The sequence below is a fragment of the Mercenaria mercenaria genome, chromosome 11 (genome assembly GCF_021730395.1).
Source record: "Mercenaria mercenaria strain notata chromosome 11, MADL_Memer_1, whole genome shotgun sequence".
Taxonomy (NCBI): Eukaryota; Metazoa; Mollusca; class Bivalvia; order Venerida; family Veneridae; genus Mercenaria; species Mercenaria mercenaria.
In genome coordinates, this window is record NC_069371.1 from 45,903,615 (window position 1) to 45,975,703 (window position 72,089).

At 33.3% G+C, this 72,089-nt stretch overlaps 2 protein-coding genes across 5 annotated transcripts in view; one reads left to right on the forward strand and one right to left on the reverse strand.

Annotated features, from left to right (window-relative positions):
• The first annotated feature begins 20,017 nt into the window (after positions 1-20,017).
• Positions 20,018-21,277, forward strand: LOC128546771 (E3 SUMO-protein ligase ZBED1-like). Its single transcript, XM_053518077.1, has one exon. It carries the CDS (start codon positions 20,018-20,020, stop codon positions 21,275-21,277), a length of 1,260 nt encoding a protein of 419 aa, XP_053374052.1.
• Positions 21,278-66,263: 44,986 nt separating this feature from the next.
• LOC123531667 (uncharacterized) overlaps positions 66,264-72,089 on the reverse strand; it is a 7,712-nt gene continuing 1,886 nt past the window's right edge. Inside the window, exons 2-4 of one of the 4 annotated variants that reach the window (XM_053517333.1) lie at positions 71,117-71,188; positions 69,193-69,485; positions 66,264-67,968 (exon numbers count right to left, since the gene is read on the reverse strand). In XM_053517333.1, coding sequence (XP_053373308.1) covers positions 67,460-67,968; positions 69,193-69,484 — 801 coding nt within the window. In that variant the 5' untranslated portion in view covers position 69,485; positions 71,117-71,188 and the 3' untranslated portion in view covers positions 66,264-67,459. Of the gene's footprint in view, positions 67,969-69,192; positions 69,486-70,315; positions 70,851-70,872; positions 71,016-71,116; positions 71,189-72,089 lie in introns of those variants that run through there. The other 3 variants (XM_053517334.1, XM_053517330.1, XM_053517331.1) reach the window with 3 other exon arrangements.

Sequence of the window (72,089 nt, forward strand, 5' to 3'; positions counted from 1 at the left end):
TATCTTAGGGACAAGAAAGAAAGAAATTTTAGATAGATAACTTTCTTCATCACTGCAAGAACGAAAAAAGCGACGAAGTTTGAGGTCAAAAGATTAAGCTGTATATACGGTGTTACATTTCGTCAAAACTCTGTTCAAATGTTTTCTCTGTTCGGTCGCATGGCAAATTTTTGTGATAAATTTTTGAGTAAGACTTTCGAAATATTACAAAACAGGTTGAAGTTAACGCTGCAATTTCAAATAATAAAATCTGTAAAAAAATTCTTTGGAAACATAGAATACAACCAAGAATAGTAGCAGACTCGGTTTGATTGAGTCTGTTTATGAGAGGTAACGAAATATGCACCATCTTGCACGCCCCCTAGCACCGGCTTAAGTGGAACTCTATTACACATCTATTGAAAGGACTCCACGATCCCAAAGGATCTGAAAATATAACAACACTAAATCCAAATGCATGCCAATCATTTGAAATGGCAGTAGTTCCATACGCAAAACTAAAACAATATACAAGTCCCATTTTTTTTATCTGTGCTATCAACAATGCCCCGTTGGTTGCGCATTAAAATCTTTCATAAATAAAGATCATCACACGTACTACAGACAGGAAGAAATCAATCGAAATCGAAGATTTATTGTTTAATTTCTTTGATTTACGTTTAAATTATCTTACAAAAGAGATCATCCAAGGTACTGTTTTATCGTTTGCATCAGAAATAGTCTCATCTAAACAACAATCACCATAGTCTTCCGAAACATGTTGGAACAAAATACCAATTATATTACCGAAGAGAATACTGGCACAGTAACATTAAATTATCACCTACTTATTCTTGAACTTTGTGTACAACCTTTGTACCTGAAACGCAGGAGTTAATCTTCAAATAGTTTTTTTCTCGTCAATTTCCCCACAAAAATAACACTTTCCCTATATAAGTAAGAACGAAGTATAAACACCTTCATCATAATCGTTCTTTAGATAAAATCATTATTGTCAGTAATGAGCTAAGGTGTTCTGAAATGAAGTGGGGTTCTGGAATAGAAAGAACTCATTGTCAATTAGATTAATTACGTAAAAAGTAAAAGCACTATATCAACTAAACCTGGATGATTATCTTGCATGTATTGTTAATATTATTACTGGCGGTAGTTACAAAGCTTATGTGTTTTGAAATGGAGTGAAAAGATATAACCACTATATAAACTAGACCTTAGTGATTTTCTTACATATCGTGTTGATATATTTCGTAATTGTTTTATACAGAGTGTTCCAGAATATATGTCCACTTAACAAATGCTAATGACTTTTCACAGAAGAGTCACACATAAGCAAATTTTATCTCATTCGAAAGAGTACATACACAATTTTTTTGTACATCAAACAATTGTCTTGATTATTTACTTACAGTTTCTATGGTACATATTCTAAGTGACCGCCATTATTATGCCTGACCAGCTCAATCCGCTCTCTAAAGTTACGTATGACTTTGGCATATCTGTCTCTTAAAATTTTTCTTATCTCTCTGCGAATAGCGGCTTTTAACTCTCTGATGGATGTTGGTTTGGGGTAATAAACATTGTCCTTCAAGTATCTCCATAGATGAGAGTCCAGTGGGCTGACTCTGGTGAATACGGAGGCCAAACTTTGTCGGTTTTCAAAGAAATCACGTGGGTGCCAAATGTTTGCTCTAACGGGGTTGCAACTTTCAACCACTGTTCCCTTTCCTATAAGTTCTGGAATGAACCTATTCTGCAGAATTTTCAAGTATCGTTTAGCAGTCATGCTACAGTCTCCTACAACTTCAGACACTGCTTGAATTAGTTCTTCGGAACGGGCACTTCCGGATTTCCCGGTAGTACCTTTACTGTGATCTAAAAATGTTCTACGCTATGCAAAGTTTTGAACCACCCGAATGATTTGTTTATTGGAAGGTGCCTTTATTGAAGGATGCATTTTAATCAACTTTCTTCGCACAATAGACGAAAATTTGCCATTTCCATGGAAAAGCCTAATAATTTCAGTACTGTCAGCAATCTTGGAAGCTTGAATATGAATTGCGTCATTGATGACGTCATAAAACGTTACTGTGACGTCGCATGACCCTTTCTAGGTAATGAGTAAAAACTTACATCCATTACGTTTCATTTGAGACCAAATTTGTCAATATTGAAGCATTTTTTGACAAAATTATTAACATTTGTTAAGTGGACATATATTCTGTATTACTGTCAACAACTTTATTGATAAACCGAAATGAATTGAAAATAGATCATCAATATCAGCAAAATTTTAATGGACTATTTATCTGTGGCAACTTTGATAACAAAATCAGCGTATATTCGTTTAGAAGATTATTTAAATTGATGGAAATTTCTTAGGAACTTATCTTTCATTATCGTCAGAGCTTACGTTCAGACAAAGTTATGTTGTTATACTGACTGGTTAGGATTTATGGAATTTAGTTTTTTTCTGACACAATTAGGAAAACATTAATTTGATGGCGCAAGAGGTAATAGCTGGATTACACGCTTTCGTCATATGAATAGATGATAAAACCGAAACTACTACGGCGATGAAGACAGATTGTACTGATACAATTTGCCGTCTGTCTTTTGTGTTACAAAGCAATCGTAGTTAATGAAAACCGAGTAGTACAAAACAATGATACTATTTTACATGATATCACTAATTTAAACAGGAATAAGTGTTACACCATTCTTTTACACTATTTCTATAGTCGAAAGTGCAACATGAGAGGTAATCGATATGATTTGAAAGAAAACTTGCCTTCGTTACAAAAAAATATTTCGAAAAGCTACAATCACCAACATGTTGTGTTTTAGACTTTTAAGGTTTGATCATACAATGTACATTCTTGGTATCAGTTTAATGATTTTACCTGCCTTAACTATTCCATTTTCAAAAGTTACTGCACGAATCGTCTTAAAGGATCAATTACAAGGTACATTATGCCGTTTAATGGAAACAAAGAACTAAGTACATACCAGTTCATTTAAAATAATTGTACATAATGTCGAATAAGAAGCAACAAATGTCAGGAAGTTAAACATACATAACTGTAAACATATGATTGCTTTTTAACTATAATGTTTTATTAAGCCAAGGCTTACAAACAGTATTACAGTTTCAAGGCGGTCCGGGCTTTTTTCCTACTACTTCCATGCTGCTATTTATTGCATTCATTTGCGATAATGAGTACATGCGCGCATGCCGTTGTGTACGTGTATAAGCATTTACATATACCTATATTTCCATGTAGGATGTTGTATGGCCGGTTGCGTGCTTTAAATGTAGCTTCTGTTCTTGTACATTTGTCTTTCCTTTGTAGAAAATTTCAAACTTGAATTTTCAGGCATTACAAAATACCATCTCCTTCCAAGATTAAAAATGTATATATTGTTTTTGTGTCAAATTATATCATGATTATTCTGTAGGAATTATATGTTGTCATGATTGTTAGATTAGTTTTGTGCATACCCCTACATCGTCTCTGTAGCCTAGTAGTAGAGTGCCTGCTTTGATTGTGTGAGGTTTTAGGTTATACCAAAGACGTGAAAAATGGAACTAATAGCTTGCTTTATTTAGGGGCATGCTAAACCTAGTCTCACAATTACGCCCATCGGCACACACGCTCAAACATGCAGGCACGCACATAAAAACATAATGGTGTTTTTCTGGAATGTTTTTTTTTATTACCTAATACGATAAAGAACGCAAATGGTATAAAAGTATGTGTCCTAAACTCCTTACGCTTTAATGACACAATAGGTTATCTATTAGGAAACCACATGAAGCTAGGAATTAGACAACCATCGTCGGATAGCCTATTTAAAATTGTAAAATTGATTGGGGCCAAATTCATTGATATCCCGTTCAGATAATGATAAAAAGTAGTTAAATCGATACTTATGTATCTAATTTATCAATATTCCATTATATTTTTGATGAATATAATCATTTCCATTCGAGATGGAGATGACACTGTTAATTCCGAAAAAAATATTCCCGAAATAAACAGAAGCAAAACTAAGAAAGTAGTATTTGTAATATCAGCTCCGAGATAAGTCAAACCTGTCTATAAAGACCATCCTTGGGAGAGCCAAATGTGGTCTTTATTGAGAGGTAGTCTTTATTTAAAGGTTAAACTACACTGTAAATGTTAAAATGGGAAACAAAACATGTGGTTTTTAGAGCCATGTGGTCTCTATTCAGAGGTGGTCTTTAACACAGGTTTGACTGTATAAGTATTTTCCATAGAAAATAAATAAAAATGGATCATGGGAAAAAACGATATAACTGGTAAACATTGTGTTGCAAAACTATTAACTTATGTGACACTGTTCAGGTAGCGTTTAGACATATGCTATTTATGTCACAAGCTGTTGAATTGTCTGTTGGCATGAATAAAAATCCGTTTAAAATACTATGATCTTTTTCAACTAAAACAAAACAGAATCATTTTGATTGAAATAGAAAAAATACATTTAAACGCATTCCTACTTACAACTAAATTCAACATTTGAAGAAAATACCAGAAAGAAAGAGAAAAAGGAAAATTTTACAATATGAATTTATCATATTGTTATACAATATATTCGAAATTTTTAGATTATGTCGTTTTAATGACCGGCCTTGTAACCTATACATATTTTTACATTTTGATTCAATTTGGTAGATGGTTTGTTAAAAACGCTTGAATAATAAACATTAACAATTGTACAATTTAATAAAACATTGTTTTTCCTGCACGTGCAAAAAATTCTTACACTCTCCCCAGTTAATGGAAACAGATAACCTGAAATCTAATGATGATGAAAGATGATTTCCGAAGAATTTCCAATCAATTTAAAGTATTTCGCGTTGTCTGTATATTTTATCAAAGCTGCCAAATAAATTGCTATTAAATGTTTACTGACACTGATGGTCTGTTAAGTTTAAGACAAAGGAACAGACCGATCTAGATCACTTAGGATGAAAATGGTTTGAAAATCAAACTACCTCGAAGAGTAGGTTGTATGCATCAGTATATAAAATGATCAGACTGAGTTTAAATTGAAAATTAAAATGTGCAGACAAAAATGCAGACAACAATATAGAAGCTCTGGAGCGGCTTATAACTTCAGTACTTCTGACTTACTTACTCCTAACTTACTGATTTTTCACTTAAAACTTCAGAAGTTGCTTCTTATTTCTATGTTCCAGCTTCGTCACTTGTGACTTTCAACTGCATTATTTCTAACTTTCAACTTCCTTAGTTTTAATTTATTTGTTATTATTTGAATTTAATTACTTCTAATCTCCAGCTTCTTTACTTTTTAAAAACTTTGAACTTCATTACTTCTGACTTCATCTTTATTACTTCTGACTTCCAACGCCATTACTTCTAAGCCCAAGCTTTACTAGTTCGAACTTCTACCTCCATTACTTCTGACTTCAACGTAATTACTTCTGACTTCCAACTTCATTACTTCCACACTCAAACTTTATGTGTTCAAACTTCTAACGTCACTATTTCTAACTTCCGGCTTCATTACTTAATTCTATCTTCCATGTTCATTTTAATGTTTAAGAAAAGATAAAGTAATGAAGCTGGAAGACTAGTAACTGGAAGTAAGACGTCATAAAATTAGAAGACGTGAGATAAGAGGTAAGAGATTTTTTTTCAAAGTAAGAAGTCAGAAGTATTGCAGTTTGAAATCCCAGAGCTTCCATAAAAAGATTACCGTTAATATATCACCAAAATACCCTCAACGGAGGCGTTAGTATTGACCGTATATGATCAAAGTTTCCAAAAATAAATGACAAAAAATATTTTGGACACATATTCTTAACAGAAATCTAGTAAATAAATAAGAACACATTTAAAGTTATTCGCACCGAGGTAAACAATTCCCCGATTTAACATAACATAACATGACATAATATATCGTATTATTCCATGTAATATATTTGTCGCCAGGTTAAGGTTAATTCAACGGACCATGGATCAATAATGATACTATAAAAGAATGTTATACATCACTTCCTGTCTTTATCTCCACAAAATAAGTAACACAACGTTTCATAGATTGAATAGGAAAAAAGTTTGTTAAGATCAGCGAAACAATGGATCAATCGTTTACCGAAATATTAATGTTTATAAAGATGATTACTCATTAAATCTTAACAATAGTAGCTCGTCTTGATATATACAGCTTAGTAGACGCACTCACCAACAAGTGATATTTTCGTATGATTTCGTAAAGCTTTCAACTTGTGGCGCGCACGAATAAACAAAAATATGCTATGAGATAGACAACATAGCCTTCAAAACTATAAATTTAGATGAAATACAACGTAAGTACAGATAAAGGATACTATAAAAAGAGTTAAAATGTTAATAACCGACGCATAACTAGAGACAGTTTTCCATTACATGACTTTAGGACATATGAGATAGTGCGAGATATGATACAGTGGGAAAAATACATAACTTCAAGAACAAACATACATAATAACAAAATTAAAACAATTCCCCATGACAAGGCTTTTGTTATATCATGACATAAAGCAATATTAAACAAAACATACTAAATAACAGAATTAACGAAATTCCAAATTACAAGCATGACATAATGAAATATTAAACAGGACTTACGAAAGATGGCATGCGTGCGTGTGTGTTTGTGTGTTTGACTTGTGTTCCTCCATTCTTGTACTTATCTGGTATGTTAAGGAGGCTCTATTTTAGGAACCTTTCTCTATCAAATATTCATCTTATACTCAATCCCCAATATGATAAATATAACTTGTCGTTTGACTTTTGAAGCAACACGCAAGCCATATCTTTCCACAATAAGTTTGTGGCGGCCCTACATTGCAATGTATGGCCCTGACTGTGTTTGCTGTGTTTCGAGCATCTGGGAAATACCTTAAACATTCATATAAAGACATCTCTGATTAAGACAGGAAACAAAATACAATACGATTCAGGATAGATTTGTCTCAGGCAACAACATGATAAGAGGAGGTGTTACAGAATATAATGTTTTTTACATTAGGTTAAACACCATTTTCATTACAAAAGTACCTAGGACCGACGATAAAAAGTACATCCTTAATTTTCCTCTCAAAGAAACTAGTATATCCTCATTGCACTTTTAAATATCCGATTGGTTCCCTTCCAACACATTGACAGACAACACGCAAAATATATCTCTTGAGGTTTATCTTTGAACGACAAGCTAATTATGATGTGGACAGAAATAAATATTTATATTCATTGTAAAGTGCATATTGAAATTCTTTCCTATTTTTATAAATTGCTGAATTATAAAGTTTCACCAGTTTTGACATGACGTGATTTAAACCCTTGGCCCATTGCCTCACGTCACGTACTGGATAAACCTGATAATCCTTTGAAACGCATAGCCGGTTCGAAGTCACCGTTGTTCTTCTCAAAATGCCATCTGTTATATATAACATCGATTGTCTCAGGCCTTTACCAGGATATAACGTCATCTTAATGATAGTTACTAATTTTTATATTGTTAATAAATTGTTTTCTGTTTTAAATCCTTGTCAACATTGCATGACTGAATTTTCGTCATGCTTCAACATAGTTTATCCGACATAAAGGATATTTAGAATAATTCCAGAAAATTCTAAATAAAATCACCAGGAAAGCAAACGGACCCAACAAATGAAATATAAGTCAGAGCCCGTTTCACTATACCATTCTTCATTATGTCTTAATACGTCACATAACCTTCAGGAGATAAAACTTCTGAATTTATCCTTTCTAAACATTGCCCTCAGATAAGCACCATTAGACAAAACTATCAGATTTTTGTGCAGCTCAGGTTATTATTCAAATGGATCTATTTTATTTTAATAAGTGATTTTCATGAAAATCTTTACACCTTAGGTCTAATTTTGTTCGATGTAGGCTTCTTAAGACAAGTCCCAGCTTATTAATCCGTAGCCAACCTTAACTAATCAGTTTAATAGTAAATAAGGGTTTAAATTGTTCTCTAGACCGACCAAAATTGGTTTTTCTTTACTCAAATCACATTTTAATTGTATATTTTTTCTAGCTTCATTTTCCTTCAAAATGTGTTTCTAAAGACATTTTGACTGCGGCAAGTGCATTTACAATGAATACATCACACATGTTTTCAGCAGAAAGCAAGATAGATTTTTACAAATGAACAATTAACATAAAAACAGCACTATCGTTTGAAAAAAAAATTACATAGTGCAGGAACAGTCTTTAATATGTTACAGTATAAATGTTCAAACACCAAATGAATTCATTGGATTCGACCTAAGATATCGTATTATAAGCTTTAAAAATTAAGATCAATATTAGAATGAACAATTTTGCAGAATGTGTGAGTCATATTGTAATAATAACATGAGGGCCAAGATGGCCCTAGGTCGCTCACCTAAGAAACACACCATAACAGTGTAAAACATGTTTGACCTAGTGATTTCATGGAAACAAATATTCTGACCAATTTTCATTAAGATTGGACCAAAAAATTGGTCTCTTGAGATTAAACAAGCATTTTCTTAGATATGACCTAGTGACCTAGTTTTTGACTCTAGATGACCCATGTTGAAACCTAGATTTTATCAAGGCAATCATTCTGACCAAAATTCATGAAGATCAATTGAAAAATACTGCCTCTATCAAATACACAAGTTTTTCCTTTGTTTTGACCAAGTGACCTAGTTTCTGACCCCAGATGACCCATATTCAAAGTCAACCTAGATTTCATTAAGGCAATCATCCTGACCAAATTTCATAAAAATCAATTGAAAAATACAGTCTCTATCGCATACACAAGATTTTTCTTTAGTTTGACCTAGTGACCTAGTTTTTGACCCTAGATGACCCATGTTCAAACTCTTCCTAGATTTTATCAAGGCAATTATTCTGACCAAAATTAATGAAGATCAATTGAAAAATACAGTCTCTATCGCATACACAAGGTTTTCCTTTAATTTGACCTAGTGACCTAGTTTTTGATCCTAGATGACCCATTTTCAAACTTGGCCTAGATTTCATAAAGGCAATCATTCCGATCAAAATTCATTAAGATCAACTGAAAAATACAGCCTCTATCACAGACACATACACAAGTTTTTTCTTTGATTTGACCTAGTGACCTAGTTTTTGATCCCAGATGACCCATATTCAAACTCCACGTAGATTTCATCAAGGCAAACATCCTGACCAAATTTTATAAAAATCAACTGGAAAACACACCCTCTATCGCATACACAAGTTTTTTCTTTAATTTGACCTACTGACCTAGTTTTTGATTTCAAATAAACCATATTCAAACTCAACCTAGATTTCATCAAGGCAATCACTCTGACCAAATTTCATGAAGATCAATTGAAAAAAAACAGCCTCTATTGCATACACAATGTTTTTCTTCGATTTGACCTAGTGACCTAGTTTTTGACCCTAGATGACCCATTTTCAAACTCTGCCTAGATTTTATTAATGTAATCATTCTGACTAAATTTCATGAAGATCAGTTGAAAAATACAGCCTCTTTCGCATACACAAGGTTTTTCTTTGATTTGACCTAGTGACCTAGCTTTTGAACTAAGATGATCTATTTTCGGACTCGGCCTAGATTTCATCAAGGTAATCATTCTGACCAAATTTCACGAAGATCAATTGAAAAATACAGCCTCTATCGCATACACCAGGTTTTTACTTGAGTTAACCTAGTGACCTAGTTTTGGATCCCAGATAACCCATTTTTGAACTCTTCCTAGATTTCATCAAGGTTATCATTCTGACCAAAATTCATAAAGATCAATTGAAAAATACAGCCTCTATCGCATACACAAGGTTTTTCCTTGATTTGACCTAGTGACCTAGTTTTTGACCCCAGATGACCCATTTTCAAACTCGGCCTAGATTTCATCAAGGTAATTATTCTGACTATATTTCATAAAGATCAATTGAAAAATACAGCCTCCATCGCATACACAAGGTTTTTCCTTGATTTGACCTAGTGACCTAGTGTTTGATTCCAGATGACCCATTTTTAAACTTGGCCTAGACTTTATCAAGATAATCATTCTGACCAAAATTCATGAAGATCAACTGAAAAATACAGCCTCTATCGCATACACAAGGTTTTTCCTTGATTTGACCTAGTGACCTAGTTTTTAACCTCAGATAACCCATTTTCAAACTCGTCCTAGATTTCATCATGGTAATCATTCTGACCAAACTTCATGAAGATCTGTTGAAAAATACAGCCTCTATCGCATACACAAGCTAAATGTTGACGGACGACAGACGACAGACGACAGACAGACGACAGACGCCGGACATCGAGCGATCAGAAAAACTCACCTGAGCATTGCTCAGGTGAGCTAAAATACTTTATAAAATGATGATTATGTTCGATAAAATGAATTTTCATTTAATTAATTTTCTTTGCTAATGTAAATGTATGGCTTTTTATTAATGCTTTAAAAATACAAATTATGATTGTTATCAGATACAGCAAATATGGAACAGAAAACAGTAAATATTACAAGCATTCTAACTTTAACAAGACACTATATGCAGTTACTCGCACCAAATTATAGAATCTGGAAAGTGTTCAGAAACATTTCACTGTTTTCAAAATGGTTATGTGAGTCGTAAGAACAATATGTTCATGAGCAGAAAAAGAAGTTCAAAACGAAATGTCCTGATTTTCAAGTCAATATGTGATTTGCTTAGAGATCTAATATTATGTTCACTTTCCAGAGAATACAAATAGTCCTGAACTCGGAATGGGTCAATATTTTAAGACCACAGGGTCAGTCTTTAAGTAAAAGAATTGTTTAAAGCCTGTTTACTGAACACTTTGCTGTGATTGATTGGCCGCAAAAAGAAAAAAGATTTGTACATGCGAGCGGGTGCATTTTCTTCTTCGAAAATGAAATCTTTGACGAAGTCTTTTGGACAAGCTACTAATCAATTTGGAATGGCCTAAAAGAAAATATAGTTAGTACATTCGATTGGATTTCTTTCAAAGCATTGGCAGACAACACAAAAATCAGCCAAATTTATCCCAAGGTTTATCATTTAAATTTTCATTTTGAACGCCAACTTAATTATGATATGGACTGAAATGGTTATTTATAGTCCTTGTGAAGTACATCTGGAAATATTTTGTTATTTTTACAATTACTTAACTATTAAGTTTCCATGTTTTTGAGACAGAGTGATTTAAACCGGCGCATCATCTTCTGACTTAATGTACTGGATAAACCTTTTAGTATTATCTTTCATACTTCCCATAGAAACATGTAGACGGTTAAAAGTGATTGGAAATTTTCTTATAATGCACACGTTAAAGCAAAAAATAATCTTAATTTTCATAGATCGGTAACACAAACTATCACACAGAGTTATTGATAAAGATCTACATGTATAGGTTGGTTTAGCCACTATTGCAAAAATGTTTATAATGGCTAAAACTGAATTCAAGACTTGAAGTATTCCCAGATGTACTTGTCTTAATGGATGAAACAATAAATTCAAAGTGGCAACTAAGAAACGTCTTTTCATTACGACATTTTTATTATGCATTTCATATTACGCTAGGCAACTAGAAGTATCTTAAATGGCGCATAAAACTGATCATCCCATTCTTGTATCATTATGTAAAGAGGCGCACAAAAGTCAGGACTAAAATAAGCGCTATCCTCTTTCTTCTATAAAAAACATAAAAACAAATCATTAATCAATTTATTTACTTTTATGTCGCCAGAGCGCAATCGGGTAAGCAGCCATTTCTCAGTCTCTATAGCGAATCGGGTAAGTGGTCTTCATCAGTCTCCGTAGCGCGATTTCTTCATTCCCAATAACACAGTCATGTTTGCGGTCGTTTTCAGACCCCTAAGCGCAATCTGTTAAGTGGTCGTTCTTCAGTCCCTATAGTGCAATCAGTTAAGGGGTCGTTCTTCAGTCCCAAAAGCGCAATATGTTAAGCGGTCGTTCATCAGTCTCAAACGCACAATCGGATAAGCGGCCATTCTTCAGTCGAATGGTTATGAGTAGAATTATGTCAGCGCTGTCAATTTGTGTTCCATTTCATCGTTTTCACTTAAAAAAGAGATCAGAAATATTTGTTTTAACTCGAGTTTTGATAATACTTTGATAATACTTTTTCTAGAATCTTTTGAAAATTCATATCTTTCTCGGTTTTACTGATATTCTATTTGCATATGAAAAAATACTATGCACATTGCAATATGTTAAACATCTAAATTGTATAATAGTTTCATATAATAGAGCCGTCTCTCTCTCTGTTTACTTTTACTTTCGATTTGAATATTTTTCTAGCTGTCAAGATTCGTGTTCAGTTTTAATAGTGCCACAGCAACATGAAAAGACCATTTCCCATATAAAACACCTCCCGATATCAGGATATTGTATTTGTAAAGGAATTAAGCAAAGGTCCCAGATGACCCGAAATTATATAACGACATGTTGCAAGTTTCAAATTGCCTTTATTTTCAGATGATTCCTTAGGATTTTGCAAGCAGAAACACACAGAATGTTTACTTTTTCTTTGAAAAAGTCTCCCTCGGTGTCTACATCATATTGCGTTAGTTAAAAATTGAGAATTTTCTTCGGTTTTCTGTCCTTCAGTACCAGAAAAGTAAAATCCCAACCTACCTACCTCATATTTTTTTTCAAGTAGACTGGAAACTCACACATTTATTTGGCCTTATGTATACATGATTCGTTGCATTAATGTTTGCATCAAAATTTACCGATTTTCGATCCCTTATAAAGATTTAAAATATTCCTGTTCTCGAAGAAAATTACGGCACACTAACATAATATAATGATGATTTTTGAGTAACTTCAGAGTTCAAATACTTTTCTTTAATTTCTTGTAAAAAAGAACGAAGATAAAAACACTCTTATCATAATCGTTCCGTTGATAAAAAGCATTACCGTCAGTAATTCAGAAGCTTAGGAGTTCCTGAAAGGAATCAAAACATTTGATAAAAATCTGATATCAACATAGATTTATTTTAATGTTAATGATAATAGTTTTACTGTCAACATCCTGGGGTGCTCTAAATCTAATAATTTCATATATAATAATTTTAAATATAGAAAAATACACCATGAACATCATAAAAATTTTAATGTACTATTTTCTGAGGCAACTTTGATAACAAAATCAGCGTGCTTTTCAGAAGATATCTTCGGAATTCATCGTTTGTTATCGTCAGAGCTTATGTTGAGACAGTGTTATCTTGTTATTCTGACAGAGCAAAATTTATGGAATTTCGTTTTAGTAGAAAAAACATCACTTTGATGATGCAACACTTATGACTGGTATATCTGTTTTTGATCATATAAAGATAGGGAATACAAAAAAAAATAATTATAACAAAACAAGGTGCGTCTTTTCTATTACTATACCAATTGTAATTAATCAGACTCTGATACGGTATGTATAATTAAATCATTAAAAATGTACTACTTATTATAAAACAAACAAATGCAGTTTCAAATCCAACACAATAAAAAATGCAGTTTGGGTCCTGGAATAGATTTGTAAGTCATTGTCAAATTGGTTAAAATTGTACGTAAAAAGTACAACCACTATATCAACTAAACCTAGATGATCCTCTTGCATATGAGCCGTGCCATGAGCAAATCAACATAGTTGATTTGCGGCCAACATGGATCCAGACCAGCCTGCGCATCTGCGCAGTCTGGTCAGGATCCATGCTGTTCGCTAACAGTTTCTCGAATTCCAATAGGCTTTAAAAGCGAACAGCATGGAGTTTGACCAGACTGCGCGGATGCGCAGGCTGGTCTGGATCCATGCTGGTCGCTAACCCACTATGTTGTTTTTCTCATGGTGCGGCTCATATATTGTTGATATCATTATTTGCAGTAGATACAAAGCTAATGTAATCTGGAATTGAGTGAACTCATTGTTAAATAGATTAATCAAGTAAAAGGTATAACTACTACATAAACTAAACCTAAGTGATTTTCTTACGTATCGCGTTGATATATATCGTAATTATTTTATATTACTGTTAACAACGTTATCGACAAACCGAAACGAATAGAAAATAAATCAATGATATCAGCAGATTTTTACTGGAATACATTTATCTCTGGCAAGTTTGTTTCACAAAATCAGCGTGTATTCATTTAGAAGATTTTTTTAATTGATAGAAATTTCTTCGGCACTTATCTTTCATTATATATTCAGACAACTTTATCTTGTTACGCTGACTAGCTAGAATTCATGGAATTTAATTTTTCTGATACTATTAGGAAAACATTTATATGATGATGCAACAGGTAATAGCTGGTTTAGACGGAGCTGGATCACTTAGGATGTAAGGGGTTTAAAATTCAAACTACTTCGTAAAGTAGAAAGTAAAATGAAAACGTGCAGACAAATGGCAGAAAAAAGGAAGCCCTGGAGGGTCTTCTTACTTTAGTAATTCAGACTTCTAACTTACTCCTATCTTCATGACTTCTCACTAACAACTTCATTACTTCTAAGTGCCAAATTCATTCTTTCTCACTTCTATGTTCCAGCTTTGCTGATGATGCATGAATGGACCATCAAACGCTAATACGTTTGAAGACGTTACTAGTGCGGAAAGGATATGAGGCACAAGGTGACACAAGAGATAGTGCGAGATATTATAAAAGTATAGTAAAAAACATAGCGTCTTTTAGGGAAAGATACATGGAAAAAAGCACGAAAAACATCAAGAGCAAAACAAAAATGATAAAAATGAAAACAATTCCCCATGACAAGCCTTCTGTTATATCATGACGTGATGAAATATTATACAGGTCATATTTAATAACAAAATTAACAAAACTCCAAATATCAAGCAAGACATAATGAAATATTAAACAGGATTTATGAAAGATGCGATGCGAGCGTTTGTGTTTGTATGTTGGACTTGTGCGCGTCCATGCTGTTTTGGTATGTAGTCTAGGAAGACTCAATTCTTGGAACGTAGCTTTCTCAATTAAATACTCATCCTTGCTCTTTTCCCTTTTACTTAACCCCCATATAAATAATACAACTTGTTGTTTGATTTTTGAAGCAACCGGCGTGCCATATCTTTCCGCAACAAGTCTTTATTTGTAGTGTATGGCTCTGGCTGTGTTTGCTGTGCTTTAAGCTCCTGGGAAATCCACTCGTACATTTAAGTTCATGTAGGGACATCTCTGATTAAGGCAGAACAAAATATAGCTCGATTCAGAGGAGATTTGTCACAGGCAACAATAAGATAAGAGGAAGTGTTGCAAGGAAAACACACTTTAGTATATTAATTTTTATTTATTTAACGTTAAGTTAAGGATCCTTTTCAGAAGTACCAGAACGGACAATAGAAAAGTACATTGAATTTCTTACTTTGCCTCTTAAAGCTACTATACGCTCATTGCACTGAGAAAGGTATTTTTTTAAATATCCGGTTGGTTCCCTTCCAACGCATTGACAGACAACACGCAAAGTATATCTCTTGAGGCTTATCTTTGAACGACAAGCTAATTATTATGCGGACAGAAATAAATATTTGTAGTCGTTCTAAAGCGCATATTGAAATTCTTTCCTATTTTTATAAATTTATGAACAATAAAGTTTCACTAGTTTTGACAAGGCATTATTAAAACCACTGCAACACAACCCCACGTAATGTACTGGATAAACCTTTAATATTCTTTGGAAACGCGTACCCTGTTCGAAGTCAATGTTGTTTACAAAATAGATACCATTATAATATATATAGCATCGAGTTTTGTAACTTTTTATCAGTGTATAACGTCATCTAATTGAAAGTGACAAATTCAATTCTGAGATTGTTGATAAATTGTTTTCGGTTTAAAATCCTTGCCACCATTACATGACTAATTTTTCGTCATGAATTTTATGCTAATGGGGATGAATTTTCAGTACTTTAGAAATACCTGGGATTTACCACGACATGTCAGCTCTTCATCTATGAATACATATTTGAACTCGGAACAAACACAATTGCCACAGGTGTCCGTAACGGAGCAAGGGTACATAGAGATTTTTGGAACTTCGTGAAATCGCTCAATAGGTCCTTTTTGATGTTGTCTGAAAATGTCAGTTTATGCCTCTGATGTAAGACATTCTCGTATTTGATAGCTGCAGACCTAGACATGTCAGAAATATTTTTAAAATGAATTTCGTTTTATGAATGTTGATTCTACGGAAGCGAGAAAGGGACATCAGACAATAATACGTTTTGTAACGTTACAGGTGCGGAAAAGATACGGAAATATAGATGGTACTAAATTCATTCAAAATGATAGAAACGTCTGCTTTGTAGGCGCGGACCTGGAACAATTTGTTACGTTTGTTTGTATTCGAAATAATTCAAAGTAAAGTAAAGTGGTTGTTTAGTATAATGTCATCTCTACTGAAAGAGACAGTATTGTAGACTTATTAGACAACTACATACATGGAGCAGCATTACTTTTTAATGTAATGTATGAGGCAGGTAGGCAATCGGTATCCATTATTTAAGTAGCTGGTGGCTTACCAACCATTCTATTATTTTTCTTGGTTGCATTCTTTGCTTCCAAAGGATCTTTTTACATATTTTATTCACTATCACAACAGCAATCTTTAAGTGCCGTGTGGCGGCTGTAAAAAGTCTCCTTGTACTTGGATTTAGTGTTGTTATATTTTCTGGTCCTTTGGGATCATGGAGTTCATTCAATATATGTGTAATAGAGTTCCGCTAAACTCTACTTTAGTAATTCAGAGTTCTAACTTACTCCTACCTTCATGACTTCTCACAGAGAACCAGTCTTACTGAATGTGTAAGACATTGTAATAATGTAATAATCAAAAATAATAAATGTTTCTATTTTCCTTTAATGAATCTTCGAAGCATTATATTTTTCTCATTTTTTTTCCTTATTATTGTTGCTGTAAAATTACATATCGCAAGAAATATGTGGTATGTTAGTGTTTAGCTATGATATGCAACGCGCGAATGAATATCCATTTGTAAATTACAGACATTTCTCACACGTGTACAATACTAAATTCTAAATTCAACCAGAATGATATATCCAAACCTAATTTCTGACATTAATGAAAAATAATATGATTTTCGGATGAAATTTCTATTAAGTTTGAGCATCTTGTAAATTCACGATTATATGTTTTCACAACTGCCAAATAAAATGCATGTATTCAATTACATTTAATGTAACTGATGGTTAACCATCAGACAAATAACATTTTCATCAGTATTGTTTTGTTTGCGATGTAATACTTGGGTTGTAAAAAAGGTCACGCAGTTTGGGTCATTTAAATATGGAGGCCGGGGATGATTAGTCAGTGCCTAGATCGTAGCTGTGACTCGGAAAAGAAAACACTGCAGGGGCGAGTCAGTATCACAGTGTGATTCCAGTATACGGACTCATACCCTAACTGGAATGTCAATCGGACATGGTATGCCATGAGTGGCTGTAGATTCAACCTTGTTTTCAACATGTTCAATCTTTCAAAGGTTTTATGTTTTTACAGTTGTATAATTGGGCACTTTCTTGTTAACAGATTTGTATTCATCATTTACATGGATTCATCATTTACATCGAAATGCCGGAACATAATTCACATTTGACAATGATTTTTCCCACGTGGAAACAAATTCTAAGGATTGGTGGTGAAATACATGTAAATCATTTACGAACGGGTAAAATGCTGCCTGTCGGACCATTAATAAAGATGTTATCCCGGATTGGGATTATTGAGGAAAGAACTTATCTGACTTTAAAGTAGTACTGTATGTTTTCAGAAAATGTTTCATAAAATTCAGGTCCACTGTTGATAGCATAAATGTTGATATAATTTGAAATGTTTTCACATATCAGAAGGCAAAGAAGAAAAAGAATATTACTATTCAGTATTTACTCAGAAAATGGAGAAGGTAACAGGACACCTGGAAGTTGACATGTTAAGACATTACTGAGAACAAAAGACAATAAGATTGTCAACAAATAAATGAATATCGTATAAAATATTAAAACCGACAAAACTTTTGTAAAATGCTGATTAACATGGTGATGTGCAGTATAATGTTTCTATTTTGGTAAAGATTCTCGAAGCATTATGTCATGCTAAATAAATGTAAATTTATCGCTTACTATTAGCAATTCTGTTGGTGCACAACTTCAGTCATTTTAACTACAATAAAAATAATATGCATTTTGAATGTACATTTTCTTGAACACAACTGAATCAAAACAAAGAAACTTCTCAACAGAGCTGCAAGTATGTCAGCAGATTGAAAATATTAAAAGTTTTTTTCCCGAATCCTCAGGTGAAAGTGAAAGTATGCAATTTTTACTTCTTTTAAAATAAACTTCGTCTCTGTAAAAATCTGTTGGTTCAACAGAATAATGTGTCATGAACAGTAAAAAAGTTGAAATAGTCTTGATCACTGAATAGGATCATATTTTAACAACACAGGATTAGGGCTGTAACGAGTATCCGAGTACTCGGATATCCACGATTTCGACCAAAAGTTCGAGTACGGATATTCGTCATTGCCGAGATCGTTGGATCGCGATCTTTTTCAATAATACATGCAATATGTAAAATTCTATCAATAAAACTAAATCAAAGCCACATTAAACGTCTTCAATGAATGTTCTTGCATATATGAGTTGATTTAATCGTTGTCAGATTCTAAACCGGATGTAAACAAATGTATTAGGTAGAGTTAGCATCGGTCTTAAATTCGAACTAAAATTAATGTGAAATCTGTCAAAACAGTAAAAAACGTTTATCATTTCATAAATTAAATTCAATAAATAGTTAAATACGCAGTTTTTCCAATAAATAAAGTTTTCCTATAAAAAATCCGAAACGGCTACTAAATATTGCGATATATATTAATGACTGACGTCATATTCGTTCGTCTGCAAACATGGCCGAATATAGAAATCCACCCACAAAATTTACGTCAAAAGTATGGGAGTACTTTGTTATTGCTATTAAGGATGAAAAGAAAGCAGTGTGCAAAACTTGTCACATGGAAATGGCATACACGGGAGGAACGACAAACCTATCAAATCATATGAAACGACACCATGGAATTGATCCGTTGTCTGAAGGTAAAAGCAGCTTAAAAATAATTTCGCTTGAAAATTATCCTAATTTGCCAAATGGAGTTATTTTAATAAAAAGGAATTATTGTTTTTATGTCAGAAGGAAGGAACAGGGGTCAAAATATTAAGTATTTGCCTTTGGTGCTTCTGAGGGACCCACTTATTTCAGAATTTTTTATATCAGTTATCAATCTTGAGTCTTGTTTGCATATGAATAAATATCAAAAAATATATAAATACGACCTGTTTTCTTTCTTTCAGGGGCTGTTAAAGATCCACCTACAACAGACCCTAAACCAAAGACAAGCAGCAGCACCAGTACGGCAGCAACTTCAACATCTTCCACCAATCCTTTCCTAATGGCACAAGAAATGAAACTACCCCAATCAAGAATAAATAGAATCACTGTTGGCATAGCACGCTATCTGATAGATGATATGCGACCTTTCAGCACAGTAGAGAGTAAAGCCTTCAGGAATATGGTGCATGAGTGTGAGTCTCGCTACAAATTTCCATGTCGGACTACCTTTAGTGACAACGTGATTCCGAGACTATACGAGTCAGTGTCAGTCCGTGTCAAGGGTGAACTGCAAAGTGCAGAAGTAGTTGCCTGGACTACAGATTCATGGACAAGTCGCGCAACACAGTCATATGTAACCATAACTGCACACTTCATAAATCCTGATATGGAGCTTTGTTCGTGAGTGTTGCAAACAAGAGAGCTTCCAGAATCACATACCGGGGAGCATGTTGGGAATGTGTTGCATCAAGCACAGCTGGAATGGGCATGTAAAGTATGTGCCTTGACTACTGATAATGCCGCAAATATGAAAATTGCTGCTCAAACTGCTCAGATACCTATCAATATTGGATGTTTCGCTCATACGCTTCACCTAGCGTCTGGAAGGGCTTTGGATCTGAAAGAGGTTCACCAAGTACTGGCTAAGATGAGATCCGTTGTTTCTTTAATGCATAGAAGCACCACTGCATCAGCTCTCCTAAATAAAAAGCAAAAGATGCTGCAACTCCCAGAGAATAAATTGCTCATCGATGTCAGAACCAGTTGGAACTCTAGCTACCTAATGGTGGAAAGGTTCTTAGAGCAACAAGTAACCATTCTTGCAACACTCACTGATGATACCATCAGAAAACAACCTGAAGCCAAGTTAATTCAGGCAAACTGCGTACTTCCAAATGAAGTACGCCATTGTGAGGACTTCTTGAGTCTTATGGAACCATTGTATCAAGCTACTGTGTCTCTTTCGGCTGATCACTATCCCACAGTTGGGCTGATGTTACCGGTACTTAAGAAACTGAAAGGTGTATACCTTCCAGAGGACAGTGACACTCCCTTCAAGCAGAAAATAAAGCAAGCTATTCTCAAAGACTTGGAGAAAAGGTACTTGGGTGAAAATTTGGTGGAGTATCTTGAAGAGGCAACTGTGCTAGATCCAAGAGTGAAAGGAAAAGCTCCCCCTGCTGCATGGGAAAGACTTCGTGATAAATTGATTGCCTTACCTGTGAAGCAGGAATTGATGCATGTGAAATCAGAGCCAGCTGAATCAAGTGCATCTGATGAACCTGCCTTACCACAATTACCTAAACCACATGCCTCAAGTCAACCTGAGCTTCCAAAGGTCCCCGACTTACTACAGACAGGAGTTGCTACTGAGATCAAGACAGAGACTCCTTACCCTGTTAAGCAAAGAAAAAAGTCTGCCCTGAGCTTCCTTCTTGATGATGACGAAATACAAATTTCCAAGGTAGAGCCCCCTCTGTCAAAGCAAGAACTAGTCAACAAAGAAATTTCAATATACAGAGAAGAGGCTAAATTAGGGTCCAGATCTAACCCCTTACAGTATTGGAAGACGAATGCACTAAAGTTTCCTTTCTTGTCAAGACTTGTGAAATCTTATTTGTGCACACAAGGAAGTTCTGTTGCTTCTGAAAGGGTCTTCTCTACTGCAGGTGATATTGTTACTGCAACAAGATCATGCCTGGAACCTGAACATGTTGATCAATTAATATTTTTGAAGAAAAACTTTAACGAAGCCAAAGATATGGCTATCATTCTTCATAACATGTAACTATCTGCAAATCTGCAAAGTTTGTGTTTCATTTCAGTAAACTCTAGTTAACTCAGCTTCTTAGCTATTACATACCTGTAGCTATACTTTGACTGCAATGTTTATTATTCCATAAAAATGGTACTTATATAACAGTGTTGTGTTTTTGTATCATTATATTTGTTGCTGGTGATCCGTGGTTCGATCTGTGAATCGTCAGTCCCGACTCGCGGATCGGATCGGATCGCCACTTGGCCGACGATCCACAGCCCTACACAGGATCCGTCTTTAAGTAAAAGAAGTGTAAAACCTGTTTACTAAACTCTTTACTGTGATTGATTGGCCGCAAAAAAGAAGGTCTGTGCATGCGAGCGGGTGCATTTTCTTCTTCAAAAATGAAATCATTGATGAAGTCTTTCGGACGAGCTACTTATCAGTTTGGCATGGTCTAAAAGAAAATAAATTCCCATTGCGGAAGTCAGAACATTTATAAATATCCGATTGGGTATCTTCCAAAGCATTGGCAGACAAGACAAAAATCAGCCTAATGTATTTTAAGGTTTATCATTTTAACTTTCATTTTGAACGCCAACTTAATTATGATATGGACTGAAATGGTGATTTATTGTCCTTGTGAAGTACATTTGGAAATGTTTTGTTATTTTTATAAATTACTTAACTATTATGTTTCCATGTTTTTGACACAGAGTGATTCAAATAGGCGCATCATTTCCTGTCTTAATGTACTGGATAAACCTTTTAGTATTATCTTTGATAGTTTCCATAGAAACATGTAGAGTTGTAGACGGTTCAAAGTGATTGGTAATTTTCTTAAAATGCACACTTTTAAGCAACAGACAATCTTAATTTACTTATATCATTAACGCAAACTATTACACTGAGTTATTGAAAACGATCTACATTGATAGGTTATTTTAGCCACTATTGAAATAATGTTTATAATTATATTACATCAGGCTAAAGCTTAATTATTCAAGACTTTAAATATTCCAAGAAGAACTTGTCTTAATGGATGAAACACTAAAATCAAAGTGGCAACTGAGAAACGGCTTTTCATTACGACATTTTTATTATGCATTCCATATCACGCTAAATAACTAGAAGTTTCTTTAATGGAGCATAAAGTTTTTCATTCAATTCTTGTATCATTATGTAAAGAGGCACACAACGTCTGGACTGTGAAAGTGATATCCTCTTTCTTCTATCATGTTTACATAACAATAAATAATTACTTAAATTTACATTTACGACTTCTAAGATTTGTAAGAGGAACATTTTTCTTCCATCAACATATTAAACGAAAAACCGTTATGCGTTAAAATAACTTGTAAACAAATCAGCTCTTTTATTGAAAATCCACGTTTTGATACTATTTTGGTATTATCAATTTTCGTCATCTAATTACTTTCCCACATTTAATCAAACGTTGTGTTATCATTGATGTTCATAACTATTTCGACCATTTATTTGCTTTCATCTTGGTCTTCTTGTTGTGCAAACAGGAATATATCTGCGCGATAAGTTTAAAATTAGAAGCATCCCAAAATTATCAGCTGAATAAAGGCGTTTAATCGAATATTTGCGTCCACTCCAAATTGTCAAACTATACAGAATAAGGCATATTTGGTTGTTTAAAAAAATCTGATCTTTGGCAATGTGTCTAAAATTGTTGCATATTGAGTAGGAGTGTTCTAACTTCGATAAATAAATGCGTCTCGTAATAACAATAACCTGTTTTACTTTAAAGTTAGTTTGTCTGAAGAAACAAAAAGTCTCGGGTAAAAAATCAGATGATTTCAATATTGTTTTACAGTAATGTGTGATAAGACAAAGACAAACACATATGCGTGACTACTTGTGCAGGAATTTCAAGAGACTAATGTACAGATCAGCTCACGCGGAAAACCCATTCTACTCGATCCTCGGAGGATGGCCAAAACGAGTACCAAGGCTTCGACTCGAAGTTTGTTCGAGTCAGTCATTTTCTGTCAAGGTTTTTCGCTATCTGACTCCGAGGATTTATGCGGAGTCACTCGAAGGAAGTCCTCGAAGTGACTCGAGATGAAATCCAATTAGTGGAATACACACCTGTATTGGTTTCTTTTGATTCCGAGTCACTTGACGGAATTCCTTCGAGTGATTGTGGGACTAATAAATAATAACCTATGCAAATTTAAATGGGTCTTCGAGTAACTTCGAGGACAGATTTCAGATTGATCGGAGTAGGGTGATTATATTTTACATAGTGATACGCGAAATAAACACAGTATTTATAAATAAAAATAATACTGAAGTATTTTTATCTTACTTAAAAATAAACCAATTTTTCCTTTTCACTTGATATTTTATCACTTTTTGAGTGCATACGGCATTAGTTTTTTATCCTATTTAAAATTCCTTCCACATTGATATAAGAAAGACCATTTTTATAATGAAAGATAATCATTTCTCCTATAATTTTCGTTAATTTATTAAGGTCACCTTTCTTTAACATCCATTATCTTAACGTTTATCTAGTTTTATACAGTTTCTAATTTAGTCCATATTACATCAATTCATTTCTAAATTCAATTTGCACTATATGAAACTATTTCAATATAATATTTAACAAATAACTATTCTTCAACGGCTGTTATTTGAAAGTTTGTTTAGTTTTATATAATTCTTAATACTTAACTTTTTTTCTAGCGGGTGTATTTTAAAAAGTTTATTTAGTACTTTATTTCTAATTTAATTCGCAAAGTTAGAAATTATTTCTATATCAAAATTTAACAAAGCAGTTTTCTTTAAAGGCGGTCATTTGGAAGATTGTTTAATCATGTATGAATAATAATTTAGTCCGTTCTACATAAATAAGACTAGCTCCTAGACTATGATTTATCTTTTTTACATTTTTATGATTAAATGTAGTGAACTGAGCCAGTCTATATTCTATGTCCAATATCATAGTCTAGTACAATCCGAAAATTCACAAACCTGAGTTTAGGTTTGTTATCAATTAGTGTCAAGAACTGACCACAGCCTAACTGATAGAGATCAGTGGTTTACTGCCACGTTGATGTAACTCATTGATACCATCTGGAAGCAGGTATTTACAACTGCAGGGGCCGGCTAAGTTGAAATTTTATAAGAAATGATTTTCATTTCTCTTTACTTGGTACTTGAAGTTAGACTGGAAAATCTGAAAGATACATATTTCTTATGGCTTGTCATAAAATGGACATTTGGAATTAAACTGTAATTAAACAATAAAGGAGTAGAACAGATGCCCCCACCCCGAACTGGTAGCGGAAAAGTTAACATTTGCGATATTTGTATGTTAAAATGGAATGCACATATAATATAGTGGTATCACCACTTGGTGCATAAATGAATATTAAAGTGTTGTATTCGAAGGACAGTGAAACACAAGTACAGACACATAAATCTGCAGTCTTGCTCAGAGAATATTCGGACAGAATGCTTTCATTTCTTCTTATCCTGTATTCTGTTAGTTAGAAGGTATGTGGCTTTTCTGAATCTAATTCAGGTGTCACATTCCATTGGAGTAGTATTTAGCTTTAAAAATTTGTATGTAAATGCATGAAAGCACATTTGTACATCAAAATTTCTGCAGACGATAGAAAAGTCTCATAGTTAGAAATACATTTAAGCTTATAATTCTTGTAAGTTTCTTATATGTCCAAATTTCGCACGTTGCATACTATATTCTTCAGTTTACTCCAAATAGTTATATACTTCTTTACAAATCATAAAGTCCCAGGCTTGTATAATCTTTGGTAAAGAGTAGCAGAGCTTAATGTTTTTAAAATGAAAATTAATTGTTACGTGAAAAATATAATGTTAATAAAGACATTTGGTTTCAAAATGTTTATGGTGTTGAAAAGGTAACTCTATATATTAACATCAAATTAAATATCTCTTAAAAGGTATGTGCATTTGTTCAACTAATCGCCAGTCTTTTTGCTATTTAGTTGATAAAAGTATAGTGTTCAAGTTAGTCCAGATACTTCATTTTAACTTCAAAAATGCTTAATAATCTTAATACAAGTAAGCATTTGATATTTGGCATAAAATTATAGCATTATTGATATTTGGCATAAAATTATAGCATTAGGAAGACTTAGTTATCTTTGTACCTCCGCCCTTTCATTTGAAAAATGACACATGCCAATGCAAAATATTTAATGCCAAATGCTAAAACATTGAGTCATAATTGTCAAATGCGATGGCAAAACAGTACTGTGGAAGGACGGTGCGCCATGCTAATAGTGCCAAATGCTAAATGACAAATAATTTACTAAGATAATAACATTAAGCATTAAAGAATTGGTATTAAGTATTAAGTTATTGGCATTTAGCATTAAAATTGACATTCGGCAATTAGCATGGCACACCAGCCCTCCATACAAAGCTGAATGATTACAATGTGTATTGTCTGATGTTACCATGACATGGTAGAACATGCAAATGCTTCAATCAGACTCAAAAGACATGATCCTTATTTCATAAAATCAATGGACAATTAGCATTATCTTTCAGCAGTAAACATTAGGTATTTGAAATTTTTGCATTTATTATGAAAGAGAGAATATCGTATTAAGCTATTAGCATTAGATATCTGGCAAGTAGAATGGTGCACCAGCCTTCCATATATGCATCGACCTTCAATAATTTTGTTATTTATCAATCTTTTTTAAGAAAATTAATGTTCATCTTTTTTCTTTTTGGTGATGCAGTGACTGCAGTATGGTGCTTGGGCACTAAAAAGAAATCATTTTTGCTGATACTTGTGTTTCTTTCAATTTTGGTACAGCCTTCTCATAATTTTGTCTATATACATGAGTTTAGACTGCTTAGTACAAAAATGTCTGTGAAAATTCTTACACAAACCATTAACTGGCTATTCGATGGGACAACAAGTCTCGGTTGTGAACAGTTTTATATGGTAGCAGTCGTAATCTCATTTTTGCCACATATTACACAAAGCAGTTTCTTTATCGTTTGAAAAAACTTAAATTCAACATATCTTAAAATGCTTTTGGTAATGACATGCTGTAAGAAACTTTTAAAATCCATTTGTCAGTTTCAGAAATATACAGGTTATAATGATCCTTTAAGTAAAATAAACATATTATTGATAATAAAAATATTTGCAAGAAGACCCATCAAGATTTCAAAGAAGCAAAATGGTTTATTCTAGATGAGAATGGTTATTCAGTTATCACCATTTAAAATCAGTTAGGTAAACAAATTTATGATCAGCAGCATAACACTTGACCACTAGCATGATCTTCCAAATTATCCACGTGTAATCTAATAGCCATAGGTGCCAATCATCCCTCTGAGAGCATTTCGGATCGTACTAGACTGATAATTTCAGCACCATTCCTCTGTGAAAATCTTTAAAATAGACTGGCTTTTGTCTCTAGGAAACTAAATTCATCAAAAGAAGGAAAAATGTAGAAATATATCATTATCAGTCTAGTGGCTAGTCTATACATAAATTTACTAAATTTTCTTCTAAATCTTATTCGCATGTATTTCAATATTATACTAAACAATTTACTTTTAGCGGTTGTAATTTTTAGTTAAAATCTAGTTAAAATTATTCTTAATTCAGTGCATAAACTACTACACGACTTTTTTTTCTAAATTCAACTCGCAAAGTCAGAGATTATTTAAATTTCAAAATTTAACAAATCACTTTCCTTTAACGGCGGTGACTTGGAAGTTTGTTTAATTTTGTATGAGTAATTTAGTCAATTATGCATAGATATACTTCTTAAACTAATTCGCATGGTCAGAAACTATATCAATATCAAAATTTACACAAATTTCATACAATAAAAAGAACAAGCTAATTATATAAATCAATCCGTCAAGCAAGGAAATACTGCCTCGAAGTTTCGTCAGATCATCTCGCGGCACTCGAAATTGTTTATTACAGACTCGGAGTCGCTTTGAGTGGCCATAAAATACCGGAAATCATTATAATGTTTCCTGTATAATTTCGACTCGGAGTTCTGTCAAGTATTTTCTCGGAGTGACTCGACGAAATTCCGCTAAAGTAATAAAACTATAACAGTCGGTACTCCGAGTCAGAATTAGGCAGTACTCGGAGAAATTCCTCGCTATGCAAGTTTTTTCCTTCGAGGAAAAACGGAAAGTGGGTTTTCCGCGTGAGCTGACCTGTATACTTACATATCGTGACTACCCTAATAATTCATACGAACGAATGTATACACACATATATTTTCTACATGTGAATGGAGTGCTTTTAGAAATCCCAAATACATTTTATATAGAAAACAACTTTTCTGCAACACTATAAAAATTACACTAAGATGTAATGGGCAAAATAACAAGTCCGCCCGCTCAGCTCAATAGGGAGAGCGCACGGATCGTGGGGTTAATTAATTCGATCATCGGGCGAAGCGAGTGTTCTCCATGACGATTCGATGAAATACATTGTGTCTGAAACCAATTCGTCCTCCGTCTCTTGTTGACGTGGGTAAGTTAGAAGTTACATGCGGAGAACAGGTTAGTACTGGCACAGAGTCAAGGAACACTGGATAGGTTAACTGCTCGCCGTTACATTACTGTTTTTTTTTCTTGCTAAATGGAGCTAAACAGACCCCACCCCTAACTACAACACCAAAATAAAAAAATAACATAATCAATAATTCTAATTTTCGAAAGACCTTTATAATCAGATGATTTAATAGTTATCTATGTCTGTGTTTGAAACAAACTATATGTTTCATGCACGTGTTGCGTTAGGGATAGTTGAACAGTTTTGGAAGTCCTGTGCAATTACGTAGAACAGAAATCTGTCTGATCTGATAACTGACTGCATTACCGCTAAAGTTGTGATGTTGTGAATGTCTTTCTCTTTTGACAAAATGAAACAAAATGTAAAAGTCTGAGGTCTAGAAATCATGCTGTAGAAATAGTGTAAACAATGTAACATAGTTCTCTTTTATTGTTCAAAAAACTAATCAAACTCTGATAAGCGGAGATTACAGAGGTGTGTGCACCGTTTTCCAACATCTATTATAAGAAACAACTTAGATAATACTAATTGGTCATTGATAAAATCTAATTAGTTTTTGAATATCACTGAAAGAAACATTGTTAAAATGTGTACCTTAAGCAAACTTTAAGAAAGTAAAAATTATACATGTAACATAGGATAGACTATGTTATAATGTTGAATATTATTCTGTATTTCAGTCAATATGCTCAACAGACTTTCGGAATATCCGAAACAAGTTTGAAATAATTACTGGCTGAAATTTCAAAACAAAAACAATCTTGCCCAGAATTTCATATTGTAGTAGTACCATATGCTGTCATCCCTGTTTTGCCATCCCGCAAAATGCTATCTATGTTATCAACATTGCTTGACTGGTTACGCAGTGAAGTCTTGAATAAATTAAGATGACCAGAAGTGCTACAGATAATAACAAAATAATTTTCAGATATGTCTTAAATTATGTTTATCTATTCGCCATGGATAGTCTGAGGTGCCTGTCTTGTATTGATAATATTAATTTACTGGATATGTGTAGACAAGAATAAAATGTGAATAATAAAGTCTTAAATATAATAACCAAAATCTTACATACAATTGTACATATCATTGAATTTCGTTATATTACCACAATTGTTTAAGTGTTTGCATCAAAATTTAGTACTCGCCGTACACTGCTAACATATTCTTAAAAAACTTACCTAGTTTCGATCCGGTATAAAAGCTTTCAGTTTTCGAAGAAAATGACGACACACTAACATATGATGATTTAGAATACAATAAAACATTTGTAAGCGTAATTCAGATTTAAAATATCGTTTTACTCAATGTCTTTATAAAGATAAAAACGAAAGATAAGAAACTTTTATCATAACCGTTTCGTAAATAAAAATCATTATTGTCAGTAATTACGGCGCTTAGGGATCGTGAATTGGATCAAACACCATTTATTAATTTCATAAATATCTGATATCTTAAATATCTGATATAAACTTAGACATAATATTTATGGTAATAGTACATGTAATAGCTTGGTTTTATTGTCAACATACTGGGGTGATCTAAATATAATATTTTCATCAATATATAGAAAGATAGATCATGAATATCACAAAAATTTGAATGTACTATTTGTTCAGACAACTTTTATTACAAAGTCAGCGTGTATTGTTTTAAAGGAATTTTCAGAATTTATTGTTCATTATCGTCAGATTGTTCTCTGTATGTACTGGCAGAGGATAAATTTGGCGCTTCGACTGATCGACGTTGCTCTATGCAAAGCGCCTTTGAATATGTTAATCACAAAAAGGGCGCTACATAAATCATGTATTATAATGATAATGATAACGGCAATAATAACAACAAATTTACAAATATACATGACTTAGCTCAAAAACTTGACTGATTTTAAATCAGTAATGTTTAATCAAGCCAAAGTTTGTACATAGTAGTACACTTGAACTTTGTCAGTATTTACAAGCATCCTTTATATATTAGTCATTGTCTCGATATAGATATGTTGTATAATTTTCACATTAGCTCATGATTCAATGAAAATGGCATCTTAACGTATGCATGATATTTTAGTAGCAATAAGTGATGTTCTTAACACCAAAATAGTGTTTTACTAGAGTGCAAACAGTAAAAATACTTGAGTTGAAACAAAAGCGCACGTATTTGTGATTATTTTCACTCAGAAAAGGTAAGTGTTTTAAGCTTGAAGCAACAATAATACACTTTTTCAGTTCCATTTAATTGAGGACCACACTTTTCATGGAATCTATGGAATGGTATATTATTGCCAGAAACTCTGGCTTAGTATGTGGGTTTACCAATGACTTCGAATATTGGAAGTACTCTTTCAGAGCATATTGCCACGCATCAGTATAACTCCTGTTAAGTGTTAAGTAATAACTACCCTACTTTTCATTGTCCGAGGGTAAAATATCTAGTTCAGAGGGATGTTACAATTTTCTTTACCTTTCATGAACAGTCTAAATCCAACTGATTCTGCTAGTATTTTGCTTGGTTACATTTCGTACTTCGAAATGAAATCATATAGATTTTATAACTTCTCTTATTTTACATTTTTGCCTATGTTTATTTATATTGTAACCTGTCATACTCTACTTTTTGTTATATCCCAATTTGTAACTTACATGTATCTCCTATTACATTCAAAATTAAAAAAAATGCAGAATTATATAGTCTTCTATGTGAACTGTAGCCGCAACTCGTCCTAAACTGGTTTCAAAGTGGTTTATAAACACAATTGTACCGTCTGGTGTAAGTGAAAGGTTTCATGTACTTCATTATCTTTTATTATCGGTAAGCAAATTTATTTTCTAATCGAGCATGATCAAATTGGACATTCTAAAATCTCTGCCTTGGGAATGCTTCCTACAACCTTTTTTTAAGGAATACTGTATAGTTTCAAAATACGCATGCTAAATACTGCCGCTGTTCTGTTTTATAGTATGCCTATTGAGTTAGGCAGTTATTAGAATATAACAGAGTACATTATCAAAAGGGAAAGTACACAAATTCCCAAATAAATGACAATTTTCCTCAATATTACTATGTAAATACATACCTATATTTTCAAATAAGTGGAACAAAACCTGACAAAAACAAGATGTGTTTCATGGTTTTTATTTTAAATTAACATACAATGCATCAAATTTAAGCCTGTTAGGCAAGCCTAACAAATTAATAAATTAATATGAAAGCTGAACATCTAGCAAAATATAAATATAGATCTTCACAGAAGAAACACTGTTAAGTGAATATAGTTTTAATAAATGCATAATCGAAATTTAATTATAAGCTGTTCTTTGATAAATCCCTAGAAAGTTAAAAAAAACAGGTTAAACTGTACAAGTAATATTAAATTGTAAATGTGATATCTAGTTATGTCAAATTGTGTCTGCAGTTGTGCAGCACTGAGAAGCTGCCTTAGCAGACAATAGAAAAAATGTAAAGAGCTTCTCCCTTGATGTATGATTACCATTATCAAAAACACCCTTGTGTAGTCCTGTCAAGTTTGTTCCTAAGTTTTAACTTGTCCGTATTTTAAATGACTGCTAAATGCAAAAAAAATATGGAAATTTCATGAACAACTTCAATGATCTGCTGTATTTTGGGGGCTGCTACAGCTAAATAAAGAAAGAAACTTAAATGTTAACTTTTCATGAAAGGCTTTATAAATTCAACAAATTTAGGCAAAATCTTGTGATGCACTATTTATGCTTATTATGTCGTCATTGGCTGTTGCATATTTACCATAAAAATACAGCATCACAAGGTAGATGAAGGATTCCCGAGTTCTTCCTGTTATGAATTGATAGTTTTCATTTGCTCACCAGTGAGGATTGGCCAGAATGTTTGTCTTAAATACCTTTAGATCAAGTTTGAATCTGGGTCATGTGGGGTAAAAAAACAAGTAATATTAAAATCCCTGCATGGATGGCAGAGTTTTGGACCGGGCAGGAAAAAAGCACTGTTGACATTTGACAAACAATTGTGGCATTGACCTTTGAGCAAGGGGTCCGGGACTTGCGCATTACACGTCGTCTCATCATGGGGAAAATTTGTGCCAAGTGATATTAAAATCACTTAACGAATGACGGAGTTATGGACCGGACACAAAACAGACCTTGTCCATGCTATGTAAACATTTGACTGCCAAGTGTGACCTTGACCTTTGAGCTTGGGGTATGAAAGTTATCATGACACATATTCTTATTAAGAGGTAAATTTGTGCCAAATATTATTAAAATCCCTTCATGGATGGCAGAGTTTTGGACCGGACAGGAAAAAAGCCCTGTTGACATTTGACAAACAAATGTGACCTTGACCTTTGAGCCAGGGGTCCGGAATTTGCACATGACACGTCGTCTCATTATGGGGAACATTTGTGCCAGGTGATATTAAAATCCCTTAATGAATGACGGAGTTATGGACAGGACACAAAACAGACCCTGTTCATGCTATGTAAACATTTGACAGCCAAGTGTGATCTTGACCTTTGAGCTAGGGTTCTGAAGGTTGTGCTTGATACATTGTCTTATTATGAGGTACATTTGTGCCAAATAATATTAAAATCCCTTCATGGATGGCATAGTTATGGACCGGACAGGAAAACAGCCCTGTTGACATTTGACCTCCAATTGTGACCTTGACCTTTAAGCTAGGGGTCCGGGTTTTACGCATGACACGTTGTCTGATTGTGGGAAACATTTGTGCCAAGTGATATTAAAATCCCTTCATGGATGACAAAGTTATGGACCGGACACGAAACTGCGGACGGACGGAAGGAAGGAAGGAAGGACGGACGGACGGAATGACGGACGGAAAAGCGCATTCCTATAGTCCCCGAAACTGGTTTTCAACCAGTAGGGGACTAATAACGAGAAAGATAAAAATTATTTATAATTACTCCTACAAATGGAAAAATTAATTTCCCCGTGAAGGAATGAAATAAATTTTCAGACACGTATCCATCCTGGTTTGATAGTTGCGACAACAATGAATATTTTTATACCATATTATACTTTACAAGTTTTTCTTAGTTTCACCAACTATCTATTATTTATTTTGTTGGGTTTAACGTCGCACCGACACAATTTTAGGTCATATGGCGACTTTCCAGCTTTAATGGTGGAGGAAGACCCCAGGTGCCCCTCCGTACATAATATCATCACGAGCGGGCACCTGGGTAGAACCACCGACCTTCCGTAAGCGCTGATGGCTTCCTCACGTGAAGAATTCTACGCTCAAATGAGGTTTCGAACCCAATCGATGAGGGCAAATGGTTTGAGTCAACGACTCTAACCACTTGACCACGGAGGCCCCACCCAACTATCTATTATTAATGACATTGATCAATATTCCATGAAAATAATGATACGTTTATAAATATCTAATATACTTAATTGGTAAATCTATTACTATCCCATTAAGATAATGGTAAATTTATTAATGTCCCATTACGATGATGGTAAATTTATTAATATCCCATTACGATAATGTTAAATATTTGTTTCCCTTTAAGAAAATAATTAATTATTAATATCGCATTTAAATGATGAAAACATATTTGTTAGAAGCAAAAAGAAAGGGAATAAAACTGGATGTTTGTCAGAGAAATATTGTTCTAAATTCCTGGAATTGTAATTATCATTTTGATAGGAACTAGTATTATCACAAAAAGGCGCACTTATGTGGTATTGAGTTACATGTACTGTCCAAACTACTTTTCCTATATCTTATTGAAAATTACAAAGAATGTTAGATACCCTCAGGTCGAAAATCCCTTAAAATGTTTTCTAGGTTCATTTCCCCTTTAAACTTTCCATTTCAATATATATTGTCCTATATCTAAGTGAAAATTACAACGGTTTTTAGATACCCTCAGGTTGAAAATCCCTTAAAATGTTTTCTAAGTTCTTATTCCCTTTAAACTTTTCATTTTTATATATTCTCCAATATTTAGGTTAAAATTACAAAGTATTTTAGATACCCTTAGATGAAGATCCCTTAAAACGTGTTCCTTTTCCCTTCAAACTTTACATTTTTATATAAACTTTACGCTTGGGTAGACACTTTACATTTGAAAACTGGGTGGCTACGGAATGGAGGCGGTATCTCACTAAATAGTTTCAACACTGTCTGACGACTTCTTGACTCGGTTTTATTTCCTTTTCCGCAACGGCAAAAGCTATATTTTGACGAAAACTCGGCGTCCATTAAATCTTTGTGTTAGATAAATGATAAAGCTTCATACGTAACTTTTATACATGAAAGTATCAGAATTCTGAAATATTAATAAATTATTTGCTTCATGATAGATTTATCTTACAGGTGTGGTGTAGGAATTTTTTCTTTCTCCGTGTGCAGAGCAGTGACTTTGGCTTGAAACACAAATAATTACTGTTCAAGCTAAATCATTTTTTGTTAATAACAATGCTGAAATCTTTTTAGCCGCACCTTTTCACGAAATTCCGGTATACAAACCCTCTTTTGTTGCTTATAGGAAAACGGGATACGACCGCACACATTGCATCCAGGAATACGGTGTGCATTTGATCATACAAATTGTATCATACATTTGTATATGCCCGCTGAGGCACACAAGCCTAGTTTTATATAAAGTGTTGCCACTGACGATTTTTAATTTCTACAGATAATTGGGAATTTGACATATCGAAAACATTTTATTCGTTATTGTTTGAAAACAAAATCGTTTCATTTCGGTTTGCCTAATTGTAGTAACGTGCCTGCACATTAGCAAAAGTGATGATAATCTACTTACATACAACGCAACATCGGAAAACAACTGTTACATGTTCATGATAAAATGTCAACATGATTCACATGTCAATAAAATCTGGAAAGTAGATCCCTCGGAAGCACCGAGAACAAGGCAAACTGCAAAAATTGCAGACTCGGTATGATTGACTCTGTTCATGAGCAGTAATGGAAAATGCATCTAAATGGCAAATATCGCCTGACAATAACTTAATGTTATATGAAAGCCGCCTTCAAGTCTGTGAAGGAAAAACCCAAATCTTAATTAAGGAGGAGAAGGCAGAATGCCTCTACAGAACATGCGAGATAATAATATTATAACATTTTGGATTAAGTTATTGGGAGCAGATGAAAACAAATACATTCGGAATATATATTTTGTTGATCACCCCAGTTGTAAAAAATGGTGCTCATTATTAAACAAATTATAATGTATACTTGCATTTACTGAAATATGATTCTTCCAGTCTGTTGGATATTCTGAACTGTTCTTACTTAATGCCAGACAAAGGCTTAAAGACAAGTTTTCGGTAGATTAAACGACTCAAGTAGAGCCTCTTTTACAGATATAATTCATAGACTATATTGAACAACCATATTATCTTCACATAAACTTTTAATTGAAACTAACCGATGGACTAGACCTGTTAGTATGCCTCAGAATGAAAGAAAATTTAATGTATGTAACAAGTTTGAAAACGAGTTTCACTTTGTTTTAGAAGGTTTTTTAAATAATGTTTTAAGGAAACACGGTATACCTGTGCCTGCAGGATCCTAAATAGCTAGAATTCTGTAAGTTAATGTTTCAAGTTAAACGTATCCGAACCTAAAATCTGAAGATAATGAAAGATAATTTCAGAAGAAACTTCCATCAGCTCTAAATATCTTCTTAACACATATCATGTTATTTGTATTTTATCAAACCTGACAAATAAAAAATGCATTTAATGACATAAGTGATCTGTTAAGTTATGGGTGAAGGTAAAGATAGATCTGGATTACTAAGCATGCCAGTCGTTTAAGAATCAAACTTTTAAGAGAAAATTATTGAGAACGTGCAGAAAAGTCAATGGAAAATGATCGTGAACTTCAAAGTTTGCCGTCACACATCTTTAATCAAACCATAAAATTGACAACAGGAATTGTAGATTCAAATAACATATTATTTACATTTAAATTAATACTTTTCTGTTTTACTGTCAGTTTGCTTTTGTTCATTATCTACTATTTAGTATCTGACTTTTTCACGACTAGATGGACATATTGTAACAAAAATATTACATATAACCGCATCTTGAAGATTAATGTTTTTGGCCATTGCTCAGATATTGAGTTATATCAATTTTGACATATGAAATTATAAAATCTATAAAAAGAATCTTTTGAAGGTTAGAATGCAAGCAAGCAAAACAAACAGGCATTTCAAAGTTGCCTTATTCAACCCCCGATACCTCTCATCTCGGAGTGTTTGAAGAAAAAATTCTTCCAGCCTTTGCTGCCGTGAATTAAAACACCAAAGACGTCTGTAATAATTCAAGAAATAGTCTTGACCTACCAGCTTGTAAATGATAACACTATATGCATGGTCTAAGACTTAAATATGACAAACAAATACAATAAAAAAAATATCTGTACTAAATTAGCTTAACGGGATAATCTGCTGAAAATCAGAGTTTAGATCCAAGAACAAAATTTATGTTCGTGTATATAAAGATACCTTGCTCTTCAAAAGTGAATTCAGTGATAAAATTCAGAAATTTTAACGAGATTGTATTATAGAGTCCAACAGGTAGAATAGCAAATACATTGTAATTTTAAGAATGTAAACTATTACTTTTAATGAAGCATTGATATTGTCTGACGATATGAAGGAATTTCAGTCATCATAGCACATTGTAGCCAGAACAAAAGAAATTGCTTTCATAATTAAATTAGACAAATTTGCACCACTAAAATTGTAAACGCTGCATGTGACGATGCAAGTTTTACTTTATTTCAAGATACATGTACTTACTTCATATTTTGAAAATCCTTATCAAATGAATTTCATCTGGCTTAATATTGAAGCTAACTGTGTTTCTACAGCTGTATTCACAATCAACAGTCATTTGTAAAATGTTTAGGCTTTTAGTAATATGTTATATTTTACTGTATTTAGTGATACATGTTTTAGGTTTGTAGAGTCTAAACCTAGTACGCAGTACAGTTATATCATACAAAGATGTTAATTGTTCTTGTTTTCAAATATGAAAGTGTCGTGAGATTTTAGAACAGTGCTATTCTAGCATATTAATATCATGTAACATTTGAAGTAGATAACTAAAGATAAGATTTATCAATAAAAGAGGGCCATTCTATATCTTTAAGAGAGACACATGTTTAGTTAGAAATGTGGCTTGATGCAGTGTATTGATGAAATATATAATAGTTAGAGAAATCGTCTGGTAAAAGAAAACGCTCATTTTTGTCCGCAAATTTTATTGAAACTTATTTTGTATCTTAGGAATCAGAGTACGCCTTAGTTCATTTGTTCACATTTCAAACTTAAGGATTGCCTTGACACGATACTCTAGCCCAAACAATATTGACTGAAACGTTAGAATCAATCTTGACGTGCTTTTGATTCTCAGGATCATTGTCACCTTTTCTGATATAGCGCGATCGCTTTCACCCACCTAGGTACAATGTTCATTACTACATCACAAATTACGTAGTGTTTCACTGTCCAGTTGCACATTTTCTTATACAGCCTCAAGAACATGCATTTTGTGCGTTTTCCGCGTAGTTGTTTCCTAGTTTAAAAACAAAACACGGTTAAACGTTTCGACAGAAACTCCTTTTGACTGATTTTGTCTTATGTCGGTGAACTTACCTTTTCGATCATATAAGCCGTACAATCAATAAATGTAGATAATGCCGTAGTAGGTCATTTCTGGCACGTTCGTTTCTTTAATTCCATCGATAATTTTCTATTGTACTGTTACCCAATATCATGACGAATGAAAGAAACATTATATCCCCTCTCATTGGCTTTTTTATTGTCTTATATATATATGTTATTGTAATCGTCGAAAGCCTCTCACCGATGTGGTTCCTAGCCTCTCTTGGTGCGAAGAAATCGTCATATCATGAAGCCATCCGTATGGCTTGCCTGTCCTTAATGAAATAATGCCCGGAAGGGCACCTTGGGTCTTTCTCCACCTTCAGAAGCTAGAAAGTGGCAATATGACCAATTATTTTGCCAGTGTAATATTCAACCAAAGACAAAAAACCCTTCAAAACATATTTAAGTGCAACTTTATACTCTTTAATTTGACGACTACTTTCGCGGATGAAACTAAGAATTTTTCGAGCGAGAGCACATGTATGTATAAGGTATTGTAATGCTTAGAAGAAGTACAATTCAGACATTTCGAAATTATCAGGAATATCTCATAGAAACTTAGATTTCAAAGTGATAAATTGTACGTTGAACACTCCCGTATTCTAAGTCAATCCTACTTAAACACTTTCGCTTCTCATGAAAGGCATGAGCGAATTATAATTTGCGTGGTCTTTATCTTTATTGAAATAGACTTATTACAAGTAATGGGTCTGGAGATAATATGTCTTTTGATTTATACTGAAAACTAAATAAGATATAATTATAAATTAAGAAAATACCCATTATTATTATATGTTCTTTTTGCTTGATCATTTTTTACAACATTGCGCGAGGCAATAAATTAACATGAGATGTAATTTACCAAATCCATAAATCTTCAAATGCACATTTAATGGGACTTAATTTGTTTCCATCCAAGCAGGGTAATAACAATATAGAACAAAGTGTAGAGAAATGTCGTTTGTTGTGCATTTCTTTGTAAGTTGCATGATTATCTCGCGATTGATTAACTAGTATTCCTGACACTGTATTTCAAAAAGTACATCGAGAACAGAGCAGCAAAACAGGGATTTTAACTAAGATCCCACTATTGACGAAGTTCGGTTGACTACTCATCAGATAGGGTATACAAGTTAAACAAACACATATAGGGCTCTAAACAATAATTCCCAAGCCTGTCTTAGGGACAGAATATCCATATACAATGTTTAGGTAGTTGGGCCATAGACTCGATTCGTAATGAATGACAACTGGAGATTTGTTTATATTCTCTTTTGGCTATGGAAGGCACAAAAGAGATATCAATACAATCAGTACTTTTAAAATTCTGTTCAAGCCCTGTTTCCTAACACTAAAGTCGTCAGAAAAATATATCTAAAAGAATTGAGCAAGCTTATTTATTTTAACCGAATCTCGTTCAGGGCCGGCAAACTCGTGTTTTCAGGGTGATGATAATCGTCTAGACCTTATGTTTTTGAAATTAAGTCTGTTCCCGACGCGGGAATTGCAAAAAATATAAAAAAATACAAAAACGACTCTTGATTTGTGCCATTTCATCATTTCGACCCGCGACATCGCCAAGCGAAACCATGGAATTTAAGAAGCTTAAATTATTAAAAGAACAAAAACATCGCTGACTTCAAAACCGAACTACATCTATAAATGTATTGAGATCTAGCACATGATAATGTTCATACAAACAAAAAAATGTATTTCCTGTTTAAATAGACTATGTGCAGTATTGTTTATTGTTTTCAAAATGGATTTTGGCATAACATCTATTTAAGCAAAACAGTGAGAAATTGCTTTATATGTTTGATTATCACTTGGTAATTTATTTTAAGGAAAATGTGACGAATCTATTACAGCTCATTGTTTTTTCACAAATTTAGTAATTCGATTGTTGATAATAGTCCAACTGAAAGTAAGTCAGAAAACTGACATATATCAGGCATGGTGCAAATATAGTCTCTCAACATATGTATAAATAGAAAGCCTTCGTTATAAAAACGATAGTCTGGAACCTATACTTTCCAAACGGACTTTGGAAACTATACTTTTCTAAACATGTTTGAAAAACTATCTATTTATGATTTATTTTCTCAGACTATGCAAACATTATTAAGTTAAATAAAGTGTAATGAATGTTTATTAAAGTATAACTCCTTTTAGAAGAATCCGGACATTTTCACTTATGAGATACATTTCCCTTGTTCACACTCACATTCCGATTTCTTTCATTTAAAACCATAATGTATACAATAAATTTGCAGTTTCTATTTTACATTAAGTTAAAAGGGTTGTTTGTAAAACACGTATGCCCCCAATAATGGCTTTTCCCATTTTCAGTCTCGTGATCACTATGACAATGACCTATAACTTACCAACCCAAAAACCCATAGGGGTTATCAACTTCATAAGCCAAATCATGCTATCAAGTTTGAAGATACAAAATGTACTTAATGCTTGTTGAAGTGGTTCTCAAGGTTTTTTTTTATGGACTCTGTTTTAAAGGTTCAGTCCCTTTGACCTTGACCTTTACCTTACTTCGAATAAAACTCAATCATGCTATCAAGTTGAAGGTTTTTGGTGAAGCGCTTCTTAAGTTACCGTGCAGAAATATTTTCAATGTTTACGTTCCTGTGATCTTGACATTTCAGCTGTTGACCCTGATGTACGGGTCATTTGCTTCGTACGTCCAATCATGCTATTAAGTTTGAAGGTTCTAGGTCAAGCGGCTCTCAAGTTATTAAGGGGAAACTAATTTCAATGTTCAGGTCCCTGTGATCTTGAAATTTGGCCTACTAACCCTCAAAACAATACGGATCATTTAATTCATAACCTTAATTATATATTAATGACGGTTCTAAATTTAATGGATTTTAAGGTTTTGAGCGGAAACGGTTTTAAAAGTTCAATTCCCTGTGGTCTTGATCTTTGACTAACTAACCCTAAATTATAAGGGTCATTAACTCTATACGCCAATCATGATATCAAGTTCAAAGGTTCTGGATTAAGTGATTTTCTAACTATTTTGCGAAAACCGTTTTTTTTTTTTTTTTCAAGGATCAAGCCCCTGTGACATTGACCTTCGAACTATTGACCCAAAAAGAACTATTCAGATTATTTTATCTGATTACAACACTGATCATTTCCTTCATAAGTTTATTCATGGTACCAAGTTTGAAGATTATGGGTCAGGTGGCTCTTAAGCGGAAACTGTTTTCAGGGTTCAGGTCCCTGTGACATTGACTGAACTTTATTATATTGACCCATAAAGATATTTGGTTCATATAATTGATAAGTCCTATCATGTTATAACGTTTAAAGCTTCTAGTTTAAGTGGTTCTCGAGTTATTTTGCGGGAACCATTTTCAAGATTCAGGCCCCTGTGACCTTAACTGACCTTTATTGTGTTGACCTAAAAGCTATTTGGTTTATATACATGTAAATGATAAGTCCTATCATGTTATTAAGTTTGGAGGTTCTTTTTTTAAAGTGGTTCTCAAGTTATCTGGCGGGAACCGTTTTCAAGATTCAGGCCCCTGTGACCTATACCTTTTAATTACTGATTCCAACATCTATATGGGTCATTTACTTTATAAGCCAGAACATTCTACCAAGTTTGAACGTTCTTGGTCAAGTAATTTACAAGTTTTTGAGAGGAAACCATTCGCTCTACGGACAAACCGACCGTCCGACATACCGACGCGACTGACAGGTGCAAAGCGATATACCCCTGCTTTTTCGAAGGGGTTTGGAGAAGGGTGGTGTGGGGCTGATGGAGGGGATGGGGACTCACCAGATACATGTATAGCTATGCACAATATAAATGTACACTTATAATTTGACTCTTTTCATGTTATCAGACATTAAATTACTTTGAGATGGAAAATAGTTGTCCTCGTTTTTGGATATTGTCTCTGATGTGTCTAATTAATTCAAACTATGTTTTTGAATAACAACCTCTTAAATGTATAGAAATAACTTTTAAATGTAATTTAATTATGTACAGACCGCATTGCATAACTTTGTTCTTGATTATAGACGAAAACATGGAAATATATACAGACAAAATGTCAGATATAATCTTTTGTTACATAAAACACAATTTCTCATTCCCGGTAAGTTACTTTTTATTCTCTCAATGGTGCACTAAATCAGCAAGATTGCTAAATTTACTATGTTTAGCAGGTGGCTAAGAGATACATTGAAAAAGATTGAATTATCCAAGAATGTCGTTCTATAATTATGTTTAATATGTTATGTATATCGTAGTACTGTATTTGGTTTGTTGTTGGTGTAATTTCTCCCTTTCATTTTAAGCCCCATCTCTTTTATCAATACCCCCCATTTTATATTTTTCATATGAATAAAATGTAGCTTTCTAGTGCCCTCTACTATATATTTCTGCTATGATAAAAATTTCTTTATTGTAGGTTCTGTTTGAAGGCAGTCTTCTTGGTGGTATAGGGCTGTCGGCTGTGGCTTTGTTCGCTTCGCTGTGATTGTAAATATTTCCTGGGGACATGCATCTCTTAGTTCTTGTTTTCTTTGTTTTCTTTTAAACGTTTTATGGTAAATACTGTACAGGAACTAAATCAATATAATTCTTTCACTGTGTTTGAAGGCCTTTAAGTAGGGCCATCTTTAAATTATTTGGTTTGGTGACGAATTGGCTAAGTAAGTGTTCTGTAACTTGTATGCTAAACAAATTCTTGATTTTCAAGGATGAAATCTCTAATTGTGTCTATCATCGTCTTGCTGGCACACAATAAGTATAGACAGTTCTCATTAATAACGGGAGATTCTAGAAATATTTGTGAAGTATTAAATCAGCATGGTGTTTGCATCTGTTTTCAAAAGTAAGCCAGCTTCGTAAAGTATTTAGGACGACGTTGAAGCTAATAGTTGTTAGCAGGATGTCTTTATTAAAGGATATTTGCAAAACCTGCTTTACATTTTCAAATCATATCTTAGTAACGATAATATCTGTGCAGTTTACAGATATATTTTAAAATACTTATGACAGCAATATTTAGCTTAATTTGTTACATTTATGTATTTGTCTATGTACACGAATGTTTATCCCCAAATCAAACATGATCACAAATTGTGAACTGATATAATAAAATTATTATAAAATATTTGTTTGTTTGTTTTGGTTTAACGCCGTTTTCAACAGTATTTTTGTCATGTAACGGTGGGCAGTTAACCTAACCAGTGTTCCCGGATTCTGTACCAGTACAAACCTGTTCTCCGCAAGTAACTGCCAACTTCCCCACATGAATTATCAGAGGTGCAGGACGAATGATTTCAGACACCATGTGAACAAAGTCAACCCAACCGAGTCAGCCTTTTGTTTTGCTTGCGTGCATTCTGTTATAATATATAATATCTCTTTCCACCCAATGGCAAAGTAGCCGCATAACTTCTATCGTGTTTAGGGGTTACGTAACTGTTACTTTGAGACATAAAATTAACTACCTGATAAACAATATGATATATGTATATTATTCGTTTTGACATTTTAACCCGGTTGTTCTTATTACCATACATGTATATTTATCATTCTCTTTCCGTTTCTTTTCAATCAATACCTCTTATATATATTTCGATTGTTATCATTCTTTCAAATATACACACTGATAATTATACCCATTATTACTAGAGGTATTATTACTACAGGCATTGTATTAAACTATTTAGGAAAAGGGCAAATTTCCAACTTTGACTGGTGGAAGAAGGCCTCAGATCTACATCCAGGTATTATTAAATCAATGGCGAACACTTTGGTAGAACCTTTAGTATTCCGGTAGCAAGCTTGACAGGTTCCACACAGGAAAGAAGTGTACACCCCAAGCGAGATTTAGGCGTTGACGGGCATGTGATTTAATGTCAGCGGCGTTGTCCACTCGGCAACGGAGGTATCTAACAGCATATATCACTTTAGGTAAATCTGTCAGAGAATTTGAAGTTAAGCAGAATTACTCTATTATACAACATTTTGAACAGTCTCTACTAGTAGTTTTTCATATTTCAGTATTTAGATGAAAAAGTCATAAATTACCTTAACTGTAGTTTCCAAACCCATGGCCAAGACTAAAACCATCTACTGCACAACTGAACTCAAAATATCAGAAAATATTAGCACACAGCTGTAGATATTTTGTGCATTAGCTAAAATCAAATTAATTCAACAATTTTTTCATTAATTTATTGTTTTAGAGTTTTATCACGAATAGGTATGTGAAAATCTATTCTTAATTACTTTGAAGATTTTATTGTAATTAATGGAAAGTCTGGGTAAGAATGATAGTTCTAGCATAAAACTGTGCTTGTAACTTTTCGGGAGTGTTTTAACAGAATTTAAAACGTGTGTTAACAGAATAATTCTAGGCTAGCGCTCACGTGCTGTTAAGACACCCTTTTATATATGTGCGTTCCGTGGCAAAGCGTAAACGTATAAAGGCACCAAAACGGATAATTCAAATAGAAATGACGTAAACGTGAAAAAACATCCCTGCGCATTTCATGGAAATGTAACGGCGTTGAGAGACGATGTATTACTTTATTAACTTTTACGCGTTTAATGATACCCTCGCCCTACGGGCTCGGGCTCCAACCAATACCTCGGGATTCTGCAGAAGTTGTAACACGGAAAAACATGCGTTAACCCTACAATTAATTGCATATCTTTTGCTTCAGACAAAAATGTGAAATAAAACAAGAATATATAAGCGGTTCAGAAATACGTGAACGTGATAACAACACATAATAAACGCAATATGAATTGTTATCATTCAAATAATATCAAGGTAAGTAGCAAGTAGCCTCAGTGCATAATAACCCAACCCATTACTGCAGATTTAAAGAGAATAACTATATGAACATCCAGCCATGATAACAGTAATTAATCATTCCGGCAAAGAGTAAAAGTGAAGGAAAAAGTCATTTACAAGAAGATTCTCAGAATGCATAGCACGCACGCAATCACGCATATTAATAGCAGTCATAGTTGAAACAAGAAATATCTTTTAAAATGATGGTCGGCGAATTGTAATAAGGAAAGAAGTTTATGAATTTTTCATCTAACCTTCATCTTTCATCTAACATTTTGCAAAACTAAACACCGCACTTTAACAATTTAAATGGTTCTCTTTTAATTTTTCGCAAAGGTTTCGTAGGGTTGCAATTTTGTTTCGTTTATCCTTAGACGAATAATTACAGCAGTAGTTTGATGAAGATTCATGAAGCGGTTCATGGGAAAAGGTCATTAAACGTGTTTATATTTTTAGCTAAATTGGTCCCTATCCCCATTTGTAACAAAATAGCAAGAGACCTTACGATATTGTTACACATCGAGTTTGATAAAAATCCATTACAATTTAGTGGTTAATGCGAAGAAAGGCATATCTACTTTTAGCTATAGTGGTCCCTAATAGGGCCCAAGTTCCTATATAAATAAATTTGGAAGAGGACCTTATAATGATGCTCCAGACCAAGTATGACAAAGATCCGCCAAGCTATTCATGAGACGCTGTATAAAGGCATTTCTACTTTTAGCTCTAGCAGCCCCTAAAAGGGGTTAAATGTCCCAGCTGAACAAAGTTGGCTGCGGGCCTAATAAAGATGCTACAAATCAAGTTTGATTAGAATACATGAAAAAAAATCAATTAAAGGATTTTTTTATTTATTATTTTTATTTATTTCTAAAATAGGCCAACTGATCCCGCTTTAACAAATGCATATTCGCTATTCATGAATCTTTGGACAATGACGTCACACCTATAAAAAAGTGAAGGTCAAGCAAAACATACAATTGTAGTCATATCACATAGATAAACTGTATGCAACGTACCTTCATTTCCGTGTAATGAGATTCAGTCATTATATAGCATATATAATAAAACAGATTTCAACTGAGTTCAATATTTGCATACCATACTAAAGAAAGATATTCATATATAATAAATCAGTTAAATAATTTATAACAAATATATCAATGCAAACAAGTACTCATTTTAATATGCAATCTGAATAAGTCACAAAAGCAAGAAACCTTTTCACATACAGACGACAATTGTAACAAGGAAAATCTTTTAAAAAGCACTTCTCTACATAAAAGACTTTTATCAACCCCTTATTCATGTGATACGCAGACCGTATTCAGCTCTTTCTTTAATTTGATATATGTTGGTATTTGAACAGGTTTTTATCATATTTATTAAACTTACTTATCATTTTAAGATATATCAATATTCTTGCTAAATATACTGAGCCAAAGTTAGCTTTAAAACTGTGAACAGCGTCGTTTAGGATAAACGCTTTGTCTACATTTCACTCAGCGTAGCACAATCAACAGAGTGAAAGAAATTGACACTCTCGTCCAATCAGGCAGAGTGTTGCATAAATCTTCCATTTTGATAAATTTTCTATAATGCGTTATCAAGTAGTTTGATTTGCTAACTGAAGTCACGTGGCATAGGTAACGAAAACGAATTTAGACGGCGTCGCCGAAAAAAAAACCAACAATAGAATTAGAAAAGATACGTACGCGCAATAACTGTTCTGAAATATAAAGACGGTTAAAAGAATTGCACATGAACATCGCTTTCTAAGCTTTTTTACAGCAACTTTAATACAGTCTCCGGATCAACTTACTTACGCTATAGAACAGACATTTATGATAATTATGACTTCCTGCTTGGCACAAAATATTTATATCATGAAGTAAGTATCATTGTTAATCATCATGTACAAATAAATAGTTTGACTACGCACCTTTGCAAGAAACGATATTTACCACATCATGTACATGATAACAAATGGTGTAATAATTGCGTTAATTTTCCACGTGATCAAATTTGACAGGTCTACATTTTGCGAATATTTTATATAGTTGAGTTCTTTCCTTCTAGGACTGTCAATTACATAAATTTCCTAAGATTTAATTTTATTAACACTTCTATAATATCACACAATGTTGTTAAACTTTGTCTTACAATTACAATTAAGGTTCATTAAAATAAACAGAAATAAAACAAAGGTACTAAGATGTAGCAAATTGATAAGTATATAAGACACACCGCTTAAAATCTAGAAACGTGTCGATCTTGCACGCAGCCTTAACAGAGCACTGACCTGCATGGGTATTTCGAAAATTAGTTACTGTAGATACTCTTTTAAATATGCTGCGTTGCATTATTTGTAACTTCATATAAACGGACTCCCTTAGACAAAGTCTGCAACTATTTTCTTGGTGCATTCAATGCTTCCAAAAAAACTTTTTTAATTTTTATCGAAGGTTTATGTTACTGTTGATGCATGAACGTTCGCTATATTGTTTATTTTTACGATAGTGTTTCGTGTTTTAAATCCCTCCACATATATAACATATCGTTTAGTTCTTTTAAAATTACTCGCTCACGGCCAGAGTGAAAGTTTTCCAACATATTCGTATTATTATTCTAAAAGTAAGTGTTAGGTATTAGTAAAATTAAAAGGATAGATGTTAATTTTTTCAGTATTATTTCAAAGGTGTTGCGTTTACTACCTCTTGTACAATATTTTTTGTTATTGAATAGGATGTCTTGCAAAAAATACATGTCAAGAAGTGTGTACCACTGCTCATTCACTGTTCACACTTTCGATGTACCCACACTGTCTTGATCTTTGAGTGAAGAAATAACATCCAAAACTGTGTGAATGAGTAGCTTTAATACCCTTGCATTTGCAAAAAGAAACACATTTGTAGCATAGTCATCAGAGAACATTCTCTTGAGATAATGCAAAACATGCTAATGAGCATTCGCAAATTAATGCGGTGTTTGATGATGAAATGTTGCGATTCAACGATAACTTGTGTTAGTGTTGCGGTGGAAATAATTACTGTCTGATCACCCTTTTCCATAACACTGACTTCCCTTGATTTCTCTTTAAGTATAAAACAATACCATTGCTGTTATACATAACTATAAAGAGTCTCGTAACAGGAACTATTTTAAATTTTCAAATAATCCTGATGGGATTCGAATTTGTCGTCAAGAGAAACGATTTTGATATGGGCATTGTTATAAGGCCGCCACGTATGTTCGACGCCATTTCACCTTATGTCAAACTGGTTACAGATGATACCACTAAAAAGGAATAAAAACGTTTTAAAAAGAAAGAACTCTCAATTTGAACAAACATAAATGTATTATGTCTACGATTTTTCGGACGACTACATACATGTATTGTATTTAAACTATGTAACAAATGTATCTTTTTTCTATTTCACGATTCTAACCCAAAGAGTGTACTCGTATTGACTCGGGTACTATCAGGAATAATGTTCGGAATGTAAATGCTCTTTATTTTGTACATTCTTCTTTCTTGTACAATAAAAATCATCCACATTTAGCGAGAAAGCGAAAGATATACATAGCTAATTACATGAAGTACAAGACTAAGTATAAAGTTCTTAAATAAATTATATCCCTAAATTAAACAGATATATCAATAGCCGCCAAGAACGTTCTGTGCAATCATAATGTCTTTGGGTAAAATCGGAATGTACTAAATGCATCTAGAAATACCCCGCTTTTTGGGAAAGACATGACCCTGCCACCTTCTACTTAACTTAATTTTTATTAAAAGAAAGTGATAGTTGTTTTTGCGATTACTCATGGCGTCAACTATTCAATGATCTTTTTTATACGTGCTTTGGACTCTGTAAAATGATGTTCTCGTGTTTATTATTGATTAAAGATATTCCTCTTCATTTTTATCGTCAGGTGATTCTCAAGTTGTTGAGGGAAACTATTTTCAATGTTTAGGAACTTGTGACTTTGAACATTGACCAGCTGACCCTCAAAACAATAAGGATCATTTACTTTTTTTTAAGCTCAATTATATATTAAGTTTGAAAGTTATAGATCAAATCGTTCTTAAGGGTTTGAGCGGAAACTGTTTTAAAGGTTCAATCCCATGTTGTCTTGATTTTTGACTAACTGACCCCAAATGACAGGGGTCATTAACTCTATAAGCCAAATCATGGTATCAAGTTTAAAGGTTCTGGATTAAGTGATTCTCAACTTATTTTGCGAAAACCGCGTTTCTTTCAAGAATCAAAACCCTGTAACATTGATCTTCGAACTATTGACAAAAAAAAAAAAAACAACAACAAAAAAAAAAAAAAAACAACAAAAAACAAACAAAACTATACAGATTATAATACGGGCCATATACTTCATAAGTTAATTCATGGTACCAAGTTTGAAGATTCTTGGTCAAGTGGTTATTAAGCGGAAACTGTTTTCAGGGTTCAGGCCCCTGTGATCTTGACTGACCTTTATTGTATTGACCAAAAAAGCTATTTGGTTCATATAATTGATAACTCATATCATACTATTAAGTTTGAGGGTTCTGGTTTAAGTGGTTTTCAAGTTATTTGGCGAGAGCCATTTTCAAGATTCAGGCCTGTGTCCTATACCTATCAACTACTTATCACAAAATATCTATGGGACATTTACTTTATAAGCCCAATCATGCTACCAAGTTTGAAGGTTCTGTGTCAAGTGACTTACAAGTTATTGAGAGGAAACCATTAGCTCTACGGACAAACCGACTGTTCGATATACCGACGCGACCAACAGGTGCAAGGCGATATACCCCTGCTTCTTCGAAGGTGTGAGGGGATGAAGGGGAGGGAAACTCACCAGATACATGTATAGCTGTGCACAATATAAATGTATACTTCCACTAAAAGTGGGGTTTTTATAACAAAAGACGGTAGTTGTAAATGTAAATCTACAAAGAACATCAGATCATATATTGTCAAGATAATTTCATTTCATGATAATTCTCTATATTTTAAGTGAATATCTAAAAATAAAATATACTAATAAAAGATGCTCAGACATCAGGCAGGCAGGCAATCGGAAAGAATTCAAATATACTTTCAGATCATCAACTGGACATACCGGAACGGCCTCTAGCGTGACTCGGACAATCGACTGCCGTTCCAGCGGAGAAAGCCTTATTCGCTAGATCACGGTTATTCATGTATAAATGACATATCTCGTTTTGTTTATTCTATTGCAAAGCATTATTATCCGAATTTTAAATACGAATTGGTGGTTGTATGTATCAAGGCCAACACACACCTTTAAGCTGAAAAGGAAATAAATCCCTACATAGACATTTAATACGACTCATTTCATGTTATCAGACATAATATAATTTGAGATGGAAAATTGTTGTCCTCGTTTATGGATATTGTCTCAATGTGTCTTATTAATTCAAACTGTGTTTTCTTAATAACTGCCTCTTAACTGTTTAAAAAATCTTTTAAATATAAAGTAATTATTTAAAGACCGCATCTTGATTTTAGACGAAAACTTGGAAATATATACAAACAAAATGTCAGATATAATCTTTTGTTACATAAAACACACCTTCTCATTCCCGGTATGTTACTTTTTATTCTCTCAATGGTGCAATAAATCAGTTTGCTAAATTTAAGATGTTTAGCAGGTGGCTAACAGATACATTAAAAAAGATTAAATTATTCAAGAATGTCGTTTATATGTTTAATATGTTATGTATATCGTAGTACTGTATTTGGTTTGTTGTTGGTGTAATTTCTGCCTTTCATTTTACGCCCCACGTTTATCAATATCCCCATTATATATATTTCATAGCTTTCTGGTGCCGTCTATAATATATTTCTACTATAATAAAAAATTCTTTATCATAGGTTCTGTTTGCAGACGGCCTTCGGTGTGGTATATGACTGTCGGCTGTGGCTTTGTTCGCTGTAATTGTAAATGATTCCTGTGGGCCTGCTCCTCTTAGTTCTTGAAGTGTTTTCTATGTCTATTTTTTAAAACGTTTTATGGTAAATACTGTACAAGAACTAAATCAATATAACTCTTTCACGGTGTTTGAAGCTCTATTTGTAAGTAGGGTCATTTTATTTTTTTTGGTTTGATAATGCATCGGCTAAATAAATAAATGTTTTATTTGTATTGCCGCTTTTTTCTTCTTTTTCTTTATTATTATTATAGCTATTTTATAACACTTTCATAATAATTGTTATAATCATTATTACTATTATCGTTTTTATCTATTATTATTATTACAACACATCTATTCCCCGAATCTGTCGAAACACAACTTTGTTCAACTTTGAATTTACAGTTTTAACTATATGAATTAAAGCTTTGTATTAATATCATACTTGTATAAGTAAAATGTTCTCTGCTAACAAGAGTAATAAAATATTCTTTTGGAAGAAGCAGGGAACAAATAACGAACTAGATTTCATTGAATCTTTCCATTGCATGTAACAGATAAGAGAAAAAAATGTCAAGATAGTGTTGTTTTTGTTGTGTATTTTTTTTGTTTTGTTTTTTGCATGACCCAACATAAGTAATTTCAATCTGCTTAATGTATAGCAGAAACATGTATATAAACAGTGATCGAATTCTGTAACTTGCATGCTAAGATAAGGAATTAATGATAAATTTTTATTCTTGGTTTTCAAGGATGATATCTTTAATTATGTCTACCATCGTTTTGCTGGCACACAATAAGTATAGATAGTTTTTATTAATAGCGAGAGATTCTAGAAATATTTGTGAAGTATTAAATCAGCATGGTGGTTACATCTGTTTTCAAAATTAAGCAAGTCTCATTAAGTATTCAAAAATGGACTTTGGGATGGCTTTGATGCGAATTATTGTTAGCAGGATGTCTTTATAAAATGATATATTTGCATTTTTATCCCCCAAATCAAACATGATCACAAAATGTGAACTGGCATAATAACATTAATATAAAATGGCGTACATGTATTTAAGTTAAAGAGTTATGATCGACTTGGTAGTACACTGACATACACATGAATATAATTCCGTCATATGGAACATTCTATGCAAATTCATAATAAATTGTTTCAGAACCTCAAAATTATGTCCTCTTACATAGATCAAAATGCATTGCCTTTTATAAAACACCTAGAAAACTCATAAAACTGTCTCTTTAGTAATCTATATTTTTATATTTTCCTTTGAAAATGCAGTGTCACAATAAGTTTATATCTCTATTGAAGTCCAATTCATTTGATGAGGATGCTCTTATGTCATTTTGCGACGCAATCAAGAAACTGTGTGTTGTCGGAGAAGGCAACTTCGTAATACCTGAGTGTGCGTATGTGTTGTCGGAGATTGAGGGGAGGATTTAACTTCATTGGTAGAATGAGGAATTTCCAACATTGACTGATGGAGGAAGGCCGAGCGTTATTTATTCATAGGCGGACACTTCGGTAGAACCATCGACCTTCCGTTAGCCAGCTAGATGTTGTCCTCACAAGAAAGAAATATACGCCCCAATCGAGAGTTTGGGACAACATCGTTAAGGGGCAAGTGCTTTGATGTCAGCGGCTTCGTCCAACCGGCAACGAAGGTTTATAGAAGCATATTTCTGTTTAGGAAAAACTGTCAGCGTATTCGAACCTATAAAACATTACTCTATTATAGAACATTTTGAACAGTCTCTACTAGAAGTGTTTCCTATTTCAGTATTAGATAAAAACCAAACAATTTAGATTACTTTAATTGAGGTTTTCAAACTCAAGACTCATACCGTCTACTGAACCATTGAACCCCAGATATCAGAAAACATTAGAACGTAGCTGTAGATCATTTTGTTTATTTGATAAAATTTAATTAATTTAACCGTTATTTTACATTATTGTTTTTAGATTTCAATCACGAATAGGTATGTGAAATTCTACTATTTATAACTTGGATATATTTATTGTAATTAATGGCATGTCTGGGTAAGAAGGCTGAATTGATTGCATATTCTCTGCTTCAAACTAAACTGAAATGAAACAAAACTATCTAAGAGGTTCAGAAATACGTGAACGTGGCATAAACAAATGATAAATGTAATATGAATTTGTTCCTTCATCATTCACCAACTTCAATGTAAGTAGCAAATAACCTTTGGATATCTACCCAACCCATTAATGCAAACTTAAAGGGACTAAATGTATGAACATCCAGCCGTGGTGATAATCAATCATTCCAGCAAAAAATAAAAGTGGAGGAACATGTCATTTACAAAGAAGATTCTCAGAATGCGTAGCGCGCAATCACTCATGTTAATAGCAGTCATGTTAGAAAAATCAACAAAATTTGGGGGAAAGAACGTAATTATGATATATTTTCTAAACTTTGAAGACAGTTAAAAGAACGCCAAATGAAACAAGCTTCCTAAGCCTTTTTACAACAGATTTTATGCAGTCTCCTGATTGAATACTTATGTTACTTCAAAAATCTCTATTACATATGTTTAAATTTAAGGGACATTGCTCAGTTTCATATATTCTATTAATATATATATGCTAAGGGAATCGTATAATGTTCAAACGTACTAATTAAAATGCGAATATATCATTTTTTGTTGTTTGGTTGTACGTGCTTTCAAGCTGAGTTTGGCTGCTTAAAACTTAGACTTATGACTCTGATTATACAGCTTATCATAATATATAGGTAAATCGTAAAAGGATTCAAACTTTTCTTGGCATTAATATAATAGCATATATACTACAATGAAAGTTTCAGCAGTTTAGTTAGGAAATGACGAAAAAATGAATTGGTGTTTTTGCGAAATGAACGACAGAATAGTCAGCAAATCTCTGAATCGCGCTAGCGATTTATGTTCAATTTGCCAATACTATTCTGTCGCTCATTTGGCATGAACTCCGAAAAAATTACTTCATTTCTTATATTTATATTATATTTCCTTTCCATCTGTAAACAAATGATATTATAAATTGCATACATTTTGTTGCATTTAACATTTAAATCAGCTCCCGGCAGGCGAAATAACTGCGACGTCATCTAAGGAACGTTCTCCCTGATTATACGCGGACGTCGTCAAAACAGCGGTCCGTTATCACTAAGCAACTTTTGTCGTTCCTTTTGCCCGTTCATACAAAATGAACGTCATAACTTTCAATGGAAAAGAATAAGGCGAATGTGAATATATACTTTTTAATGGAAGTTACATGTACAATAACATCGTTGTTTTACAGATTTAAGATACGGTCCACATGAAGACGCTAAAGAAGCGCGGAATTCAACCAAGCATTAAAATAGCATGTTTGGTTTGATCGTGTCTGTTCATTAGAGAAAATGGTTTGTGTATCACCTCTCACGCCCCCTGGTACAAGTTTTTGCGGAATTCTATATTAGAAAAAAATATTATACGTGAGGATCCTAAAGAATCAGAAAATGTAACAAAAAGTTTATACTGAGATTTCCGACATATAATTCGACCATACATATGATTGAGCTGATATAAAAGGTTTTAATGTCTAGTTTGTTGTTGTGAAAAGGAAAAATCGTTCTGCAGACGATAAGGGTATTATGAAATAACCACACTATGTACTGAGTGTCACGTGACATAACTTGTCATAGATATGATATGTATCGAACTAGCATTCTTCTGATACTAGTCCAGCTAATGTGTTATTCTCTTTGCATCTAACCGCCTCGGTAGCCTAGTGGTAGAGCGCCCGCTTCGAGTGCACGAGGTCGTGAGTTCGATCACTGGCCGCGTTATGCCAAAGACATACAAAATGGCTCCAGCAGCTTCCTCGCCTGGCTCTCTGCATTAAGATGATAGTGCTAGGACTGGTCAGCCCGGTGTCAGTTTGATGTGACTGGGTGGGATATCATGTCACGTTTCTACGACGTGATATTTCAGTGAGACAGCACTATAAAACACCGTCGTTTATATGACTGACAAAAATGTTGAAAAAGACGTTAAACCCGAACACACACACACACACACACACACACACACACACACACCATAGCATCTAATACGCAAAATGATTAGACAATGAACTTTCTTATGTTATAGAAACAGACAAATATTATTATTATCACTTCCTGCTTGGCACAAAGTATTTATATCATGAAATTAGTATCATTGTTAATTATCATGTGCAAGTGAATAGTTTGACTACTCACCTTTACAAGAAACGACACTTACCACATCGTGTACATGATACCAAACGGTGTAAATATTGCGTTAATTTTCCAAGTGATCATCTTTGGGAGGTCTACATTCTTTCCTTTTAGAACATTTAATTACATAAATTTCCTAAGATTTAACACTTCTGTAATATCACATAATGTTACTCAAACTTTGTCTTGCAATTAGAGTTAAGGTTCATTGAAATAAAAAGAAATAAAACAAAAGATACTTAGATGTAAGCAAACAGACAAGTATATAAGACAAACCCCTTAAAATCTACATGATTGTACAAGCGTTTCCTTCCACACAGCATTAACAGAGCAACGATCTGCATGGGTATTTCGAAAATCAGTTACTGTCGACATCCTTTTTAATACTTCTTAAGCTGGTGCGAGGTTGCACATTTCCTTACTTCTCATCAGCACACTCACTTAAACCAAGTCTGCAACTATTTTCTTGGTGCATTCAATCCTTCGAAAAGAGTTTTTAGATTTTCACCGGAAGTTTATGTTACTGCTGATGCATGGAAGTTTGCTACACTGTTTATTTTGTTACGATAGTGTTGTGATTTTAAAACTCTCCGCACATTTAACATACATTTGTATATCGTTGTGTACACGTCCACGGCTAGAGTGAAAGTATTTCGACATGTTTGTGAAGATTAGTGTTAGATATTAGTAAGTTAAACATTTAAGAAGGAATGTGTTCTTTTTTCAGCATTATTTCAAAAGTGTTGCATAAATCCCTCTTATACAATAGTTTTTTTGTTATTGAATGCGATGCCTTGCAAAAATCATATGTCAAGATGTGTGTACCACAGGTTACACTTTCAAAGTACCCACAATGTATGGATTTTTGAATGAAAACAAATCATCCAAAACATGTGTGAACGAGTCGCTTTAATTGAAATTTTCGAATTACCTTGCAAAATAGGAACACATTTGCAGCATAAAGTAATCTTAATTTTCTTGAGATAATACAAAGCATTCTAACGAGCGTTTGTAAATTAATACGACGTTTGATGAACAATAACGTGCCGATTTCTGAGTTCACGCTAAAGTGTGTTGCGGTGGAAATAAACTACTGTCTAATCTATCTTTTCCATAATACGGACTTCCCTTGATTTCTCTTCAAGTTTTACACAATACCCTTGACGTTATACATAACTATAAAGACAACAGGTAATATTTTAAGTTTTCAAATTATCCTGATGGGATTCGAATTTATCGTCAAAACACGATTTTGATAATTTTTATATGCATTTTGAGTTGTAAATTTTAGCCATTTTCTTGACTTATTTGCTTAAAAAAAATCAATCTTGACTTTTTTGTGTGAATGAATTGCTGTAAAATGCTTAAGATATTTTAGTTAGCATACAAGAATCATATCTATTAATAACATTTAGAATGATACAAACTTTTCACATATTTTATTCTTTATATCAGGTAATGAATTAAGTAGATCAGACGATCGTTAAATATACATGACTTTGACTAAAGAAGACCTGGGGCGCCTGTGATAAATTACTGACTCTAGCATATACCGGATTCAAGCGATTTGAATGATAAGTTTCTCAAATGCATATAGTTTGCAGCCATGTTAAACCTAACCCTAACATTGTGTCAGTATATTTAACACATTATACACTAAATGCGTGCGGACATGCAATAGTTTGCATTTTTTTTCGCCGTGCACACCGATTGATAATCTCTTCAGGACATGCGCAGTAGACCGTTCCAGGTCTGTAATGAGCAACATCAAATATACATTTGTTCCTGTGCTTCATGCCATGTACGTATTGCGGCTGATTTCCTAAATAGAAATAGAAACAAAATTATACAGTTTGAAGAACGAATCACGTTACACAGGCCAATAACCGGGAACGAGCAAACTAACCTGTTATATGGTCACCACGGGTGTTCGACGCAATTTTAACATGTGTCAAACATGTAACAAAAGATAACACTAAAATGGAAAACAAACTTTTTAAAAAGAAAGAACACCTAATTTAAACGGACATAAATTTGTTATTTATATGATTTTTTGGACTATATATGGTATTTAAACTATGAAACAAAAGTATCTTATTTCCGTTTCACGATTCTAACCCAAAGAGTGTGCTCGTATTGACACAGGTTCTATCAGCAATATTGTATGCAATAATAATACTTTTTTTGTACAATCTTCTTTTTTGTAAAATAAGTATCTTCCACATTTAGCGAAAAAGCAACATGTGTTAATTTACTGAAATTTTAGAAAGATAGATATAGTTGGTGTATTAGCATAAAGTTCTTTAACAGATTATATCCTTAAATCAAAAGATATATCCATAGCCACCAAGGACATTCTACGCAATCATAATGAGTAAAATCAGAATGCACTAAAAGCATCTAGAAATACCCCGCTTTCTGGGAAACTGAAAAAAGTGATCCTGCCACTTTCTACTTTTTTTCTGATTAAAAGAAAGTGTCGTTTTTGCGGTTAATCATAACGTCAACTATTCAATGGTCTTTTTCATACGTGCTCTGCAAATCTGTAAAGTGATATTCTCATGTTTGTAATTGATTAAAGACATTCCTCTTTTTTTTCGTAAATTTGTAGGGCATCCTGTCTGCAGTACAGCGATAACGTCATCGGATAAATCTTTATGCTTTTAGTGACAAGTGTTCTTTTCATTTGTCCTTGAATGTTTTATGATAAATTATATGTTTTTGTGCTATAGACCTGTTCCCCTTCTGGGATGAGCACTAAGATCTCTACAATCAATCATTCGGTTAATAAAGTAGAAAGCCAATTTTAAACATTGAAAATTTAGATTCTGGCAAGATCTTATTACAGAAAATGGCAAAACCAAGCTGTTTCAATGTAAGAATCAAATAGTGATAATTCTGTTCTTGTACCGTTTTTTAAATTTAGAAAATACTCCAATAATATATAGTTTTGGGCATGTGCGGTTTAGTTGAAGATGTGATTGTTATTAATGCGCATATTTCTTTTAATCATTTGAATTAATTTTTTAGTATTATGGCCTTATAACAGGTAATTCAAAAGGAAACGACGTGGACGTGATTACAAAACGCTGTCATTCGCCTGCATCTCATGAATATTTAATGGAACTGATGGAAAATATATCAATTGTTTTAGCTTCTTTTTATACCTTTCATGCTAGAAAGCATTATCTCATGTTTGTTGCGTGTAACATCTGCAGAATCTCTAGTGGTATGCTGGGTACCTTCGCCCTATCGGTAATTTGTTGTTGTCTGTTTTGATTTATAAACACTAGTTGTAGGATTGGTCGGTTCGTTGTAATACAACTGAAGTTCTGTTTACAGTTGAAACTAATTTATCAATATTGCCTTTTATAGCCAGCCTGCAAACAAAAATATGGAGATGTAAATTTGATTTGAGGCATGCAAGGTTGTGACGTAAAATTTTCTAAAAGGATACTCAGTGCAAATAGCTATATCATAGGTAGTTTGTATGATGGTATCAAATTTATGACGATTTGTCTTTTACTTCGTACCTGTTTATTCGTTATCCATCTTATACGAGGATTCTTCAAATATGAATGCATCTAGAACGTTATCTCGCTCAAAATTGCGAAAATCACGAGGAAATTAAAATTATTGGGTAGATAAACATGATAGCTTTACATTGTTACCACACCCATTAAAATCCGTTCACTTTAGCTGTGCCTACTCAATTGAAAATGTCATTAAAGCTGACAATGTCTTGTAAATAAGATTGTACTGTAATTGTAATATAAGTATTAGTTATAAAAGGGCACTTGATACATAGAAGTATGAAAGAATATTGGTTTGTAAAAATTACGTAGAGCTTCCTCTGTTTTGCATTTAAAACGGTTTGAGCACGATTATGGGACACACTTAGGAGTGAATTGACATTCTCGAGCATTACATAAATTCATCATACTTTTTCTCTATCAGTTGCAAGAAATGAGTTTAAAAATTCAAGCTAAATAATTTCATTCTATGAATTTGCAGGATCACCAGTAATATTTGACATGTGTTTACTGTAAGACTTTGACTTAAAGAATAGCAAATTTAGTCACGGTATTCCTCAACGGTTACCGTTAGTTCAGCATTTGATTTCCAGAATCTGGTTAATTATAATGTGGTCATCCGAGGCTCCAGATGGAGTAGTTATGGGATTTACATTGCGTTAGTGTTACTGAAATTATATGGGTGATTTTCGCCAGGTTGGTATAACGGATTTTGACTTACTGTACTGGTCAGGAGGCCTAATTCTTTGTCAATAGTTGTTGATAATATTCAAACTGTCGGCCTTTTGATACACGGAATTGTCTGACAGCTTGTGAAGTGTTTATTGTTCCTTTATTTACAAAGGACATTCCTTAAAGACTGGAAATTTGTTTTCTTGAAGGGCGATCTATAAGGCTCTATCACAGTTTAATAATTTATCAACCTGTTCTTGAGTTATACTACGTTTTATTTATGGAGAACCGACTGAATGTAAAATTCGAAAAAAAAATTGAATTTTTATGTAACTCTTTTTTTTCTGACAAGTTAAGGAAAAGTTTAGATACTCTTTGATGGTTTATAGGGCTCCCACACTGCACACAAAAGTTTGGATCAATTGAAGTACTGATAAGGAGTTGATTAGAATCTGTTTGAAGATAAGAATAGTTTTGCATATTTTTTACCATAACAGAGCTTTAATTTACGAAATCTTTTAAAAATATTACTATGGTATAAATAAGCTTTCAGCTTTATTTTGGTAAGACACACAGCATACTTTTTCTTTCGAAATGTGGAAAAATACATGTGAAAGTTTGGCCTTGAAGACTTGTTTTGTGTGTAGAACGATTTTCCACTAAGAAAGATAATCAAATGAAAGTTTTTTTTTTCAATACATTGGAAACTCAAATTTATATATCGACTATATAGAAAAGCTTTAGGATTGTAACTCTAAATGCAAATCTTTTCCATACAAATGAACAATAAATAAGCTTATTACGTGAATAAGATATAAAGAAAGTCCTGTTTTAGAGACCACAGTAATACAAGGCTAGAACTACTGTTTACTCCATGCTTACAGTAAGTAGATATGTTCTTTATTTCTCTTTGAATATCAGAAAAAGTCATTCAAATTATATTATATATCAAACTATCGAATTCAACTATTATTAAAGATACTGATTCTGGTATGCGAGGTATGTGGCCAATGGTCTGCGTATTGGCGGTAAGAGCCAATATACAAGACTGGACGATTGATAGACTTGCTTCTGTTTATCATATTAAGCTACTGTCTAGGTACTGTGCAGTACATAGATTGCATGTGATATTTTTCACCTTTATAGCAAACCAGTTCTCAATTTTATAACGAGTTTAGGAAGCCTAATTAAATTCGGACTAAACAAACAAAGTGATAAAATACAACAGCATATTTATTTTTCAATTAATCAAGCTTTAAAACAATTATATCTCATTATTGCTTAATTTTTAAATAAAAAATAACTAAATAAAAGAAAATGCATTCAGGCACCTTTTTAAAAATAATGAATAATTTATGTATAAATAAATCATGTGTATTTTGAACAATGATATCTGTTGATTGCTGGATTTTATTACGAAGGTCAATATTTTTTTTCCATTTATTTAAAATGCAACTGAGCGCTTCTTTAATTTCTAATAAAATCCAGCAATATTCAATTTTTCTGTTTTTATTTTGTTACTTAGATAAAAAGATCATAATTAATTAACAAATAAAAAAAAAATCTTTGTCGTCTCTGTTATTGAGTTTTAAACAATTATTTCATTTTTTATCAAATAAAGGTGAGAGTTTTCTAAAATGGTGAGAATTGTCTTGATGTAAGAATTATAATTTAATTGGTCAGGACATTACTTAACAAGAATGAGCAATTACGATTAGTATATTATCAATTAAAATAATTTTGTGTATAATCTGAAAAAAGCTGCATTTCAATCAGTGAAGTGTATAGCACTGGAAATAACCAATTATCTGTACATATCAATAAAATTTATTATCCTCTGACATGGACTACATATCAAGTCTACAGGGGTTTTATGAACCCTTTTCAGACAGGATCCTGTTTATTGGGGATTAAAATGTCTGGCTTTTGAGGGGATGGTGGTGGGGGGGGGGGGCGCACTTATATAGGAGATTTTCTTTGCCTTTAAAGATAAAAATGTTTTGGCTACCACCCGGATACCTTCTGGAGCAATATAAGCGCTATAGACGAAATATTCACGAAAAAAACAGACATTTTCTAACGTTTAGAGCATTTAAGTCATAGGAACACGTTACATAGCTAGTAAGTATAACATGTCTGCTTTCAACTGTTTAGAACAGCTAGTGTATAACATGTCAGCTTACCAAATATCTTAAGATATTGAGATCTTATACTAATTTAGCTTAGAGTATGTCCGTTGAATTTAATTTAGAATCTAATAAAGGCAATGCTCACTTTACAAAACATTGCGCAAAAAGTACATAATTATGTAAAAATATTTGTAAACTATCGGATGTGCCCAAAATACCCACCGAAGTGCTCATATCACCATCATGAAAGATAATTCATTAGATTTAAATATCATCTGGCCCTTACGTTTATCAAGCTTTCTATATAATAGACAGTTTTATTCAAGCCAGAAAACTTCTTCATTCTGAAATAAATATTAGTATTTTTTTTAAAAAGGAGAGAAATCTTTTCCTCTATATAAACCTTTTTTCAGCGACTTTGATACAACAATACTCTATATTTTCTACCTGGTAAGTTCATTTTTTTCTGCGTGCCTTAAACAAGTCTACGGGTCTCCTTTTATCTCCAGGTGCTATTAGCGTATTCGGAGATTAGCCGTACAGTACAAAACAATGGTGAAATCCCCAAGACGCATGTCGAGTCCCATTTCAATTATAATAGCATATAAGAACAAAAACCCATTATTTTCTAAGCAATATGTGATAACATAATTAAAAGAGGACTGCGACTTTACGATCGCCTGAAGCATATAAAGAGGTAAGTAGGATATACAAAAGGCGAGGTTCTGAAAAGGTTTTGTATATTTCGGAAGTTTGTGTGTGTTTAGGTATGAATATAAGTTAATTTTATAGTCACCAACTATACTGGTGACTCAGCCAGAAGACTGTTAGCAATTTCTAGTGGCAGGATAGTGCAAGATACAGAAGACGCTCCAATTCCACAAGCTCTCACGGGACCCTTATCCCAGTGTTAGTTATTTTTAGTTAGATGAGCTGGGACTCAAACAGTTTTCGCACTCAGACAGTGTTACCACTGGACCAATTTTACAGTCTATACATGATCCAATTTGACATCCGGCATAAATCAACAATGATTTCTTATCATTAGGCACTTGCAATTATTACTTAAGCTGTTGTGATGCAAATATTCATACCTTGTCACCCTCACTTTATTTTTACAATGCTCGTTTAAAGATTGATAAAATCTTAATCTTCATTCATTATAAATATTTCAAACTTTGTCTTCTTTATACGTCAGCTGAATCAAATTAAACTATTTCAACATTTCTGGGATAGTTTAGGTCCTAGTTTTTATATGAGCTGAATACAGACACATTATTCTTATTTTATACAGGATCAACGCCATGCAAGAATATAGGTGATCATAATATAAGCAAGGCTGAGACACAAAGGACTTTTGTCTAAAATTTAAAGTAATAGAGACAGTAATCAAAATAAACTTTAAGACAAAGTTTTGAGAAGAAATATCAATACGCCCTGTGCGATATCTTTCTCGTTTAGTTCTAATTCAGACTGAAAAGTGATAAACATTTCATAATGTGCATATACCTGTCAGCATTTTAGAAATGAGGCACACATTTTTTAACTTTCCTGTAATGATTTATTACACAAGCATGGCACCGATTCATATTAAATCATATTCCTTGCAGTGCATTCTTCACAAACCAAAGATGTTAACTTAAATGCAAGAAAGAAAACATCATTGCTCTTAATTATTATCACAACATTCTAGCAGCAAATCACAGCAGGTTAAAAACTATCAATCAAACAATAGTTGTACGGTCGTACATTTTTGAGGTAACGAAATAAAAAATGCTTAACAATATGTCAGCTCTAGGTCTTGTCCAAACAAACAGGATAAGTGGATATTGCATCATATAAAATTATTAATATTAATATTAACTTTGTTTACACAAAATGGGTAATTAAGTAACAACATTGTGTATTGCGATGTGTGTGTACATCGGCATTGTTTATTATAATTCCTTCAGTTGTTTTTAGTTGATTTATAACTGACTAGATGTGTGGAATGACAATACATGTACGTACTTGAGTAAGTTATTCAGTTATTCCTTCTGTCTTAAATTTGTCCGATATATTAATGAACTAGCTAATTATACATCAATAGTAATGATTCTGAATAAACTACTACTATTTGATTTACCAATTCCGTAAAAAGAGCTTATCGTTAATTTGCTTTGAATTCATGAAAACTTAAAAATAATTTTCTGATAGCATGAAACATGCTAAAAATAGGAGGTGAAATCATAAAAATCATTTCGATTATTTATTTTCAAAGTATGAAAATTGGTCTTGAGGTTGTCGTCAAATACAAATTTTCTATTGTAAATGTCAACTATCTATTTAAAATAATAAGCATAACAGAAATGTGTTCATGTAAAGCGTTAAAATATTTCAAAGAAATATTCATGCGCCTAGATCACAAGCCAAGGTTTCAACGTTTTGGGTAAACAACGGCACTGTTACTATCTTTCTAAAGTTAAAAATATGATTTAAAACATCTGTCACGTTAAATTATTCAAAATAATATCTTAAAACTAGCTTGAAATGTGCGGTTCACTTTAATTAAGGTCAAAAATAAGCACACGGACATATACATTTTGTTCTTCCAGATTATAGACCTTATGTTTATTTACGACTGTGAGCAGTTTCATGAAAATCTACATTGTAGAAAGATTTTTATTTGCAAAAATTTTATGAAAGTTGTGATTTTCCTATAGACTCCCATTACGAAAAATTGCACGAGGTCCAATATTTCCAAATCAGTCTAGCAAAAAATCAATCACACGACCCTATTTTTTTTATTTTCTGAATTTTCCAAGTAATTCTAAAGTTTTGAAAATTCAGGATTTAATCAAATTCTACATTGTAGAAAAAGATTCGAACCGAACGTGCAAAACTACCTTAATTTCATTGCAATTTATAGTTGTACATTTGTGTAATAGCATGGCAGGTCTTAACACTTGAAAGAGAATTATCATGAAATAACTCCATTTTAGATTCGTCATGGTAACATTGGTTAAACAAACATTTTGGAGCTAGTTCAAATCCCCCTGATGTTGTGAATCAATTTATTTCAATATGTCCGTGTTGAAATGGTATAAGACAAAATGTATATAAAACGATGTTTCTATATATAGCCTAACTTTACTCATATGCTTATGATGGATATACTAGAAGCGCATTGTCACATCTGCATTACATGACATGACATTATTCGTCAAATGAAATTGACCATCGACGACGCCCTCAGAGTGTTATCAGTTCTGCTGAATGAAATAGACAAGTCATTAGCATGGGTTGGGGGGGGGGGGGGTGGAGAGAGTGGGACAACGTTGGACCGGCCTAACTCTCCCTAACGACAGAAAAAATAAACATTATTTCCCTTATTGACAATAGATATCACACCAAATTCTTATCAGTACATCTAAATGCTGTCTCATATCGGATTTTGTCGTTTACCTACTGTTATTTCTGACAATCAGTTTTTGCGGTCAAAAGATTGGGGGAAAAGCATATGCTGGTCACTCACTCTCACATTTGGGAGGTGGGGGGGATGGTCACTCTTCCCTGCTCCTACGCCTATGTTTAATTGTGTAATGCTAAGTGAAAAGAACAGAACAAAGGACATAAAGCTTGACATTGTTCCGTCGCAATCGGTATCTTTTAAAATACCTATTAAAATCTCTGTTCTTATTTAGATAAAAACCGTCAGTCTATCTTTACGAACCGTATGAGAACTTTCTATTTTAAAAACTTGATGTATTCTCTCGTGATACTGTCCAAAGGTGTACCTGGTGTTTCGCTTGAATCACTGACCATTACAGCTAAAATTTTGCTGTATGTTCTACATACTTTTGGTATCACTTTAACAGACAAGTAAACACACAACTAATTTTAAAAGATGAATTTTATTGCTTTTCAGTGACACTTTAAGTGCTTCTAAACGATAGAAAACATTTTATCTCTTCGACCGGCTAAAAATAGTGTCAGGTTAAGAGTTTTCTTCAAATTCACAGTTCGTCTGCAATGAAGCGATTATGTCAAGGTGGCAACTGTAGTTAAATAAATGTTGTTTGTCAGTGTCAGTTCCAGGTGTTGGGATTTGATGCTATCAGCGCGTATATAAAAAGCTGTTCCTTCAACTTTACAGCAGTCGAACGTTGCTTCTTTCTCGGTAAACTTTCAAACCTAATTTACTGCTTCTTCTCTTCAGATCATTTGCTCTCAGCAGCTCCTCACATAGTATGACAAATTTGTCTCATCACATTTTTGCTTTTCATACAAGTAAAATATAACTGTTAAAGTAGAAATAAGATGTCATTTAATAGCACTTCAGTCATTAACAGATTTTGTTTTTACATACATGTATTGTACCAAGATTGTACATGCATGACTTATCGTTTTTCTTATATCAGTACATTGTGTTACAGGTGATTTCTGACCCGCCTGCTTAGCTCAATAGGGAGAGCGCAGATCTATGGATTTCAGGGCCGTGAGTTCGATCCCCGGGCGGCCGTATGTTCTCCGTGACGTTTTGATAAAAGACATTGTGTCTGTAATCATTCGTCTGCCACCTCTGATTCCTGTTGGGAAGTTGGCAGTTACTTGCGGAGAACAGGTTTATACTGGTACATAATCCAGGAAAACTGGTTGGGTTAACTGCCCGCCGTTACATAACTGAACTATTGTTGCAAAACGGCGTTAAACCCAAAACAAACAATCAAACAGGTGATTTCTTTGAAATACGGGTATATTTACTAGGTGGTTAATATTCCACTTGTTAGTCCGATTACCATAATTTTTGAATAATTTTATACGTTTTCGTTAATTCAAATGGCGGCTCTTTCAGTTTCGATGTTGGAAGAAGATTCGCATGTGCCCCTGTGGATATTATTTCATTACTTGCCTACACTTGGGTAGAACCAAGACATTCCGTAAGCACGTTAGACTACACCCTAACATGAAGAATTCTAAACCTTAGGGCAAAACTTCGAACCCACATCGGGGAAGGGAAATCAACTGCCCACGGAGTTTAATCTCGTATTAATTTAATTTACATTAGATGCAATGTAGACTGAAACGCTTTAAAATTCAACACTGTTCGACGTTCAGCCAAATATTATCATGAATAGTCGGTGTAATATTTTTGAAACAAAAATTCATTGTTTTTGTGATGTTTAATTCTGAAATCATTCATGCATGTGTGAAAATGGAATAAATAATATAGTTTATATCACCATTTCCAGATAATGATTTGATGTAATACACAAGGAAAACAATGAAAATTCTTTCTCTATTAACGTTTTGCGGATTTTTGATGGAAGAAATCTTCTTTCGGAAATTCGAAATGGCTTTTACATGTAATTTGTCAAGACGACTGCATTTTTAAATTTGAAACATAGATAAAACCCGTTGAATTTCTCGAATTTATTTTGTCTCGAGTTTAAAACAGTTTCACAATTTAACAGTATCAATTACGGAACATTCAGCCAATCAAAGTAAAACACCAATATCATTATCTTCCCAATATGATTCAACATACAAATGCTCTTCACTTATACTGTTTGAAATACTTTCAAATACTTATTCCGGTCAAAGTAGGATCAAAAAGGGGGATATTATTGAATATTGGTAGATTGTTTTTGCTATTAAAAATTTATCCGTTGAAGTCATGTATGATGAAGTATTGACTAAACAGTGACTTCCCATGCAGTATCATGTTTATATTCTGTATATCTCTAATCATGACAAAAACATGTACAATTCATTCAGAGGCCTCCGTGACCGAGTGGTTAAGGTCACTAACTTAAAATGAACTCCTCACCTATGTGGGATCGACCTCGCTCGGGTAGTTGAATTCTTCCTGTGAGGAAGCTCTCCAGCTGGCTTGCGGAAAAAAGAGTGGTTCTACCCAGGTGCACGTCCGCTATGAAAACATACACAAAGTGGCACCTGGTGTCTTTCTCCACCATCAAATGTGAAAAGTCGCCATACGACTTATAATTGTGCCGGTATGAGGTTAAACCAACAAGAAATCAAAAAAAAAAAAAAAAAAAAAAAAAAAAAAACCAATGGATTCAACAAGTTTAAGTAACAAGTCACAATTCTAGATTAAGTAATATTCCCGACTGTTTTATGTTTGCAAATATTCACAAATAATGCTCCTTGCGTGTATTCTAAATATTTACTATTATTAATCTGCATCAGGTACTCACATTTCGCGAATTCCACATACCACGGATGATGCCGTCAACCATGACATAAACCTACCCAAAGATTACCAAATCGTAACACGAGTAAGTAAAAATACAAATGAAAATAGGAATGTAGCGCGCTTAGATTCTCATTCACTTATTGTTTTATAGACCATAGTCAGGTCCTAACTGAATTTTAAGACAAGTCTCAAAACACCAACATCGAGGTAAACGTATTTGATTCTATGCTTAATGCAACGCAAGAGTAACACTTCGGCTGCCACGGATCTCAAAAGTTAATTAGACTCATTAGCATAGAACTATGTAAATTCTAAATAGAGGCACGCATGATTATGATGTCACGGTGTCTTAACAAGAAACAGTGCTATTATATTTAGGATACCTGGCTGTCAACTGTCATCCGTTAAGTGGGAATAAATGAACAGAATAGGGCGTCGCTTGTGTAACTTAGATTGCTTGTTTCTTCTGGTTTGTGTCAGCTTTCGTTTTCTTCTTTTATGAACTAGAATTATCTTTGCCTTTTTATCACAACCAATGCATTGTATAAAAAATTGTAATGTGTTTTGATGTGAGTCTAATGCAGTCTGTATAAATTCTTTTGGAACACTTAATTTTAGAGATTTAGTTTTTCTTATCTTAGATTTCACTGACGCAATCACTGTATCCGGTTGTCCATTTGATGTTATATTTGACACCAGAAGATTAATTTCTTTAAACTTCTTTTTGCGCCTGCGTTTCTTCTTTTTTGTAGAATTACCATCTCTTGTCGCCCTTTTGTCGGTTCTAGACTTCCTCACTTTAACTCTAAGCAGCAGGTTGACATTGTTAACTTCAATTTGTTTTCCATTTACCCTGTTGAAAAGGTTGAACTGGATTATGTTTTCGTCTGTAAAATTATCTGAAGAATAGGTCGGAAATTGGTTTAGAATCATGAATGCGCAATACTCTCACATGTGACCATTATTCATTTACAACATGTAATGAGATTGTAATAATTGTGGTTTCTTTAAACCTTATTTTAGTCATTAGCACTTGCATTTCTTATAGAGATGTAACTCTACGCCATGTGTTTTGTAGCGTAGATAAATCCAGACTGTACGGAAAGTGAAATATTTCACAAAATGTTGGTTGAATGCTTAAATGTGAATGATCAGATTAATAATAATATATCATCAAGAAGTGAAATTTTGTGTTGAAATTTTGGCCAAACTAAATTTTGAACAAAATATTACGATTTCACTATTCGTACATTTTATATTGTTTTTACCCTGTCTGTCCGTCCGTCAGTCCGTCACACTTCATTTCCGATTAACAACTTGATAACCTTTTGATCAAGAACCAGCAAATTTCATAAGGTGGTAGGACTTACAGAGTAGATGACCCCTATTGTTTTTTCTTGTCACTTGATCAGATGTCAAAGTCACAGGGGTCTGAACATGGAAAACCGTTTCTGATCAGTACCCCTATTGCATTTCAGACATTAAGCCAACCATCATAGAGATATATAGACAAATTTGATTTAAGACCATGGGAAAACTACACAATCAAAATATGCAAAGATATTATTAAATTCAGTTTATAGCATAAAGTGAAAAAATACAGACGCGTACTTTGCTTTATTCAACGAGCAAATATAATCTAGAAGGATACAGAGGGGTAGATATTGAATATTCACTGATGTGTGGTCAATGTTAAATTAACTTTATATTTGTTTCGGATATTATACTGGAAAAAGAAGTTAGTTTATTTTTTATCATGATTTTCGGTTATAAGAGATTTCCTCGTTTGTTAATTCTGGACATTCATATTTTTGATAACTTATTAGAATTGGCCTGTGGTCATTAGTTACATAAAATTGTATCATAGCGTTACTCTATTTATACAGCAAAATGGGGGAAAATTCAAATGCACCCTATGCAAAATGTAAAATTTTATCAAAACCTATCAGAGGGTCGTTGGAATTTTCGTAACGTATACTAGGTTTCTTCTGACCTCTTAGAGAAGAATAAAACTGTAATTTTATTGTGAGGGGTTGGGGAGTGCGATGCCGTAAAATATGGGACAGACATGTGAAGAAAAAATATAAAATGATTTAGTTTTCCAAATACTGCACATTTCTTACCAGGCGGTTCAGAGTGATAGGAGGCAACATCCGTTATTTTGTACTCGAATATTTGATCATCAGTTTCATGATTAGACATGGCTGGATGTGATTGAGTCGTATGGTGGTATCTGAGAGAGTCAGTTATCCCAAGGTGACGTAATATTTCTTGCTTGATTAAAGCCACGTGACGCAAAGGCTCGATATGGTGTGGACGAAGTTCGGTTCTTGGTGCCAGAAGTCGTACATCGCTTAGATAACATAAGCAGTGTTGTAACAGAAGAAAGACAACAATCGCTATTCCAAGGTCCATTCTGTAATAGAAATGCAGTTTAAATGTCACGAGAAGCATTTACATAGTTTATAATTTACTCCTATTGTTTATATGTTGAATTTAATTTAATCTCATTTCATTTTGTTAGGTTTAACGTCACACCGACATATGGCAACTTTCCGAGTTTAAAATTTAGAGGAAGACCCAAGGTGCTTCTCCGTGAATTATTTCATCCTAGATGTGATCAAGCCAGCTGGGTGGCTTCCACACATGAAAATTTCAGCGCCCCTCATGGCTCAAACCAATATGAATGAGAGGTAAGTGATTTAAAGTCAGCAACCTTAACCACTCTGCCTCGAAGGCCACTTTATGTGTTGAAATGCCCAGCAAAGTAGTCAAAATCCTTAGCCTTTTATAACATTAAAATCATATATCCAAGTGAAGATTGAAATGATTTGCTTAATTAAACAAATCGTACAAATAGATTGCAACAGAAAAATTCTGTCAATGGAGCCAATATCATGTAATAATAGGATCACTATGATTGATTTTTCTTATCTCCGTTCCAGAAGGTATTTGGCTTTATCTGTGCATATCATTTTGTTCATTATAATAACAATAATAAAATCCATATCTCCAGGATGTAAAATATTATCGTATTATTAATTCGTATGAAGAATATGTTTAGAACGTACGCCATAACCATGTTTGCACAAGCCAAGGTGCGTATATACGAACTTTTCACCATAACTCATGCCAGAAATTGAATTGTGCTTGAAAATAATGAAAATAACAGAAGTTTTGAAGCAGAGTATATATATCAGTATCAGTATAAAAGAAATACACAGAGTTACTAGTAGAAAAATATACCGTTCTTAAAGGTAGGAATGGTTGATCTGCTCAAAGTAATTAAGTAGATAAATCGTATCCAGTGCAATGGTACATCAAATAGAATCCAATCCAATCCATTTGCAAAACTGTTTTTAAATTTAACGATATTTCCAGTGAATCTTATGTCATTTGCACGACAAAATTATCAATACGAAATTTTATACTGTATCGCAAAAATTAAATAAAACTTTCCGCGTCATGTGCCACCATTGCAATAAAAATAGTCCGTCTTATGCAATAACATTGAACAAAAAACAGTCCGTTTGATGAGACAATATTTAAAACACAACTTGACCCTATTGTGCCACAGATTTAAAAGTAAGTCAATAAAAGAAATAGTTCTAGTCTACTTTGAACGGCACAATTTGAAAATAAAATTTATCCGTATAGTGCTACAATACTACAAATAAATCCAATACAAAAAAAGAACTAAATTCAGTAGCTCTTTCATGCAGTTACACAGAAAATAAAACAGACTGTTTGATAACTTTCAGGTTGTATCAGTCTGAGAGTATTTACAATAACAGAAATTACACCTGTAGTCTCTGAGAGAACGTAGCTATTCCAACAATTTCAGATGTTATCCAGACTGACAGAAAAAATATGGCAAAAACGACAGCATCCGATGTTATACAACTAATAGCATTATCACAGAAGCTGTAGCATGTCAGACAGACATTTTGTTACTTACGGACTGATATGTTTTAGTACAGGTAGCATACAATTGTTTCAGCACTCAAATTCTAAAAAGGATTTTCTTTAGCTGATACAAAAACTTACGGTGTTAAAAGTAAAGAAGAATGTCATTTAGTCCTCAGCCCCTGGTTAGGTTAACTGGCCGGCGTAACATAACTAAAATACAGTTGAAAAACGGCGTTAAACCAAAGAACAGAAACAAAAACAAAATAAAAATAAATTAAAAATAAAACAAAGAATAACTCCTGTTGACTTCATTGCATATTCGTACAAATATTGTTCACTCACAAAGGTAAAAGGCTTTTTTTTTAGACAGACGTATTCGTTTCTCATATCATTCCCTCCTGAAAATGATTCAATATTTTTTTTTTCAAGATATTGGTTAAGTGATAAGGAAAGCATATTACAATAAATACTTAACGGCCTTCTCATAAGAGAATAAAATTATCTAATTTTAGTAGTTTGAACTCTATATTCTGAGGTATTTCTGAAATAAATAAGACAAAACAGATGAAATAACATGTTAACCCCTATCATGATGAACATGAGTGATTCTGCCTTTGCGACCAATGCCGATCAAGATCAATCTACACATCCGTGAAGTCTGATCATGGTCTGCGCTGTTCGCAATTCAATCAGTATTCTTTTGGTATACACCCCTTTTAACAGTTAATGGTACTGTCCAACTTGAAAGATGGACAAGTTCATTATAGATATTTAGCAGGGTAAGAGTTAATTTCAGTTCGAACTGAACGTAAACAAATTATAGAATATCTAATAATATAGCATAAAATCAAATTTAACCATTTTGCAATAATTCACAGATCACATAGTTATGAAAGATATCGAAGAAACGAGATTATTCCTGCAAATGTATATATTACCTACTTGACCAAGAACACATATATTCCCTTCTTATAAGGAGCATATACAGCCTAAAAGTCGCAACAACTTACTTAAATATAATGCCTATAATTACAACAGAAGAAGGTAAAAATCCAAGGACATAAATTATTAATACTACTTTTCCATATCATATTCATACGCACATCAATTA

Bases quoted from the DNA above. Each gene is read 5' to 3' on its own strand.
- LOC128546771 (XM_053518077.1), top strand. From the start codon at position 20,018: ATGAAAATTGCTGCTCAAACTGCTCAGATACCTATCAATATTGGATGT.